The 71,745-nt window shown below is 39.1% G+C and overlaps 2 protein-coding genes across 5 annotated transcripts; one reads left to right on the top strand and one right to left on the bottom strand.

Moving 5' to 3' along the window:
- The first annotated feature begins 27,396 nt into the window (after positions 1 to 27,396).
- On the top strand, positions 27,397 to 53,322 carry STARD3NL (STARD3 N-terminal like). 3 transcript variants are annotated; one of them, XM_021553294.3, is made up of 9 exons: positions 27,397 to 27,476; positions 39,430 to 39,726; positions 42,445 to 42,522; positions 44,345 to 44,422; positions 46,131 to 46,184; positions 46,276 to 46,393; positions 47,895 to 47,993; positions 49,950 to 50,019; positions 50,734 to 53,322. In XM_021553294.3, the coding sequence occupies exons 2-8, from the start codon at positions 39,502 to 39,504 to the stop codon at positions 50,000 to 50,002; spliced, it is 705 nt and encodes a 234-aa protein (XP_021408969.1). In that variant the 5' UTR covers positions 27,397 to 27,476; positions 39,430 to 39,501; the 3' UTR covers positions 50,003 to 50,019; positions 50,734 to 53,322. The 3 variants fall into 3 exon arrangements, with proteins under 3 accessions (XP_021408969.1, XP_021408970.1, XP_021408971.1); XM_021553295.3 differs by lacking the exon at positions 27,397 to 27,476 and adding an exon at positions 27,541 to 27,690; XM_021553296.3 differs by lacking the exon at positions 27,397 to 27,476 and adding an exon at positions 27,819 to 27,980.
- Positions 53,323 to 53,687: 365 nt separating this feature from the next.
- MLH1 (mutL homolog 1) lies at positions 53,688 to 71,479 on the bottom strand. 2 transcript variants are annotated; one of them, XM_021553293.2, is made up of 19 exons: positions 71,333 to 71,479; positions 70,056 to 70,146; positions 69,839 to 69,937; positions 68,717 to 68,790; positions 67,502 to 67,574; positions 67,139 to 67,230; positions 65,768 to 65,810; positions 65,033 to 65,121; positions 62,340 to 62,452; positions 61,692 to 61,785; positions 61,013 to 61,166; positions 60,140 to 60,483; positions 59,225 to 59,373; positions 57,684 to 57,792; positions 56,774 to 56,837; positions 56,091 to 56,255; positions 55,092 to 55,184; positions 54,610 to 54,723; positions 53,688 to 54,101 (listed from the first exon to the last, which is right to left on the bottom strand). In XM_021553293.2, exons 1-19 carry the CDS (start codon positions 71,437 to 71,439, stop codon positions 53,934 to 53,936), a joined length of 2,235 nt encoding a protein of 744 aa, XP_021408968.1. In that variant the 5' UTR covers positions 71,440 to 71,479; the 3' UTR covers positions 53,688 to 53,933. The 2 variants fall into 2 exon arrangements, with proteins under 2 accessions (XP_021408968.1, XP_031359770.1); XM_031503910.2 differs by lacking the exons at positions 61,692 to 61,785; positions 65,768 to 65,810; positions 67,139 to 67,230; ... (3 more) ...; positions 70,056 to 70,146; positions 71,333 to 71,479.
- Positions 71,480 to 71,745: the final 266 nt, after the last annotated feature.

The following is a 71,745-nucleotide window of genomic DNA, read 5'->3' as shown; positions in this document are numbered from 1 at the left end:
CCTTATCATTTATTCAGATAATCTGATTTATAGGCACTGCTGTACTCGCTGCTAGTCATTCTGATTGCACCCTCATACTTCTCTATGTGTTCCTAACACTATCTCACTTTGTGCCAATAAAATCTTGTGTGTAGCACTTTTATTGGGCTTTCCCTCATTTTTTGGATAGAAGTTGATTATATCTAGTCACTCAAAGCCACATCCTCTACTTGACAGAAATTTGTTTAAATAAATTAGCCATTAATTTTGACAGTACCTTTTCTTTTTCTATATCCACGTATCTGTTTGATGAGAAATATACCAAATAGAAACAGAATTGGTGCCATTTTGTCATCATCCTTTTATGTTGGGTAACAACTTTCAGAGGTGATACAGTGTTTTGAAAGATTTAAATGGCTTGATCCTGTCTCAGTATGAGATTTTATGTACAGTACTTCTTGCCAGACAATATATGTATATATATGTAGTATAAAAGTATACAGAATACCAGACTATAATCAATTTATGGAAATACTATTTTTTCCAATCTTTTTTTCCAAGAAGGTACAGAACCCCTCTGTACACAACAAGAATTTCCACTGAGATGTATTCCCAGTAGTCTGGAACTCATTCTTGTCATGTGCTGCTGAAGAAAAAATGATCACGTATTTAGTTTGTTTGGGAAGGCAGAGGCTACTAAGCACAGGGCCTGGAAGAGATAGGATGTTTTGGAATTTCTAGAAAAGGACAGTGGTTTGATTTGCATAGTTTTGCTGCTGACTGGTGGCACGAAATTCGGACAGCATCTGTTTTATTGCATCACCATTACTGGACATCACGTGATATGATAAGACTGACCCACCCTGGAATGACTAATCGAGTGGGATGCTTTAAAAGGTTTTTTTCTTTTTTACAACCCTCAATTACAGAAACCACATTTTCCAGGGTAAAAAACAGTAAGTTTTAAGCATGTGTGAATGTGTATGTCTGTTGTGCTTTTTGTCTTTTGGATTTTTTTTCTGTTTCTAACAAAAAAGGCTCTCCTGCCCACTAAAGAATTTGGTCAGAGAGACATTTTGTTTTTATACCTGTAGTGAATCAACATGAATCATCTAATTTTAGCCATCATCTTTATAGTTTGAAGTAGAAAGTAAGACTTACTCCCTAGGAAAGGCAAAAATTTATTTCCTGGCTCATGCAGCTTGTCGCTCCATTTGTTTGAGATACACAGGCACGTTACTTTTCCCGCTTTCAGCTATGCCTATTGGAACTGCAGCTACACCATTTCCCAAGAATATGCTTGGTGCGTCAGCTAACCTTTAAATATTAAAAATGGAGAGTGGCTTTGCAAACTTAAGCCAAAATGGAAAGGTGTAAGGAAACCGCAGTCTGGAACAAGAGAACTTGACGTTCCCAATGCTGAGGCCTCTCTGCATCTTTTAGCACTGAGGCCATGGGTGGTTTCTAGAAATAATATTGTGTTTGTAGCTGCGCAGTACTAGAAAATGGTTTTCAGGCGTACCTGTTTATAACAAAGCCCCAGGCAATCAGCAACCCTATTTTTTCTCTTTTCCTGCTGAAATCAGAATGCTTAACCCCTCAGAGAGACCTCGGTCACATTCCTGCAAGATACATGTTCTACTGACCTTAGTAGGGCTTAACTTTAGCACACAGCAGCAGACTGAGCGTGGGACAGCCATCATTTATTTAAGATATTTGGAGCCGTTTTGATCTCTTCAGTAGTTTTGTAAGAGTTTGAGGGTAAAAGTTGACGTTCATCACAGCTGAGATCCTCTATGTAAATTTATCATGGGGCAGATTGAAAAGACATCTTACTAGACACCACAGGGCAATAATAACTATCCTCCCAGCCTGGTTGTTTAGGCTAAGTAGAGCAGGCAAACAGTTGCTGAGCCAGGTTTTGGACTGCTGAATTTGGAGATTACTGTCTAACAGTCAGCCTATGGAAAACCCCCAATCTTCAGAGAGAGTGAGAGGCCAGACATCAGATGTGGTAGGATCCATGATGTCTGACCATACCCATAAATAAGTTTGGGGCTTTACAGACCATCTTTATATGTGACGCATATGGTTGGGGTTTTTGGTTGTTGTTTCTTTGTCTTCAGGAAGGCTTGAATCTCCTCAAAACTGGGGAATAGGAAGAGGGATTTCTTTGTTTACAGCATCTGTCCAAAGACATATCTCCAGAGTAGTTATCCACCTCTTCTTGGAGCTTCAACACTTTTCCTGAATGTTTTGGAAAAATAAGGTTTTGGCACTAGTGTGGTGATGAACTCTGTGTTAGCAACCTGATCAGTCTTTCTCTGCCTGAAGGTACTGGAATGACAGAACGGACCATTGGGGTCTAATATTTTACACAGAAAAAAAGTTAATAAATGTCCTTCTTCCACCTCAATTTTATCTAAAATTCCTTCTAGACATACTTTCTGGGAAGTGCTCTTGGACATGAAAACAGCACCCTCATAGACAGCTTTAGGGATGAAACATCCTTTCTGTGATTTCCTAACCTGGTTCATGCACACTTTCTTGACAGTTGTAGAGAGGGACAACATAGTTTCTGCAGACCTCTTATGCTATCCAAGTTACTTTAACTTATTACAAAAGACCTCCCACTCCTCTGAAAACCTTGCCCTTTAAGTATCCCCACAGGGGAAGTCTGCAGCTGGAGCTCTAGGGATGCCAAAACACAAGCAAACTCCTTCAGGGAAATCTGGATAAATAAAAAGCTGATGAAATGCTAGAGAACAGTTGGAAAAGCACAGCTAGGCCCTCCAGGGCTTATATTGCTGTCAGGTATATGCTCTAAAACAGTGGAGAGGGGTTGTGGTTTGCAGCTTGTAGTCAGCTGGTGGATTTGAGCTGCCTTCAGGGCCTCCACAGGCTGTCAAAAGAAAACAAATGGTGGCTGCTGTGGCTGCAGCCCAGGGAATCCCTTGAGCCACTGGTCACAGTCTTCACACCCCAAGCTTCAAACTCAGAGTAACAAAACAACTTCCAGCCCAGAGAGCTGAAGGGAGACAGGTTCTATAAAAGCATCCTAATAGGTTATGGGAAGGATCCCAGCCTGCTGTAAAGGTAACAGTCTGTCCACAAAAACCACTGGTATTTTAGGGAGTTTTCCTGCTCACTACAACAACTCCTTTGGATCCATAAAGACAGGGCTGACTGGGAGTAGAGCAAGTGCAGGACAACCTTCACCACCTCCCACTCTGGCTGCACCATTTTCCCAAGGGACATCTGAAACAACAGACCTCGCATCAAGCTGGGGATCTCAAGAAAAGTTATAAATATGTCCCAAGCCTTGCCTGATTTATTGCAAAGGACTGTTCTCTAGGCAAATGGCCAATGACTACCCCTAAAATAAGATGCAGACAAAGCCCAGGATATGTAGCAAAATCTACACTCTCTTCTTCTCTTTCTTCCCTAGAAACCATTATGTAGCTGAGAGTACAGATGGAAAGTTATAAAGAATTCAAGAAGCACTATATAACCCTTCTTCTTGCTGCCTAATCTTGCAAGATGGTCTGACTTCAGAAACTTTGGAGGATTAGTCAAGGTTTCAGGACAACACAAATACTGGGCCAGGCCTTAGCACTCTGCCTTGGTGGGCTGAGCAGGTGAGCTCTTGCTTCCAGGGCTGCCTCCAGAAGGTGCATCTCCTGCCCTCTTCTTCTCCCTCTGCTGAAGTATCCTGGGATACTGTTGCTCTTTAAGTCTCAGTAGGGTTTGAAGAACGTGCCTCTGGCTGCACTTTCAGGGACCATTTGGTCCCTATTAGCAGCTCTGACAGCAGAGTCTGCCCCATCTCCTCTTAGGGCAGGACAATAGGGATTGCATGTTAAGGGCTGCTCACAGACTTATCAGCAGCAGCTTTTGGGCTTTTTATTCTTTAGGACAGCAAAGTGCATTTGAAAATAAAAATGATTTTGAAAAATGAGTTATTGTTGCTTTTGTAAAAATCTGACACACATTTGGAGATACTGGTGTTGTTTTTGTGCTGGCTTTTCAGTTTGTGCTTTACCACAAATTTCCTATGGCTGTAAAGGCAAATACAAGCATGTAATTAGCATGGTTTTCATCATCCAGTGGCATTAACTGGCTGGTTATGGTGGCTTTTGTACTCCAGTTCCTAGCCACATTCTAACATTCACTCATAAGTTTGGTCCCTGAGTCAGATCCATAGTTCATGTCTTATCATGGTAATGTTTCCTTTAGCTCTACTGTACCTTGCCAACCCTGTGTCTGCTTGTAGTTACTGTATACATGCCCAAAAAAAAAACAAAAACAAAAAAAACCTAAAGCAAAACTTATGGTAAGCACAGAAAAAAAAGCATGAATACTGGCGAATGACTGATTTAGAAGAAATATGTGTTTTGATTAAGACTGTTATTAGATGAGCTTTTAAGGTGCTGGGTAGAGTACAACAAAGGAACTGTTTTGCAGGGAAATCACAGGAGGTTAAGTGAAGAGATTGTTAAATATTCACATTCACTGACTGGAAGCGGGTCCAGCAGAAAAGGACCTGGTCAATGACTGAACGTGAGCTATTTTCTTCCCAGCTGGTCAAGAAGGCCTGCGACATCCTGGCCTGTATAAAAAAAAAGTGTGGGCAGCAGGACCAGGGCAGTGATTGTCTCCCTGTACTTGGGATTGGTGAGGCTGTGCCTCAAGTCCTGTGTTCAGTTCTGGGTCCCCCACTACAGGAAAGACATTGGGGTGCCAGAACATGCCCAGAGAAAGGCAACAAGATTTGGGAATGGTCTAGAGTGTAAGTCTTATCAGGAGAAGAGGAGGCTCAGAAGAGACCTTATCACTCTACAACTGCCTGAAAGGAGGTTGTAGCACAACTTCTTCTCCCAGGCAACCAGTGACATGACAAAGTGACAGTCTGAAGCTGCATCAGGGTAAATTCAGGTTGGGCATCAGAAGGAATTCACAGAAAGGGTGGTCAAGCATTGGAACAGGCTACCTAGGGAGATGGTGGAGTCACTACCTTGGAAGTGCTGAAGAAATTATTTGACATAGCACTTAGTGCTTTGGTTTAATTGGAGTGGTGGTGTTCAGTCAAAGGTTGGGCTCAATTATCTTGGAGGTCTTTTCCAAGCTTAATGATTCTATGCTTTTTTTTCCTAGCAGAAATGGTCTGGCTGTGGAGGTAGTAGTGGAGCTCCATAGCTGTGCTTCTTCTCTGGGAATAGACAGTGACACGCAAAGAGGAAAGCAAAACCTTCCTTGCATTTCTGAACACTTACACATAAATCTATCTGTTCTTTACTACATTCAAAGGAGATAGAGATTGGGTTACTTTTTCTATAATTCATTTGATATAATTACCATTTTCATTTAAGGAGTAATGACTTGAGATTTTTTATGGGGATAATTAAGTTTTGATCAATGGACAATCTCATGGTAATAAAACATTTTAAATCATTCACCAACCCATACATAAATGAAATATTAACTTATATTTCTTAAATAATACTTAATAAATAATTATTACATTAGTAATACTTATTAAATGAGCCAATAAAATCAGTGGAACATTATTTAAAATGTCCCTTGAAAAGACCTGAGCTCTGCCAGTTGTAGGTGTAAAACATGAAAGGCACTTCATATCAGGGCGAGCAAATTTAGCACAGCTGAACCAACCATAATAAAAGCCTTTCTGTCTTTTCACTTGGAGTATAATAGAAGCCCATAAGTGCATGAATCTTAACACAAAACTTTAACTGTGTGAGTCACAGACTTTTAAGAGTGCCAGACAGTGCCAAACCCTTTAGTGTAAAGGAAGTTTTACTGTGATCTAGGTGGGGAAGGAAGGTTTAGCAACTGAAAGCAGAAAGTCACTCTCATCTTCATAAACATCTCCAGCTTAGAAACTCTGTGGATTCAAATCATTTATAGTATATAAAGACAACAAAGCTGAAGAGATCAGTTTTTGTCAATATATCATTATCCACAAGAGATAGCTTTTCTACAGTGCCCTGACACACTAAGTGAGCTGAGTAATGCAACTGGCTCTGACACACTGCCCACTTTCCTTCCTGAACTGAAATCTGCTCCTTGAGCAAGTCTGGAACCCAGAATTTTACAGACTAAAACATGAAGCACTGTCTGGCTTGATCAAAAGAAACATGAACCAGTAGCATAGCATAAAGGTCCTCACATATTCTGGGGTAAGACACAAGCAGCCTTATCCTCCAGACTTTGACGTAGTACTACAGGATGATTCACACTAAATAGACAAAAATTCCAGGTAATTTATGTCTACTGGGTGACTGATCTTTCCTCTTTCCTTCCCATCCTTCCCTTTTTTCCATCCCAGGTCCTAGAGGTTGGCTGATTTAGGGACCTGTAGCATCAATTATATAATTTCCACTACAGCTGCAATATGTTTAAAAGGTTTTCCAGACAACAGCAAAAGCAAGCAACTACAGTTCAGTTTCTCGAGGTCATTATTTGCAGTGAATTCTAACTCAGCACCAAGGTCACAGTTCGTTGCGTCCATAAACCTGTTTAAACAGACATTGGGAACCTTGTTCCCCACCTGAATGTTTTTTAAATATTTGTTTTTAACATATAAAGGTAATATCTCTGAGGTTCAGTGTGAGGAGTCTTGTAATATTAATAAAAAACCAGAATTACAAAGGTTATGGCAAGTACCCAATGCACATGTGAACAACCCAGTTATTTTTAAACTCTGCTTTCTGCCCAAGCACTATACAACACTAGAAAGCTGTATAGTCTAACTTTGACTCAGGTCTGGCAGGTGGAACAGTTATTAAAAGAAAGGCTGCAATGCCTGGAGGTTTCATTTCCTTGTACAAACATGAGGGTACATTGGAGCATGTGGTGTTGATGATACTGTGGGGACAAAGCACAAACTACTCAGGCCATTAAAAACCCACATCCCAGACTATGCCACATGGCAGCACAGAAGAAAACCCAAGCATTTCTTGCTAACACAAACCAATTAAATTATTTTTAGCTTTTACAAAAACAAAAAACACAGCAAAAAAGCAGCCGCACTGGTCACTAAGACAATAAGCATTTCTAAGATTAGTCTTGAAATTCTCTAAATACATGCACCCCTCCCCCACCTCCCAAAAGGAAAATCATAGTAACCTATGGTTACTATGATTTTGCTCTTCTTTACTCCCAATACGATGACCTATGTGGCCATTTCCTGTGATGACTGCATATTTAGCAGGATGAGATAAAGGATCTCTGATACATTTTATTTTCTTGAGAAACAAATTAATGGGTCTGTTAAACAAGTTAAACAAGTCTGCATATAGATATGCATACATATGTAAATATGAGCATGTATGTGTTTGCAGGTGTGTATCTAAGGGTCCTGTGTGTGGACATGAAGGCCAAAATGTAAGAATAGGGGACTAGGAAAACTTTCTTTCATAACCTATGAGTATGCTTAAAAGCAGCCCTGAGATTTTGAGGAGAATTTCAAAGCCCAGTGCAGGTTAATGCAGTGAAAATATCCACTGAATGTGCCATGATAATACTCATTAAAGAAAGACAACTTGTGAAAGACTATGGTTGGCTATTATGCGGCTCCTAGAAACAGCAGACAAAAAAACAGCTGGACTTCAGATAACATGGGTTAGTGTTTTTGAAAATTTCCCCTAACATTATAAAAGGTGAAATTCCTGTTCCATTAACATGCAATGACATGAGCTGTTACCTCTACAACCTGAAATTTAGCTTGGTGATGGCAGTTGTAAATTTTGAAAAAATAAATTTTGAAAAAATAAAGACATAATTATATATGTTTAAACTCCTTGCATCCATCACTAGCATGTTATCAGAACTGCCAGCTTAAGCAATCACCCTTTGCCTTGCAGAGGTCTGACTGATGTCCTGAAGAGGGGCAAGAGCAGCTCCTCTGAGAGTTCAGGGTGTCTAGCCACTGTCTTGGTCTGAGCCTGGATGGCTCACAGAGGAATCTTTGGAGACCTGATGCACATGGACCAGCGGGCAGTCTTCTAGAGACCTAATTCATGTCCCTAGTTACTGTATTTTGGGATATTTCACTTGAAAATCATTGGCTTCCTAAAGATGGGGAAACTCGGGTATTTACTGCCCTGTGGGGAAAACCATAGGCAAATCCACTGTGCACAACATGCCCGGAGTGAATGGCCACCCTAATTAGAGGCTAAAGCCATAGATTAGCAAAACATTGGGCAAAGAGGTTTTTTTAAGAAAGGAAAAGACTCCTTTTAGGAAACCTTAGATTTTTATGTGGGAAGGACTCTGTGTGGATCCCACATGCCACTGCACCCTCTTTAAGGAAATCACTGACTGACATAGACTGCTACAAGGTCCACCCCAACCACCATGACTAGAGGAAATCACTAGCAATAAGCAGAGTAAGCAAGCCTGCAGACAGCTGCCAGGATGTTCAACAGAGAAAATGGGCTTTTGTGGTGAAAAGCACAACCAGTGGGGAACCTTGGTGCAGTAAAGCTCAGTAACAGCAGGTCTCTATGGCCTGTGACAAACTTTCCCCACCACAGTACCCAAGAGATAAAAAAATAAAATATTACAGCCATATGTCCTTCACAACCAGTCTTCACTGTGTAGGATGACATATGGCGCAGGATGCATTTTTCTGGAGAACAGTCACTGGGTAGATTAATTGTCACCAGGGAAGGTAAGCATGTGCAACAAAACATTGTTGGGATATTTATTGACATTTCTCCAGTGGCTTTGGAAAGGCTTTTGTTCTGCTTCTCATGCTCCTTTCTATGGTTTATGTTGCTTGCCATTAACACAGTCCCATGTCTTCATGGCAAGGCTTGGTTCAGCAGCATCTGCTCCTCCAGCTCTATTTGAGCACCAAGGAAAAGGAATCACTACCCTCCTCTGTGCCAGCTTCCCTCATTTCCCACTCCTAGCATGGCAGCACTGCCTGTCACAGTGCTTCAATGATCTCCTTCTGTGCAGGCTGGATAAGACTTGCACACTCAGTTGATACATCTCAGTAATATTTTCTCTCCATTTTCTGCACCAAGAGCTTGATATGGGACATTCCTGTGATGATCATAAGGAAACCAAATCCATGTTCATCCATACATTGTGCTGTTTGGTCTTTCAACTTTTCATGGTTACAGGCTATGAATCATCTGAATTTGTCTGTTCTTTCAACTTCTTGGTTGTTAGTTCCTTTCCTAGCAGTGGTAGTATGCTTCAAATCCAAATCTCTTCCTTGCTAAACCTGATTCTTTGCAGTAACAGTACTTATTTTCTCAAATTATAAGGGTTTTGTTATTATGAGAACACTTTGAATAAAAGTGCCTTCCAGAAGCAAAGAAAACACAGCAAGTTCAGTGCATGAAATAAACACTGTGTATCATGCCACTGATTACAAGACTATCCAAACAAGGTCCTGAACACCCTTTTAAAATATTTTGTTAGAAAAGCAGTTTTGTTAGACCACTGGCTTTGGTGTCTAATTTCATGGAATCTGTCTGAGTAATCACTTCCTTAGTAAAGGCTGATCAAGGATGTCAAAGCCCAATAGCCAATCCATAGAATGTTCCTCTTAAAGATATTCAATACAGATCTTTTAAAAAATAATTATAATTAATTAGAAACACTAAGGCTTTCCTTTTTTTAGGATTTTAATTTCACTTGAGTGAGTATCAAGTCTCCTTTTAGTTTATGTTAGAATATGGTCTAAAATCCTGGCCTGACAATTTATGATGCTGACTCCAGGAAAAATAGAACTGCTTATTCTAATTAAAACAAATTATTCTCTAGTCTGGGTTAACAACTATTTTTGAAGACCAGCAATTTCACAGATTTTATCTACCTTTTGCTTAAAATTTAGTGATGACTCTGCTGTCTGTCTTCCAACCTCATCCTTCAACACCCTGTTCTCCCAGTAAGTCATTTCAGAAAATCCCCCAGCAATTGTCTGCTACACTGATTTATGTCTAACTAAGGCAGCAGCTACTTGGGCTGCTGCTATCTCTCAAACATGGCACTTATTTTAAGGAGTCAGTTGCACAGTTATCATCTATCAACCCATTTAACATTTTTCTTATTTCTGATATAATTATATAAATATTTCTGTTGTAAAAGGTCTAACAAAATATCAGGATCATTCTTACTGGTTTTGGAATATTAAAGAACCATTTCATATTATTCCATAGTATTGTATTTCATTGCTGGTGTAGATTTTTTGTAGAACAAAGGTACTAACAATTCATTATATTCCATTTAACAAGAAAAATGTCTTCAAGATCCTCGGTAACATTTAATTTTTAAATTTTATGAAACTGAAAAATATTCATGCATTTTAAGCATGAGAATTTGCAATAAGCTTAGGGAAAGCTTCTATTGCCCACTGTGCTGTATTCACAGGCCATACCAACCATGTGAGTACATAGTCTCTCTTTGTGACCAAAAGTCCTCTCAGAAATATTTTTTGGCCACAGCCAATATAAAATTTCCAACCCCACTTTGACCACTGGAAACCAAATAGATTTATTTTATGCCTAATCATTGTAACAAGATCCTATGTCCACATTGTGATATTTTGTTCTAGTTTCCTCCATAGCAAATGATTGGATGAAGCACAGTTAATCTACAAAGGGTTAATGTTTACAGATGAGGTGGCTGGTTAATTACACTTCATGGAAGTTACAAGCATATTGTCCAGATACATAATGCCAAAACCCTTATTCAAAAGCTCAGAGGTGAAAATCTGTTGCTCTCAGTCTAACATTTCCCATATTTATAGTCCCTGACTTTATCACATATTTACATAAATTGTTGCATTACATTTTTATGAATGAAAGGATTTGAGGTTCTGTAGCATATGCCTTTTAAAAAAAGACAAAGAGCAAATTTTGATTAAAAATAGTTTCATATACAAAACTGATTAAGTCCGTTTAGGCTAGGAGAAATCTCAAATGTGTTCCATCAAACTTCATGTATGACAGCAGTAAACCCAAGGGTTTCTTGAGCAAAGAGGAAAACTCAGTTTCCTTGCCCAGACCACAAAGATATAAGACATTCAAGAAAGCAAACAAATTGTGGAGACAGTGGACACGTTCAACACCTTTGGCCTGGAAGGGCATAGAAACTGACATCTATAGAACTGGCTTAAAATCTTCAACAGTTGGGCACGATTTTATGACAAAAGTGAAACTCCACATCAGAATTCAGATCTCTCATATCTGCATTCTGGCAAAAATTATTTAGCTATATGAATGAAGTACAGGAGACCCTGGGGAAAAAAAAAAATACATGGTTTGATCAACTTTTATCAAATAGTCAGGTACCAGGAGAACTTCCTAAATACAGCCATGCCATGAAAATACTGACAAATCTGAATACAGGTGTTTCTAAAGTCTAGTCAGAAGTACCCGACAGAGATAAGTAATTCAGATTTTTCAGCATCAGAGATGTTACAAGAAAAAGACTTGGAAGGGTTTAATTCCTCAGTATTCATCATAGGCAAACACATGTCTCTTCAGTTAATTTAATTATTCATTACAATTCTATCCAAGCTCAAATACATCAACAGACCCTGCCAAATATGCTTGCTCAGTGCTCATGATACAAAATTAAAGCAAGTACTGCATTTGGTGTTCCCTAATCACTTGGAGTACATCTAATATGGAATATGCACTGCTTATGGGTTTGTGCTTTTTGGTCTGGCTGTTTCTGCTTGTGTGTCAGTAGGTCTTCCAGGATGGAAAAAAACACAAACACCTTGCTTTTTGAACATTAGTGATTGCACTAATGGTATTAATCTTTGGTTCAGGGTCCTTCAAGACATAAGTTTGTGAACATGGAGATCATGTCATGGTGGAAGCCAAGCTGCAACAAATTTGAACAGTCTAGTTGACTTCCCCAAACATCACTTCTTTGTTTGTATGGGGGCCATGTCAATTGCCTCACTTGTCACACTCCATTTACTTCTAGAATAGAACACAACAATGATGCAGGATGCAAGTGTCCATAGATTGTTACTGGTGCTCTTCCAGTCATTTGACTTCTGTGCATCAAAACTGATCAGTATTTCTCTTCCTACTGCTTCACAGATTATATCACAAATTATTATATTTCCTTGTGGTCCTCCATGCATATTCCTCTTCTGAGGCCCAACTGAATAAATCAGACAGTAAAGTGCTGGCAAAGATGTGGACCAAGAGAACCTCAGAACTAAACCTTTTGGTGCAGTGAGAGGGGTAAGCAATGTAGGGAACAAAAAGGCTCTTTCAAATTATTATCAAAACAAGTTCTGCTGTTGCAACAGAGATTTTGTTACCTCTGCACCTCTCTAATAATTACTACTAACAACACTGGTGCCCACCAAACCCTCATGTGACTGCAATACCCGCTGCCTTTTCAGCCTGCCACTGACTGTGCAGACATGGTCACTATCCCATTGTTACCCAGTACTCCACAACCACCTGGTCACCAACTTATTCATCTGCAGATCCATGTTCTTTGTTTGTTCCCCCTCTCATCCAGGCTTAGACTGGAGCACAACTCCAGTTTTGACAACAGACAAAATTGAGAACTGTCAGTGCTAGAGTTTTGTAGATAAAATTTGTTTTCTTGCCTTCTGTTGTAGAAATTTCTCTTTTTGCAGTTACAGCCACAGCAAGAAGCATCTGTTTCAACCTCTTCAGCATCCACAGATATCTCCATGTCCCTAAATTCTAACAGCCACCCTGATGCATGTGACAGAAGGACAAATAAATGATGGTTGGGAAATGCATTAAGAAATTCCACTAGCAAGTTCCAGGCTAGCACAAAAAGATGAAAGGCCTTATTTGATTGCTACATTCTTCAGTAAAGGCAGTTTTATCACCATCAGTTTCAGCAATAAGCAGTTCAAACCAGCAGGAATTTATTAACAACACTCTAAGCACTTCATTTCTTCAGAAAGACTTGTATCAGCAGTGTCTATGTCTCATCTGTCCCATGGGGCTTGTCTTATAGAGAAAGACATCTACTTTTCCTAACAGCCCACACATGAGCAAATAAAGCTTTTCATTCCATTCCCCCCATGTCTGCTATTTATTCACCATGCAATGGGGTGAAGTGAACTCAGCAAGACAAGGGCCATTTGCTGGGCCTGGGTGCTCCTCCTGGGGAAGCGATGCCACCCTCCACTCTCAACTCTACCTTCTATGCTGTTGATGTTGTGATAAGCATGACTGGCTAAAGATGATGGCTACTGACATTTATTTGGAAAATAGAGAAATGATAACCATTTGCTTATCTGTGCTGATAGTCCAACAACCTGCAGTTTGGCTTAATCTTACTTTCCAATTTTATATTTTTTGAAGTTTTGTAGTGTGTGCTCAGGCTTGTGTGAGTATAACATAAATGGAGCTGGAAGCACATCTGCACCTTGGACTCGGCACTTACTCTTCCCAGAAAGTCTCTCTTATTATTTCTGTTCAAGAATACATGAAGTTGGCTGCATGCCTGGATCTGCATCTGGTGTCTAAAAAGAAAAATAACAATTTGCTTCAACACTATATTTGGAGATGCCAGTGGACAAGAAGAAGCTGAGGCTGAGCAAGTTTGCCATGGAACTGCATGTCTACACACCATAGTTTGAAGATTATGGTCTTGGGCCTAAGAACAGGAGCCAGGGAGTGCAGCACTTTGTATACATATCCTTGTAAAAAATCTAGTTTGACTAGACAAACCTAGTAGACTATAATGTGTTAGCTTTTTTCAAGATCCTAGCCATTATATTTTTTTTTTTTGTCACTTTGCTTTTAGAAGTCCTCCAGACAGGTGGAGTAAAGTTCATTCTCCATGAACTAAGGAAGATTTGTGCCAACCTGCCACTTCTGCTCTGGACATTTCCTGAGAGTATGGACGTAGTCTCTTGACGCCTCACCTCTGTTGCATTTCTACCCTGAAAAGAAGCTTAAGGAAATGTCTGGTGTCCCTGATCTCTTGGGTAATCAAGTCAGCATGAGGAAAACATGTACTTAACTAATCCACAGCCATACTTAACTAATCTCACTTACTGTAGTGAGAGTGTTTTGCATAGTGTCAGCATCTTGGCTAGCTAATAACTACCTGTAATAACTATCCTGTTCTTACCACAGGATGTGCAGCCTCCTAATTTTTGCGGGATAGATGATCAGTTTTTGCAGGATGGGTATTTCCATGGATGGGATCCTGTTTTGCTCAAGTATGTCTCCGTGAAGAAAAACTCAGTCCTTTCCCAGGCTTGAGATTTGCATTGAAAAAGAAGACAATGTTCAGCCTTCTATAACTATTAACCAAGTGAATGTTTCTTTCCTCAAACTATTATTTAGAGAGGATTATCCGTGTGATTCTTCAGTTACTTTTAATCCTAGCATTATTTTGGATGCCTGTTTAGGGAAATCAATGTTCCTGTGACTTTAAGCATATCTTTATAGTAAAAATGCTTATTCCAAATATTAACTATGTATTGTGGGCATGGTATACTGTGCATGTAGTCCTCTAAATTTGCTTTTAAATAACCCAGAGAAAGAACAGATGGAAACAATTTTTAAAGTCTTCATAACAAATCCCAAGCAATTTCCAGAAACTATGTCTGTCAGTATAATAAGCAATTGCACTCACAATTCTTCCTTTTTGAAAGATTTGATATTGTATGTATAGGACTTCTTAATCCTGTATTGCATTTCTACAGCTTTTGAAGTCTCGTTTAAACTTTGGAAAGTGAAGTTATTGGAAACTTGGCTATTCTTTTTTATTTGATTGCCAACCAAAATACTGGATATGTCTTGTCAGATGTAAATGATAGGATGGTATGTTGTGATGTGTGTATTTTAGCAACCAAATCCTTGTTTGTAGAGGTTTTATGTTGACATGGGAATCATGCACCACTTCATCAGTAATTTCACTCTCAAACCAGTGTAATTATAATAAAACACAATAGAGTAGAACCAAGCCACAACTGAAACAGTAGCTTTCTATCCTGTCCCATCACTTGTGAATGAGATGTGAAAAGTTCAGGCTTACCGTAACTCTTTCCTAGTGCCCAATACATAGGATTTCAAACAATAAAAACAAAAATTGTCAAGTTCTTACTGTTATGTTTTTTGTTTTCCTCAGGGAGAAAAGCCTACAAAAAGCACTGCCATAATTCAATAGAACCTCATTTTATGGCTTGCACATCTCTCTTTCACAACTTCCTTTCCTGATCATCTTTCTGTATTGTGCCTGTCTGATGAAACATGCTGAGCTGATCTGTTTACTAAGGCACCTACTAAATAGAAAAATTTCTGATAAATTTCCATTTAGCCATACTATCATTTTTTTCTCTACTGCTTTGTTGCTTTATTATTTGTACTTCTGCAAGCCTTGCCATCCTTAAACAGTACCTCAGCTGCATCTGTTAGCCTTGTGAATTTAGGGCACAGATAACAAGTTTACTGCACTGCTGTGATGCTTTCATTCTTATATCAGAATAATTGACACACCTGAGACAGTCTGGATCCCCTTCAAAAACCAGCAGCAGTGCCACGTCCATGCCAAGAGAGTTGTTATCACTGATTTTCATAATTAACTAACATAATTAAAAATACAAGGGAATTAGTTTATACTTCACCACCAGTTCAAGAAATAAAAATGTTTTTCTAGTTAACCCAAAATGTATCATAAGTTAAATCTTCAAATTAAGAAGAGGAAAGGTTTGTGTTACATGTATAGCTTAGGTTGAAGGAACATTAAGTAAGCTTACTTTGGCCCTGATAAACTCACGTTGTAATGTTTGTTACTATTCGATTCATCTGAAATCTCTTTCTGAGGACAATTAGTAGTTTTAATCAGAGCAGAACTGCACCCATTCCTTGTATAATGCAAAAATTTAAAAAAAAAAAAAAAAAAAAAGAGGGAAAAAAAAGAAAAAAATAATCTAGGCTTAGATCCCAAGGGCTGGGAAGAAAATAAACAAATCAGCTCTAATTCTTCTACATAGAGAGTCAGGCAGATAATACTTTTAAAACAAACTTTGTCTGAGAATTTCTCCTTTGAAAGCTGAGATCTCTTTGAAAACTCTAATGCGGTGCTCAGAACAGTCTACTGCTGCTGGCTGCAGATTTGAGCTCTTTACCACCTCCTGTTGGGAATACATCTATGGATATTTATGAAAGCATTTACCAGAGGAAGTATATGCACATTTCTGCAGCTCTGCATTCATAGACCCTTACATATTCTTGCTATAAAAAGCAGTAAGATACTTAAAGATTCTTAAAATTTAAGTACAGCTGAATGCAACTTCTTCATAAAAGGGAATAAAAGACAGTATTTAAGTACTACTTATTTACTATGCATATATGTATGCATAGTATATGCATAAATATGCATATACTGTTGTCTATGCATAGCTGTTGTCTATTCATTAGTCTTTTTGAATTAATCACTTTGAACTGCCTTTCTGCTCCTGTCTCATTGTTTCTGTCCCAGAGCTGCATGAAGTGTGGCCTATTAACATTTCAGTCTTCATATGTAGTTTTCAAATTTATTATTTTACTTGGTATAAGAGAATGCCAAGTTTTCTTCTCTTCAACTAATGCTTCACCTGTTAAATTATTGTTACAAGAAAAATCCACCCTTGAGAGTCCCTCTTCCAGCCCTCCTGAGATCTAGCTATCACCCTCAAACACATGTAGCTTTCTCTGCATCTTAAGCTGCTCAGCATAGTGGTTTTTAAATCTTGTATCTTTGAAGAAGGTCCTGGATGTTTTCTGCCAACACAGTGATTAAAAAACAGGAGGACAGGATATTTTCCAAAGCTTCCCAGGACCTGAAATGAGCTGAGGATGGATGATCTTCTGTACCTCTTCACCAGCTAATACATCTGCAGGACACTTCAGCCTTGGTAGTAATGCACCCAGGTGTCCACCACCCTTACAGGCAACATCTGCTGCCACATGTGGTCACACCCCAGCATTTGACAGAGCTGCTGCCTGGTATGGGAAAGGTTTAAGTTGTCAAATCCATTGTGCAGTGGCAGGTGCCAGCTTGGAGCTGAATAACCACCCATTAATTTCCTGCCTCTTTCTTCCCCTCAAGGAAAATCACAGAAAGAGAACAAGACAGTAATTCCCAGCAAGGAAGTAAATGTGAACACACTTGGGAAATGCATAATTGCAGCATGATCCCAATGAAAACAAGAGAAAAGAAGTCACTGAACCCAGGACGAAGAGATCTTTTCCATCAGCCCTTGCTCTGTGAGTGCTGTGGCCATCACATCTTCCCTGGTCTACAGGTGTGTGGCAGGATGTAATCCTGCCCAAGACGGGAGGGTTTTAAGAGAAATTTGATGAGGTGTTCTGTCACACTATGACATGAAATTACTCACACAAGCAGGCTAGATGTAAAAGGAAAGAAAAAGAACCAAACAAAGTAAACTTTATTTTCTGACTCTGCTATATATAGAATAGCAAAAGTGACAGTGGATTGAAGGATGAAATTGCCACCTGTCCAACCACACTGGTCAAAACCAACAGTCTATCAATTCTCTCCACCTACAAAGAATAATGCAAAACAATTATTGTTTAAATGAACAGTGTGAGAAAATTCAATAGAAATATGTAAACATCAGAAGGCATAGAAAACTTTTTGAAGAACTATAAAACTCTCAAAAAAAACCAGGGTGACATCATTCCTGAGCAAAAGAGGCTGCTGTGAATGAAGCCACAACCCCAGCAACAGCTCCAATCATTAATAAGGTACAAGTGCAAAATCAAAGCCTGTCCCACTAAAAGAGACACAGTTTGTGGTCTCAACACCATGAGATGACAATTCAAGGATTTCTCCTGTGTGCTGGAAAGGGTATCAGCTGTGTTTCCTGAATTAACTACCTACCAGTCAAAACACACTTCAAAAATCAAATCCAGATCCCAAAATCAATGACCATGGTTGCAACCCACAGCTGCCTACACTGCTCCATGCTCTTTACCTAACGAATGGGATTTTTCCACTATAATGAGGACAGTTTTAAGTTTCCACAACAGACTGAAAAAACCAAGCATTTCCTTCCCTATTTTTGTGGTAGAGAGCAGAGTTCAATACAGCATAGAAGAGCAACTTCTCTTCTTTTTTAAGTAGGTCTACCAAGCACATGACTTTGCAACTGAAATAATTAGCTTTAACATAAGGCATCTCAAGCTGTCGATACTTTATGTTTTTACAGTCTCTTTAAAGTGAAAGTAATTTCTTCTAGGAATTTCATTCATCAGGTTAAAGAATTCTTAGCAAAAAATTATTATAAAGATTTTCTAAAGCTATATAAAACTTCATTATGTAAAGCTAAGGTTAGATTTTTAAAGCTGATGATTTTGTTACTTCTTTCATTTGCATTCTTTTATCTGTGTAGTGGCTATATAAATAGTGTTCTCTCACTTGCATTACTATCAATATGTACCAGTAAAAGATTATACAAAATACATCACTATGAGAATCACTGTGATTTTAAAACTGCAGAACAATTTATCACAAATAAAATACAGTGGAATGTAACCTTAACATAAAAGGGAATAAAATGTGGTCTCTACTATTACATACAAAACATCTTTTTCTAAAATGTATGTAAAGAAAGATTATGCTCTCAATTACTGTTTAGTTAATTTATTTATCCAAATTAATCTACATGGGTACAAATTATTGTGAAATTCAATATGTTTTAACTAACTTAAGAATTCTTTAGTATCTTTAATGCATGTGAATTTGACCTATTCCATACAGGCCTCTTTTCTGAAAATTGCAGCCATGTGTCAAAATTTGTGACACAAATGATGAAAATGCCTCCTCTAACAAAAAGATGGCTGCATAACACTAGAAGTTTCCCTAGCAGTGTGTCATTTGCTGGAAACACTCCTGGACAAAAACCTGGATATAATATTTCCTGTTCTTTTTTTAAAGCCTCTACAAGAAGTTTTTGCTCAAATACAGCTGTTGTAGGTCTGACAATATTTAAAAAATTTTCACAGATTTCTTTTTCCTTCTCTTAATGGCTCAATGTGTCAGGATTGCTAGAATGAACTCTAAGAACAAGAATGGCACAGTGTTTCATCTGAAATGACAACCAAATAAACTCTGACAAGATATTTGACATATCTGAAGGCCTTTTGTCTGCACGTGCTGTTCTTACACATTGTCATCTCATCTCCAGCACCCAGCTTCTGCATAAATGCATTTCTGACTTTCATCCTTCCCAGGATACCTTTGGCTTGATTTATATGTGCTTAAAAAACACATAGCCTGTTTTAGGCCGGGATAGAGTTCATTTTCCACTTAGCAACTCGTACAATGCCGCGTGTGTGCGCGTACAGCCAGGATGTCCGCGGGCAGCGCCGGCATCGCTCGGCCGAAATCCCTCTTTGCTGCTGGGATGCGGCGGCAGGGGCAGCCGTGCAGCACGCCGCGCTGCCCAGGAGAGGGGGCTGGCTGCCCGGCCCGCCAGCCTTCCCGAGCCTTGCCCGGGAGGGGCGGAGCGCCTGGAAGCGGGCAAGCGGCTCCCAGGCTCGACGTTATGTGCTGGGGAATATCCCTTTGGCCAGCTGGGGTCAGCTCTCCTGGCCGTGCTCCCTCGTGCACCTGTTCGTGGCAGAGCTGAAAAGTCCTTGGCTCAGCAACACCTACAGCATCAACATTGCCCTCGCGATGAATCCCAACGCAGCGCTGTACCAGTTGCTACGAAAATTTACTCTATCCCAGCCAAAACCAGCTTATGGGCTTTATATCCCGGCTCAAGCCAGAAGGGGCTTTACAAGGGACTAGTCTGAAGAAATAGGTGCTGCGCCAGATCCTGCATGGCAGCTCCAAAAGGAGCATCTCATTTTGGAGTGGCTCACATAACAAGATGCAACTGATGCATATGATACATCAGTGAAGTCCATGTATATTATTTTAGCAAACAAACTTAAACTGCACAGGAATTGCACAAGAAAATGCCATTGTAGGAACAATAAAGGAGGTGGAAGGCTACATACCTTTCAGATAGGATTGAGTTTAAAGAACAGAACACACAACCTTCCAAAACTTTGATTACAGAAAATCAAAATATTGATTCTGCAGTTTATTCTCATGGTTTTTGTGCATATTGTTTTGGCAGAAAGTCATGTACATGTTTTAAAATCTGATACCAACCTATGTGACCATGTGCTAAAAATAAAGGATATGGTCTAGTCATTTCAAATTTTCAGTTTTCTTGTCACTTGCATAATTCTCTTAATCTCATTTTTTGTTTACATGATTTAGTATTTTTTTTTAATCTACTCATTCAGAATTCCCCACTCACAGTTTTTTCAGAAAAAGATTTGTCATTCAAACAGGAGCTATGTATTTTATAGTAGTGGTGCTCCTATTAGGTCATCTTTAAAGTGAAACAGAGAGGAGGAGGAAGAGGGGAGAGGAAACAAGGACTCCTAATTCTAAAGCAATTAAAAGTGAAAAGACGGGACAGCAGATAGTTCAGCATCACTTTAAATGGTTTTGAATTGCCAACACACCCTTCAGAGTCATACTTTTGATAGAAGCAACACGTCAGCATTTTCAGCCTTTCTATACCTGACACTGCTTCACACTTTATTTCCTTCCTTCAGAAATAAAGTTTAGAAAATGGTTTTGGATGTAACTGGAGGCTGAGAACTTTGCACATATGCAATTTATCCATGCAAGAGGTTATTTTTTTTTGTTGTTGTTGTTTTGTTTTGGTTTTTTTTTAGTACTGCATCATTAACCACATAAATCTAAAATCTGAGAGGCATTGACTCTGTACTGAGGTGATGATAGTTGTACTGATAATACCATAACTGCAAATCTGTTTATTGAAGGTTACAATGATACTTTGTTGGTCTGATGTCTCAGGCTTTGCAGAATGAGCATTATAAATACTCCCTGGGTAAAGTCCAGTTTGGTGAATATGTTGTCTTGCTTACAGTGCAGTTCTGTAATTAGTCATATTACCTCTTCTAGCAGAATAAAATGTAACAAAGAATAAAGAATAAAATTTAACAAATATCTAGTTAAGGGTGGTAGGGTTATCTTTTTCTTTTCCTACTTTTTACTTCTCATTTTTCACTTAAACATTTTAGTTTCAATAGATCCAGTCACATGAATGGCAAAAATAATGTCTCCTTTTAAAGCTTAATGAAACTACCAGATGTTTACTTGGTCCTATAAGCATATAAATATATTCCTGAGATTAACATTAGTAGGTATATTTCCACACATGAAGAGATTTGTTTAGATGGAAACCATGGACAGTTAAACATAAAAACAGATGAAGGAAAATAAAGCATATATAGTAGTTTATACACAAAAATAGAGCTAAAAATGGCACAATTTTTGATGTATATAAGGATTGCAAATAGAGGTTTTTCAGGAAAGACAATTTTAGCTACAGGTTTATCATCAGTTTCTAGCAAAAATAAACTGTAAAAAATTTAATTAAATGTTTGAAATTGCTTATTTCTTACTCTCATTAAACTCACAATCTGCAACTGTGAGTGAAAGCACTTTTACTGGGACAAAGGAACTTGTTATGAAACAAAAAAGAAGCATAATTTTAAAAAGTAATTTTTTCATATGTCAAACAGGTCATCTGTAGATGGAACAGAGAGGAATTGATGAGGGGAAATTAATCAAAAATAATAATAACATTAAAGATAAGGCAGTGGAAGTGGAAAAGAGAAGGAGTTTGCAGAGAGACAAATGTGAGTGTGTATGGCTAAAAAGTAAGAAATTGGCTCATAAATGGCCCAGAAACATTCTGTGTGCTCAAAGCACTTTCCAAAAGCCAACAAAAATTCAAAACGGTCTTTTGTTTAAAAGTAAAGCACAAGCATTTCTTTCTTCTTCCCAAGTGAATAAGCTCTTATCTTTAAGATAGAATTTGTCTTGTGTTGATGACAGGCAAGCACTCAGAGAAGAACATTTCTGTCACTGAGCTGACTAGTGAACTGCTGTGGGTTGCAGTCTAATAAAGTTCCCATTAACATCAGAGACAGCAGGATTTTCTGACTGTTTCTTTTCCAGGGAAGGAGAAGTTCTCTTTAGAGCATAGGATCATAAAACAATGATTCATGTGCTTGTTAGAAATTTGGAGACTTTTATAATTTGATAAAACATGTGTAGGAGGGAGTTAGCTAATTTCATGGAACAAAAATAATGCCTTCAAAAGCAGCAAGTCATCCTGTTAATATGGTTACTATGGTTGTTATGAAATATGCTGAACAGGGCTCTTCTGCTGCTACAGTGAAAATTCAACAACAGTTACTGCATTAACACCATCACATTGTCTGGGGGAAAGAAAAAAAAAGTGTTTTATTTCTATGTGTTTTATTTCTATACCTGACAAAGTTTTGGAGCTTGGCTGCTGATTTTACTTGGTCATTTTCTTGCCACAGGGTGAGCTTAAATTTCCTGCACTGGGGGTTCATTCACTTAAACTGAACCATGTCATGGAATAAAGAATTAACTGCAGCTTTATCACTGGAGTGGGGTAGCTAAGTTATGATACAATACTAATTGTATAGTTGCCTTGTAATTTCTTAGTCAAGTAATTTTTTTTCTTCCTGTCCTATTGTTGAAATACTTAATCACATCCTATCCGTATTATCTATTTGGGAAGCAATCTGATCACCTGCAGTGCAACCTATTTCACTCTTCTTGAAGGAGAGATAGACATTAAGAGCTGATGAACTAGAGAAGCTGAGGTACTAGCTCACCTAGCCAGGGATGTCTTTGGTTTTGGGTCTGCAGCTTGAGGTTTGAGAATCACTTATGCACAGGAATATGAACTCCATCCTGATATGTATTTAAGCAGTTCCTTTGATTTCAAAGGGGATCTGGGGGTGTAATGACTTTGCACATTTTAGTGTCTATCTTTAGGCACTACGTGTAACTACTGCAATGTGTGTGTATATTCTGTTGCAGGAACCAACACACTCATTCTGACTGTTTACCACAGCATGAAAGGACAGGAAGAAATACTTGAGACACTTGTATCAGAAAGAGGCTCACCTTACATCCAGCTACTTGATGCAATGAGTCATGCTAGAGATAGCTGTTGCAGTGCCCACACTTCACCTTAGAGCAGCAGCTGCTGTGAGAACAATTAGCTGATATCCTAAAGCCAGCATGAACACCAGAGACCTGTAACCTGCCTTAAGTGAGACACTGCCTTTAGACCTCCTGACTGCCCAGGTAAGGGATCACACTGAAACAACCACCCACATTTCAGCTCTAGCACACTTTAGGAAGCTCTTTATCACAATCCATCTGCTGGAAAAGCCAAGTGACAAGCCTTGCTCCTATCCAAACTTTCCTCCAGAGGTATTGGAGACTGACACATCCCCTTTCCAAAGAAAACCATTAATAAACTCTCAGGCACATTTGCCTTCATTTGACATCTCCCTTGCCCTCCTCCGGCCACAGTAAGAGGCTGAGGAGTCTTTAGAAATTAATTTAGATCATGTGGCTTTGTAAGATTTTACTTATTATCTGTCAATAGCATTTTTGAATAGGAAATTACATTTCCTCCAGCCTCAAAGAAGTACCCATCTTCAAAATGAACCCTGATGGTCCTTCTCCAGAAAAAAAAGAATATAAATCTGAGAATAAGCATATTCTGAACAACATTGAAATATTAACCTGTACTGGTTTCTAGTTACTTATTTGGCCAAAGAACCCATGGTTGACACACATTTTTACACAGGCAGAAGAACTAAAGTCTGAAAAATACTGACTTAAATATAAGCAGAGGAAAACCAAATGAAAGGCTTTAGGATGTAAATTATGAGTACTGTTACTGTGTTTCTCTTTCCATTTTTCTTGCTCCAGAAGATTACAGGCAGTCTTTCCTTAATGCCCTGTAATAGGCACATGTGAACACAGTCCAAGGTAACAATTTAAGTGGAATGTTGTCCGAAACCTAGGCACAACCTGCTCCACTCCTTTAGAAGTTGGAGCAGGCACTCCATTACCTGCACATGAAACTCATTTGCTCACATTCAAACTACAGCATCACGACAAACAGACATGTCTCTGTTAGGAAAAGAGTTGTGTGGGTTTTGGCTGGAATAGAGTTAATTTTTTTCTTAGCAGCTGTGGTTTGGATTCAGTATGAGAATAATGTTGATAACAGACTGATGTTTTGGTTGTTGTCAAGCAGCGCTGACCCTGAGTCAAGGATTTCTCATTATCTCAGGTGCACAAGAAGCTAAGGGGATAGCATGGCCAGGACAGATGACCTGGACTGGCCAAAGGGATATTCCAAACTATAGAACATCTTGGTCCATATTTAAAATCAGGGGAGTTGGCCAGGAGCTGATGATGGGCTGGGCATTGGTCAGCAGGTGGTAAGCAATTGAATTGGGCATCAGTTTTTTCTCTAGTTTTTTATTTATCCTTTTCCTTTGTCCTGTTGTTAAACTGTCATTGTCTCAGCCCATGGGTTTTACATTTTTCCAGTTCTCCTCTCTATCCCACTGGTTTGAAGGGTCTAGTGAAGAAGCAGCTGCATTGTACATAGCTGCCAACTGGAGCTAAACCACGACAGCACTACTGAAGAAACTGCAGAGTCCTTCCTTACATGACCTAACCTTGTCTGTCCTTCCCTGTGTTCAGATCCACTGACAGTTAGGGAGATACCTCTACACAATCTGGAAAAGATAGCCCATTAGTCCATGCTCAGCTCATTTTTTTTTCAAGTCTGCACTGCTAATGTCCTCTCTTTGGACAGCATTACAAACACAAAATTACCTGTGCAAATTTCTTCAGAAGAACTTTCAAAGCCAACTTCTACGTAATTTAATCTGTCTGAAGTCATGTCCTGAGTGGTTACTGAACGTAAATCCCCAAATCTCTCCATTCCCTATCCAAAAGCAGAAGATTATCAGTTTCCAAAATTAAGTTGCTGTTTAGCTCACTGGTATGATCTGAAATTAGGGCACCTAACAATAATACACTGTTATATACAATGATATATTTTGACTCCCAAAGTTCTTAGTAGATTAGAAAACATAGCCTTAGCATATAGTGCTAAGCACTTTAATTACTGACTGGGTTTAGTACAGCTTAATAAAAGCCTTCTCTGCAAACCCTATTTGAATTTCCTTGATTAATGCAAGATGTGATGCCATTGCAGTAGGGACTGAAACCGTTCTTTACCCATCAGGTAAACCCATCTTTACCCCTCCATACACCCTGTAGAACAGCAAAAGCAGAACACTTTTTTTCCTCCCCAGTGAGATTCTGTAAGATAGTATTTTGAGAAAACTAGCAGAGTAGAGGAGATCACCCATCCACAAAGAGGCAGAGACGCAAACATTAATCTGACAGGCCTTAAAATTTTAATTGTTTATCTGAAGACAGATATTTCTAATCTCTGCTAGATTTTACCCAGGATCCCTTTTCCCCCTCCCTTCCATAGTTTCGTCATGCCTTTCCCTTAAACCTGATGGTTCCTTTTTCAGAGTGGGCAGTCTCTAAATTGTGGCATATGAACTGTAACAACACTATTACAACATGGACTACAAAACTGGCTGAAACCCCCACCGAAACCACCCTAAGGGGATGTAAAAATGATCACACAGCAATCACTCAGTAAAAAAAACAACGGAAGGTGACAATACCACAGCCCCAATACAGCTTCTGCTCCCGACTATCACATGATGGATGTGGAGATTACATTGTAAGGGTGTATTTGCCCAGGGATTTCTTTTTCCATGGTCCCTCTTTTCAGGCACTTGTCTGGAGCTACCAGGCATCATGACTGATTGGTGTCAATAAACCTATCTAATGGAGATGAGAACCCCATGTGAAAAAACTCTATTACACCTAGGTTTTAAGAAAATTAGGTTTGGGGATTTTTTTGTTCGTCTTCTAATCCTGTGTCTATTGTAGCATAACTCCAAAATGGAAGTGCTACAATCTAATTGCCTTTTCTTGCAGTCAGATATCTCTTTTCCCACTAACCAGCAGTCTGGTTCTGTGAGCATGTGTGGCTATCAGATCTGATAGCCACATTTTACTGAGATCTGAGCCTCAGCCAGTTATAACTATCAAATATATAATATTGTTAAATTGGATTATAAGAAATGATTCAGTCAGGAACATGCAGGAATACTGAGGGTGTGTATTTTCACAATGACAGCAATCATGCCTAGATCCCTTCTCTGTGGTGACTAGTGGCAAGACCCAAGGGAATGACCTGAAGCTGTCAGGTTCAGACAACGTAAGCCTGAGCAGGTTTAGGCTGGATATAAAAAGAAAGGGCTCTTTATCCAGAGTGTGGGGTTTGGGCACTGGAACAGCCTCTCTAGGGAAGTGGTCATAGCACCAAGCCTGATAGGGTTCAAGAAGCATTTGGACAATGCTCTTGGGCACATGGTGTGACTCTTGGGGTGTCCTGCGCAGGGAGTTGGCGTTGGGAGCTGGGACTCGATGATCCTTGAGGATCGCTTCCACCTCTGCAATTCTGTGATTTTCTGGTGCTAATCCCCGCAAAGATAAGGACTCCGCTGTGACAAGGCACAAGTGGAATCCGGTCGAACGACAGCTAACCAGTCCCTTCGCTCGTTCCGACGGCTCCACTACAACTTGGGGGTGTTAAGAGCCTTATCTATGGGCCGCTCCCGCTGCCTCCGCCGGGGCTCTGCCCCGTTGCCCCCGCACCGGGGGCGGGCCGGGCGGCGGCGCCGCTGCCGCGCTCCGTGAGGGAGCGGAGGCCGGGCCGGGCCGCCCCGCCCCTGCCGCGCTCCGTGAGGGAGCGGAGGCCGGCCCGCCCCTGCCGCGCTCCGTGAGGGAGCGGAGGCCGGCCCGCCCCGCCCCTGCCGCGCTCCGTGAGGGAGCGGAGGCCGGCCCGCCCCGCCCCTGCCGCGCTCCGTGAGGGAGCGGAGGCCGGGCCGGGCCGCCCCTGCCGCGCTCCGTGAGGGAGCGGAGGCCGGCCCGCCCCGCCCCTGCCGCGCTCCGTGAGGGAGCGGAGGCCGGGCCGCCCCGCCCCGCCCCTGCCGCGCTCCGTGAGGGAGCGGAGGCCGGGCCGCCCCGCCCCGCCCCTGCCGCGCTCCGTGAGGGAGCGGAGGCCGGGCCAGCCCGCCCCGCTGCTGCCGCGCTCCGTGAGGGAGCGGAGGCCGGGCCGCCCCGCCCCTGCCGCCGCTGCCGCGCTCCGTGAGGGAGCGGAGGCCGGCCCGCCCCGCCGCTGCCGCCGCTGCCGCGCTCCGTGAGGGAGCGGAGGCCGGGCCGCCCCGCCCCTGCCGCGCTCCGTGAGGGAGCGGAGGCCGGGCCGCCCCGCCCCTGCCGCGCTCCGTGAGGGAGCGGAGGCCGGGCCGCCCCGCCCCTGCCGCGCTCCGTGAGGGAGCGGAGGCCGGCCCGCCCCGCCCCTGCCGCCGGCCCCGCCCCGCCCGTCCCCGCGGCCTGCGGCGCTGCCGGTGCGGCGGGGCGGTCTCTGCGGGCCGGAGCGGCGCGCTGGGGTGAGCTCGCCGCTCCCTCGCCCGGAGCCAGGGGAACGCGGCGGGGAAGAGGCCGGGAGGGATGCAGGGCGTGTTGCTGGCAGAGGGGCGGCGGGGCCCCGGTGCGGCCCGGCTCGGCCCTTCCTTCCTTCCTTTCCCTTCCCTCCCCTTTCCTCACTTCCTCCGGTGGCGGAGCCGCCGCTTTCTCCGGAGAGGGCGCGCGTTTGGCCCCTCGGTAGGCAGCCCGCTGCCCTGCTGTGGCGAGGGGGGCAGGGAGAAGAAGAGGAGGAGGAGGAGGCAGGAGGAGGAGGCGGTGCCGTGCCGGGGGCGGGCTGAGCAGGGCGGGGGTCCGTTTCTGGGAAGGGGATCCCGCTCCGGGAGGGGTGCGGGCGGCGCTCGGGGGATGCTCTGCGGGCACGGCCCCCTCTCCCACATGCCCGGGGTCTCTCCTGCTGGCGGACCCGGAGGAGGTTTGCTTTTCCCCTCTCCTTGCGATTCCAGCCCAGCAAATCCATCCTCACGGAGGTAGGGCGACCTGTTTGTCCTGCTGGTAACGGTGTGAGCGAGCCGGGCCCTGCGAAGCCCCGGCTTCCATCGCGGGAAAGTGTTGTGCTGAGGGTTAATTTTGGCGTCGGGCTGAATTTCGGCGGCTTCGGAGAGGCACTGCCTGCGTTCAGCATCCGAATTTAAAGTGGGCCATACACTGCTGAAGTGCAGCGTTTTTAGCCTGTGCTGAGGGTGACGCTGGTACGTCTGCAGAGAGAGCTGGTTAAACCCGCAGCGTTCCGTCTCCAGCAGCAGTTCAGGTTATTCCTTGATGGAGCGCTAACACTCAGCAGTTCCCAGTTCACTGTGGTCAGGTGTCAGTAGACACAGTGGTCGACTTTAACTTGGAAAATATTCACCACAAATACTAAAATGGTTTAAGAGCTTGTTTGTTTTAAAATTGTGTTAGTGTGCCTAAAGGCAGAAGACCATCACTGATATTTTTGCACAATTGTTGTCAATACTTTTTACTGTGCAAATGCATCATCTTAGTTTATATAATATCTATGTATTATATATATTGTGCTCAATATTAATTGCTGTGAAAACTGTCATTTTGTGCTGGAAATCATAGTGATATTGTTAGTGAATTCAATATTGTGAGAAGACTCATTTCTATTTGTAAGTCTGTAGTGGCACTACTATTTTTAGTAGATGTTTTTCACCAGCTTTGCAGTTTTAAGTAGGCCAGATGCAGAGTGATTTGGGTTTTGTTTGTTTGTTTGCTGATGATAGTCAGGGCCAGTTACTTTGCATAAAATGCACTAGTGATCCTCTTATTGTGGCACAAATCCATAATTTTAAGGTTTTTTTTTATTCATGTGTTAGACACTTTCAGGATGAATGTTGCTTTCTATAGACTTGGTATATTGAGAAAGATACATATGACCTTCTAGCAGCACTAGAATTTATGAACTACTAAACTCAGTTCAGCTGGATTAGGCATTTGTTTCTGTGCATTTGGGCTTGAGTGTGATTGTCTTGATCCAGTGTGGTCTAATTTTCATAAATTCTCAAGTGCTTAGCCATGATTTTTTTGAAATGAATTTAGCACAATTGTTCTAGGCCTTCATTCATGAGAAAGAATGTATTTAGACTTTGACATTTTAAATTTTGTCAGACCATCCTAGCTAAACATTCAGTTTTTAAAACATCTTTGTTAAAATGTTTTACAGGGCATAACCTAGTTTCTAGTAAGCACGGCTAATGGATTTCACTCAGTGAATTAAGTCAGCATGGACAATATTACCAGTGATTTTGCAGAGGGTATTGATGACATGATAATGGTAAATCACACTTAGGATCAAAATCACAGCAGGGACTGTGATTTCTTGTGCTTAGGCAGCAGCATCCAGCAACTCAGATGAGTCATTTTGAAGGATCACAGATTTGTTGCTTGTTAAACATTCTCTGATTTAACTGTATGTGTTAAACATCTGTTCTTAATTTGGAATCATTAGCAACTGTGTTAAAAGACAGCTTGTACATTACCTCTGCTTTGCTGTCTTAAATTCAGCTAGGAGTAGAATTAAAAATGGAAAGTTGAAAAAGTAGTCTTAGAACTAAAAAGAACCAACTGGATATCTTCTAATGACATTATGCTCTTCATATTAATTTCATCTACTCCGTTATCCTAAAATAGCATCACTTCAGACATCAAGAGTTAATTTCCATCTTGCACTGACAGAAAAATTAGATAAATTGTATGGAGATGTGTTAAAATAAGTATTTTCTCCTCAACGTTCTTTGCTAGAAGTAAGATGTAAGTCTTTGCTAGAAGCTTTGTTGCTGCTTGGACTAGGTAATTGTTCCCTTACAATGTCCTTTAAGAAGAAAAGTAGAGCTAAAATGTAAAACCTGAAACTTCCTTTTGTTTTGAAGCACCTTCAAGAGCTGTACAAGAGGACTTATGAGTGAAAAAATCTTACAAAAATTTATCTCATTTTGAAATGCATGTCAGTTTCTTGAAATGCTGTTTTCTTTAAGAGCTCTGAAGAATTTTCAGGGGTTGTTTGCCTGGAATAAACTTTTGCACCATTTTGTGGAATAGTTCTTGAGGGAGTGACAAAATCCCAAGTGTTTCTCACTAATACATAAAATGCCTGAGCTATTTCAGGAAGAGTCCCACAATTCTGTGCTAGCAAAAGAATAGCTTTTCTTGTCCAAGTAGTATCTGGCTATCAGCCTTGTTGATTTGGGAAAAAGCCAAACAAACATGTAGGAGTAGTCAGTGTAATAAAGCAGTATCATGCTTGATGTTTGAGGCAATAATCGGTGAGGTGTTCAGTGTCTTTAAAAAATTGTGTTTTCTACTTAGAGAAATGTAGACATGATGAAATAGATGAGCTTTTGATATCTAAATGGTTTTTTTGGCCCACAGTTAACTCTGAGAAACTGAATGGCTATTAAGCTCTTATTGCTTATTTAGTGTTTAATGGAGTATGTTTGCCTTGAAATCGTCATTTCTGTGAGCTGGTGTTGGATAGGCTACAAAATCAGCTTCAGAGAGCACATAACAGGTGTGAAGAAGAGTTAGTACCAGATTCATTGGAGGTTTTTAACTCTTTCCCTTATTTTTGTATCAGTTCCTCTTTGTTCCCACCTGTCCCCTCCTGTCTTGCAAAAAATAACTAGGTTTTTTTATTTTCTTTATATTTTTTATTGCATGCAGATATTTCTTGTGACTGGAATGTGTATGTATACATACAACATACAAAAATAGTGTATGCATGTGTTAAAACAACTGTGGGGCTCTGACTGTACTAAACCTTAAAATCCTGATGTAGTTTCAGGTCTTTGGCAAGATTAGTCCACAACATTTAAACCAAAAGAAAGGGTTATTTTTAAGAAAATTATAGTTTTGATTTGATAATTAATTAATTAACAGTTGGAACTGGGTGATCTTCAAGGTCCATTCCAATCCATAGCACTCCGATTCTGTGAAGTGAGTACTGTCGGTTGGAATATATAGATTCTAAATGGGATGATGTATTGTCAGTTCTGTAACTGGGATTGTTTCTCTCTGTGTGTTCTAAGGGTTTAACAATGATAATATGCACAGGATTCAGTTTTGTAGTTTGCAATGCTGAAGTGTCTTCAGTGCAGCTGAGATCTGAGGCAGACCTTTGGAACATGGTTATGTTGGTTGCGCTATGGTTATGGTCCATCCTTTTTGTTAGTTTTTAGTATTTTCTTAAAATAGGATATAGCTGCATAATAGCTCAGTTGTTTTAGAGCACTGTTCTAATAATGCCAGGGTGCAGGTTTGAGCCCTGTATGGGCCATTAATTCTGGTTTGAGCTCATTTTAAAAGTAAACCTCTGGGATATGCTCTTAAGAAGGAGTCCAGAGGTGAAAAGACTATGGAAATGAAAGGGAGGGAGGAAGGACAATGCTGATGCCAAATTTGCAAGCTGTTTACTCTGCCATTTTTCTCAGCTCTTGTAGAATAAAAAAGGAAGTGTTTGGAAAAGGACAATAGTGTTTTGCAGGACATGGCTCAGTAACGGATTCTTCCATTGCAGGGAAAACTAGTCCAAGGTTGGAGCACTTTAATTTGACTTTCTGATTTTATGAGTTTCACTCTTGGGATGGAGAAAGGTGACCTGCTGTTTCCTCGGATGTTCTACTAATCTAAAAAATGTATTTCTTTTCTTTTCTTTCTCTTTTTCACCTTCTATCAATGGTCTGAGAAAAATATTATTCTGTACAATTGTGTGAAATTGCCCCGTTACTTTTGCTAGGTTACCATTGGAGCATAGGAACTTGGGGAAACATTTTTCTCACTAAAAATGGTAGTTTGGTGTTTTGGTTTTGTTCTTACAGGGACAAATTACCTATGGTAAGAGCTGCTATTTCAGGGTAAAGCAGAGCTACTTGAGTTCTGAACACTCAGATAAAGCCAAACTCTTTGTAAGGAGCTCTTTCCTGTATGCTGGTAAATCTTGCCTTGCTCCTCCAGTGGGAAACCTTCCCAGTCTTTAAATGTGTTACATATTTGTAACTTGTAATTCCTGCTGTGTTGCTTAATTGAGAACCTAGAGTATTGCCAAAGCAATCTACAGTATCTTCTGCTTATGTTCAGGGAATTTTGTGGAGGTGCATCAGTTGAATTTTTCATTCTTACTTTGATTAAAGTTTGGCCCAGGTTTGGATTTTTTTTGTTGGTGGCGTTTTGTTTTTTGGGTTTTTTTTTCAATATCCCTTTGTGTTCACTAAGGAAGATTTGTTTCGAACAGAACAATGCTTCAAGTGGTGTTTTTAAAGGCATTCAGACATTAAAATGTTTCTGAGGCAATGATGTGTTACAGCTAGAGACAAAATGAGCGCAGCTTGGAAGGGATTTAAGTGCCCTCCAGGAACAGGAGCAGTGACTATCAGGAGGTCACTAGTAATGTATCTGCTGCAAGCAGATTTCAGGAAAATTAGTTCTTGCAGTTATATAAACAGAAGAGGAACAGTGTCAGCAGAGTGGGTTTCATTCATTTATAGCAGAAAACTTTAAAAAATGTGTTTGGGTAAGCTTTGGAGACAGTCTCCAGCTCTTTGGGAGTTTTTCCTCCTCCTGATTGATAGTCAGCATTACTTCATAGGTACTGGTTTTATCGGTGTTGTCTCTTTATCAGGGTGTGTGTTGATACTGACAGAAAACACACTGAGAGTATTCTGCTAATACTCCTGCAGGTTAGTACAGCTTCATAACAGAAATTTGACTTCCAATATGAAGTCTTTACAGCTAATTGTATATTCTGTCCAAGGTGTTGGGTAGGGAAATTTGTGTCTGTGCCTAGATAAAAAATGGGGTTGAGCTTCATGATGGGAACAGAGCAAACAATGGTTTGAGACCATTTTCCTTGAGATATTATTAAAATTATCTGAAACTGTGTTTAAGTATAACTTAAATATTTGAATGTTAGTGTTACAATACCAATTACTGTATTTGGCTCTGTTCTTGTAAGAAATTTTGAATTTATCTGTGCTGTGTAGTGTGCTCCTAGAATAGCAGGTAGTGTAAGCAGCAATGTCAGCCCTTTTATCAGAAAACAGCTCCATTAGTAAATAACTGGCATGTTTTATTTGTCTCCCTATGAGGAAAGTTTTTAACAAGGAAATGTTTTTTGTTGTTTTGTAGGGTTTTTTGGTCTTTTTTTTTTTTTTTTTTGTTATGAGTGAAAATTGCTGTTCTTTTGTTGTCGGCTTTTCAATAGAAAACTGGCCTGTAGTTTTCACAGTACTTTAGAGTCTTGGCCACTATACTGGCCTTGTCATCCTATTTTACTCATTGGAAAGAAGAAACATTTTTAGATTACTTTTTTAACATTCACAGAAAAGCTTTTTATGGTGGGAATGTTTGGGCCATATTTAGTGTTGTCCAGACATATATAAGTATTCTAGGTGTTCAGTATGTTTCAAGAGTATGTTACATTGTGTGACTAGTTACTTCATGCAAACCTGACTTCTCTGATATTTTAATGTAAATTAACGTTGACTTTTTTGAAATTGCCTCCATGTGGCATGTTGTTTTGATTTTGCTGAGCTGCTGATAGCCTTTGAGTAATCCTTTTTTTTTTTGTTTTTAATCACGTCTTTCATCTCTTCTCGGTTAAATTCTGCTGTGTGTTTTTTTTTTTCCTTTTGAAAGAAAAACATATCATATATGGTGCTGTTGCTCATGTATGCTACAATAATATAGTAAACAAAAATAATTTAAACCAAGGACAATAAACTGGAAGAATAGGGGTATAATAATGATAGAAAAGAGAAGTAGCATTGTGATGTTGCATCTCTAAGATATGTGTAAAATTGACACATACTTCTGCTTCTGTCAATATGAATGAAAATAATTATGTTAATTGTAAATGTAGCTTGAAATCATGGGAAGCTCTCACCATATATCGCTAAAGTCTTTATTGGTTTTTGAGGGCAGGGAAGGACTGCAGTCAGTCCTAAGCTTGATCATTTTGATTCCTTTACTTTTCACTTATTATACTAGTTAAAACTATTAATAAGTGTAAAATCTGTATTTCATTAGAAAGCTTGAGAATTCTCTGTTTGGAAGCTTGAGTTACAGCCGTAGCAATTAGGTATTTAAAGAAAAAAAGCAAAATACGCCTTTAATTTAAATAGATACAAACTTTGGAGGCTTTCTTTCAAGGAAAAATAGGCCACTGTTGTCTATGACTTTGAATAGGTCGTCATAGAAAACTTACTTATCTAAATATTGTAGTGGTTTTGAGTGAATATATGAAGTTCTGAAGAAAACAAAAAAGCCCCATTAAAATCTTACATCTTTTGAAATCAAGGGAAGTGAGAAGAAGATACATCACGAATATTCTAACATGGATTCTTATTTCAGAAGTTTTATTTTCCTCTTAAATATTTTGACACTTCAATAAGCTTGTAGATTCTGTCATTTCATCTGCCTAGTAGATGGAGGAAAGTTGTGAATATAGTTTTCCTGGATTTTATTAAGGCATTTGATACTGTACCTCCCAGCATCCTTCTGGACAAGTCTGACTGTGAAGTGAGCAGGTAGATGGTCTGCTGGAAGAACTGATTAAGGGCAGGGCTCAACGGGTTGTAGAGAGTGGAGCTACACCTGGCTGGAGACCAGTCACCAGTGGTGTTCCTCAGGGCTCAATCCCGAGACCACTTCTGTTCAAAGTTTTTATCGGTGATCTGGAGGCAGGAGTCAAATGCACTATTAGCAAGTTTGCTGATGATACTAAAGTGGGAGGTGCTGCTGGCACTCTCAAGGGACAAGAGGCCTTGCAGAGGGGTGTGGATGGATTGGAGTGCTGAACAATCATCAATAGCATGAAACTGAACAAGAACAAATGCCAGACTCTGCACCTGGGATAGAGCATACCTTCCACGATTACAAATTTCAAAAGCACCTGGGAAGCAGCACCGTAGAAATGAGTCTGGGGATGCTGGCTGACAGCAGGCTCGAAGTTAGCAGTAGCAAACCTTCAAATACAGCACAACCATCTGGTCAAAAGGAGTGATTATCCCACTCTATTTAGCACTGCTGCAACTTAATTTTGAGTACGCTGTGCATTTCTGGACCCCAAAATTTAAAAGGGATGTGAAGGTCCTTAAATGTGTGCAAGAGGAAGGCTCTGAAGCTGGTTGAAGAGCTGAAGTAATGCCCTGTGAGAAGCAGCTGAAGGCACAGGTTGCATCTCATCTGGAGAGAAGGAGGCTGAGGAGTGGCCATACTGCTTTTTGCAGGTGGTGGAGAGGGAAGTTGCTGATACTGCTTTCTGAGGTGGTGGAGAGGGAAGTTGCTGATCTCTTCTCAGTAGTACCTAGTACTAGGGCATGTAGGTATGGCTGAAAGCTGCATCCATCAGGGCAGGTTCAGACTTGATAGGAAGAAACATTTCTTTACCAAGAGTGTTGTCAAACCATGGAAAAATTTTCTTTGAGAAGGGGTTGATGCCCCAAGCGTGTCTGGGTATTGCCCCTAATGCCATACTTAAAGTTTTGGCCAGCCCTGAAGTGGTCAGGCAGATGGATAAAGTGACTGTTTTCCTGTCCCTTTCAACTGAATACTCTATTCTATTCTGCACTCACGGTGAGTCAAATTACAATCAGACTGTTACTTGCCTGAAATACCAGGGACTTTTTTACCTTTGATAACACTTTCAAAAACATGTAACACAAGAGAGACTAGAAATAGGATTTTATTTTTTTTAACTCTTTCAGAACAGATGTTCACAAGTATTATCACAATGTGCAGGTGTAGCCAGGAGCATGTTAGTGCAATTTAGCTTGAAAAACCATTACTTGAAGTCTGGCAAAGGAAAGGCAGAGAGCTACAGAACATTGCAAATCCCCTACATTTAGTGGAGAGCCATTTGCCTGTGGGACTGTGTGGGGAGAACAGATTTCTGTCTCACGTCTTGTGGCAAGAAGTTAATGGCACAATTTGTATCCAATACAGTTGCTATGAACTCCACCTCTCCAGGCAAGTTTGCCCTTAGAGTTTCATGGAATATTCTGAATTATGGGCTGTTTATTATCCTGCTGATGAGTGTCTTGCATCCAGGCTGTGCAGAAAATGAACAAGCTGGTCTCTAAATATCACTTCTTCGTAGGCTGTGTTTGTTTTGACCACACATCCTTCCTGAATCCTGCTGTATAGAATAACCCAAACAATGGAACTGCCTGGAGCCAAAAGAAGTGGTGCCAGGTGAACCCAGTTTCTTTCAAATAAGAGACCCTGGGTCAAGCCACAGATGATACAGCAGTCTTGAAAATGTGTTACTGATATTTTAAAAATGCACTAAAAATTATCTAAAATATTAATCTTTACCAGAAACAGGAAAGTTGCTAACTGACTGATGCACAAAGAAGGCTCTTTCTAGGAAAAAAGCCTTAAAATTTGTAAGAATACAATTTTCTCTCTTTATTTGATAATGGATTTTTTTTCTGGCTGAATTTGCTTTTTAACTTTCAAAAACCCAAATCCCATACATCCTAACACCCAGTTTATAATAATTTTTTCTCCGATTTTAAATTATTTTGGTTTTTAAAAAGCACAATACCTGCCTATAGAACAATAACAACGTCATGTATCACTTCAGATGCAAAAACTCAAGTAATGTGGCAGAATTAATTCAGGCCAAGCAGACCCTGCTTCCTGAATAGCAAGAATAAGGATTAGTAATAGTTACATGCAAAAGAATTGTGTGGTATTTTCAAAAGTATGACACATCTCAAGGATAAACACACCTTTTTTGCCTTCCTAAACTTGTTCCACCACTAAGTTTCTTGGCCAGGGATGCATGAAAAACACTCATGTGCCTGCCTGGTGCTTGTATTGCCCACAAGGAGTGCTGAAATGTGGCACCTCTTCATGGGGCTGCAAGCCTGCAGCCCTTCCAAGCACAGGCTGTTTTGCACAAGCAAGAATCCCTGGAGAAATGGAGCCAAGGGAAGAGCAGAGCTCACTCCCACTGCAAATTTGTGATGGGTGAGAGAGTTGGGGCATGATTGGTGCTTTGGAAATGCAAGGGAGGAGAAATGTTGCTGGTAGTGCTAAGATGGGAAGGAAAATGTCTGGCCAAGTCACCATCTGTCACTAAAAGGGAAGTACTGTTTTTTAATAGTCCTCACGTGCCTGTAAGACAGCTGCCAAGAAGAATTTAAAATTTTTTTGTGCACCCACCTGAAACCATCTGAGAATGTTGGTGTGATGAAATGACTGATTATGTCATTAAGGTACAAAGGAACTTTTAATTTTAATTAATGAGAGAAACTATGGTAAACAATCGTTAGCACATACTTGGTGATTAAACAGTTTGCAGAGCTGTTGCAATGAGTGCAAAAAGCTGCCAAGCTATGTCTGTTCAGTTAAAGAATCATAACATTTTGATACCAGCTTAGTGTGATGAGAGAGACCCTGCCACGTGTCCAAACATGGATCTGATGGATCAGCAGGCAGAACAAGACTAGAGACAAATCCCCTTACTGTGAGTATCCCTTGTCTAGAGGGCTTTGAGGCAAAAAAGTCTGTCAGGAGTAAGGATTTCAGAGTACATGGAATTTATAAGCTGAATCTGATGTTTTGAGTCATACTTGAAAACAAACCAGTAGCCAGTGCATTTTAAAACCATGCTTTTCTCTTTGCAAAGGGCCCCACAAGGGAGATGGATGCTGAACTAGCACATTCTTGAACAATTCACTCTGGCTGTACTAATTGCATTGACATCCTGTGCTGTATCTAGCAGTAATCCAGACTGGAAGTAACAACTTCCTATATAATTGGCACTGAGTGCCACATCAAAATAAAATAAATATTTTAGCCAATGTAGATGGAATATTTTTTTTTTTTGGCATTTCAAGTCTTCCTTAGCTTTTCTTTTTATTTTGAAATACAACCATTGATGGCCTGATGTGAGGTTTATGTCTCATCCCAAACATTTTGCTATGGGCTACTGTTACATAGCAGGGCACTTTAGTGTGAGCTTTTCAGTACAAAGCAAGTGCTGTTTACAGCACTGGAGTGCTGTGATTCTGCTCACACCCTCGGGTTCAGGTGGCCCAAAGTTCACTGTAGTGCTCAAGGCACCTGACCAAACACACACCATGTATGTCTCCCTCCTCTACAGCCCTTTGCCAGCCATGTTTCAGGCAGCTGCTGTAGAAATAAAGGAGGAAGATACAAAAGTGCATTATGCTTGTCCACCCATGCCTGGTGCTTTGAATTCCCTAAAGGCTGTTCTGTGTGACTTGACCTAGACATTGACCATTCCTGGCTGGCCTTTTTATTACTCAGCTGTGATGTGTGTGCTCTGGCAGCTCCCCACACCACCTTTACTGTTCCCATGTGTCCTTGTATCCTTCCTTGTGTTTGCTTAGTGGTGTGTTACAGATGCCCTGTTGAGCTTTGACTGACTGTGTTCTCGCAGCTTTGGAGATGACAGGAAAAGAGTTGTTTGAAAGACGGGAGTGGGAAGAATTTCTCTATCTCTTGCCATTTACTGGAAGATAATCCACTCAGGAGGAGGCAAAGTTTTGTTCTTGAATTTAAAAAAGCTATTCCCTCAGTATTACAAAAAACTTGTCTGATGTGATTTGTACTGCAGGATGTATAAGTTAATCATCTGAGCATTTTGCATAAAATTAAATTTTCTTTGTGTTTCTATGAAACTTTTGTGACCTTCTGAGTCTGCTCTTTCTAGAAGCTTTAATTGGACAAATGTTCTCATGGAGGATTTAAGTGGCTCATGCATCAAACTGCTCCAGTTTTATAGGAAATTCAGCCTGAAATTCTTTCAAAAGCCTTGTAGTCAGAAGAGACTTAGGGTGATTGCATTACTTTTAACCACTAGTTACCCACACTTTTTTCATGGAGAAACTGTCTGGCAATGTAAGTCGCTATAGCAGCTGAATTTACAGAGCAAATAGCAATGTACATGTTTTATAGAATGATTGCTAAGCTATTCAGGTATTTTAATGGACTTTTCATCTTTCGTTTGTGTCAGCTCTGGATGTGCTATTAACTAACACTGCTATTTTTAAGGAATTGTACGTGGAAATTCCTCTAAGTTGTCTTGCTGTTTATTGAGAGCATTTATGTCAGTATTTAAAACCTTAAAGGTTGCACAGCATCATGCTTTTTATTCACTGTATTCAATAATCTCACTCTAACAGCATGGAGAAATGACCCTTCTAAATCTAGACAGTTCTCCCTTATTTCAAATGGCCTAATTGAACATTAATTCTCTTGCTTCACAAATCCTCTGAGAGATGAAGAGGATACTCAATACTCTGTTAAAAACAATTTCTAGGGCCTACTTACCTAATTCTTTTAGTCATCAGTTTAGCCAAAAGAGAACTGACATTGTAAGATGAAAATACCTCTTGGAATTATGGGGGTTTGTTGACTAATACGGCTTGGTTTTGTTTGTTTGTTTAGAAATTCTTCCTGTATGGATCAGCCTTCTAGTGATGGTGAAACTGGGAGAAGACCACTCTAAACAAACACAGGATGATTCGGGTCCCAGCTGATGCAGAAAATGCTCACAGTAGCAGTGTGGAATCTTGTCCTTCCTTACGGGATGTCCACTCCATCAACCCAACGCAGCTGATGGCAAGGATTGAGTCATATGAAGGCAGGGAGAAGAAAGGCATATCAGATGTCAGAAGGACTTTCTGTTTGTTTGTTACATTTGATCTCTTATTCATAACCTTACTCTGGATAATAGAATTAAATGTGAGTTCTCTTTTCAGTACCTACCTTTAGACAGTATATTAAGGTTTTATTCACTACAGGGACGGTTAATAAGTTGCTCCTTTCTATCCAAAATTATGTTATTTTTATCTATTTAAGTTTAAGCAGCTTATTTAAGCTTCCATGAACACAGTATCTACTCAACTGCATCTACGTTTATGAATTAAGACGTGTTTATCTTATGTGAAACCTTTAGATGTTCCTGTAGTCTGTAAGCCACGCTGAAAAAAACATTGGAAATCCAGTGTAGTCTTCAGGCATCAAATACAGAAATGTTACTGTATGTCTTTGAATTTAGCAAGAAGTGTGAATTTTAACCAGACTCAGGACTCTGCCTTTTGAGTAACTTTAAGTCAGTGATATTGCACTGAGGTGTTAGTCCCTGAAAATGGCCAAAACTTTTCTTTTGCTGTATTTTCTTTGATGTAAACTTGGTGCATCATACATTATAGATGGCAGGGTGCATTTAAACAACTAAATAAACTCCCGCAGTTGTCACCTTTTAACTCCAGCATTTGTAATCTGGAAAATGAGGCTACTCTAAAATTTCAACAAAGCAACAGGATAGCTCGTTTGTTGTTATTTCATAAGTAGCATCCTAGTTCTTGAGCTATATACTGGTTTGCATTTAAGAAAGGACACACTAGGGAGCAATCCCTTTTCTAGAAAGAAAGATCTGGAGTAAATATTTTTTATCAGCATTTTACTAGATAAATAACCTTGGTTATTAATTTACATTATGAAGCTTCAGGAGCTGTCTATTTAATAGTTCATTGATACAGTGAAAATACTCATTCTTATGTAATTTGAGAGAGCAGGTTTTGCTTGCCTGAATAATGTAATTTTGGGACTAGACTTTCTGTTTCTCTCTAGGTGGAAAAATGGTTGTAGCATAGTGTTCTGATGCAGTTCTTTTTTTAGGCCAGTTTCTCAACAGCTTATAAAACTAAGAAGAACAGAGTGGGTTTATATGTCTTGTTGAGGTTTCAGAGATATTCATGAGTGCTCTCAGAATATTGAAGATTCTAAATAGAAAATGCTACCAACTCATGATATCATAGTGTTTCATTTTGAATGCTACAGTATCAAGGGATGTCAAGATCACAGCAGTTTTCTTTGTAAAAAGTTGTATTTTCAGGACAACATATTATGAACTGGTGTCCTATACTGCCACATGTCAGCAGGAATAAAAACCAGGTTTTTGTCATTAGAAGTCAATGATATTAGAAGATAAAATTTTATATCTGGGATTTGGCACATGCTTAGGTTTTTTGTTCTGTTTCTCTTTGAATTGCTTTGTTTTCTGAGAAGTCATACAGCATTGTGTTAGGACCCTGTGTTATTGGTGCATAAGTAATTATGCACCAGTTGAATTGCCATGAGACTTCTGTAAACATTGTTTTCACTTTGTTGCAGTTATCCATTTTCCTTAGGTGTAGTGTAGTTTATTGTTAAATGGTTTGGGGAGTAGCTCCATGGCATTTTGAGCAAAAATCAAGGCTTTCATGGTTCTCCGTTTATCCTTATTTTAACATGGTGCTCACACAGCCACATAGTGATGAGCAGCTTGGAGTGGGGGAAGCTGATCTTCCTTATTTATGCTGGAAATAGATAATCACACTTGATGCAGTAGAACAACCAAGGGAAAGATGTATTTTGAAAGTGTTTTGTTAGGTAGACATTGAGGGGAGGGAGAGGAGAAGAAATAGAAGAAATTCAGAGTTGGAGTGACTAGTCTTAGGCAAACACTGTCCAGCAGTGTAGTTGGAAAAGTGTGGAAGTGTGTAGACTGCATTGCTTTGAGATAGTGAGCATATGTTGTTGGCATGCTTTGGTAACTCCTTTCCTTAAAAAGATGACAGTAGTTGAACTCAATGTTAAAGCCTTCTGTTGGTGTTTTACATAACTATTTCATGCAGTGCTTAATTATGGAATTTCAAATTAAAATCAATAGGAAATGGACACTGAAGTTTTTAATTTGCAACTAAGATAGATACTCCTTTCACTCTCTGAGCCAATGCACATTGAATTATTTTCTTACAAGGCCAGTTTGATCAGTTGAATCCTTCCACTTGAAAAAAAACATGGTGGCTAAGGAAGATATTATTCTGAATCTCATCAGGAAATTGAAGAATTAAACTTGAATGTTATTTGTGCGAGATTAATAGTTTCAGCTTCTGCTTTTTTAACTGTGGATCTTTTGGCTCAGCTCTCTTAACAAATCATGTGAGGGCTGATAAGAAGGAAATCTGAAGTATGATTCAATTTTTGTTCTCTTTCCTATTTGCTAACATGTGACTAACTAGGACTGGATTATGGTTGGCTTTTTGATCAACTGTTTTGATCCTCCTTATAAGAGGTAAAATGCTTTGTGAGTTTATGTAACAGACCTTAACATTTAATCATTTATTCCTCCTTCAATAACTGGTTTGCTTTTATTTTGAGACAGCCTGAAACATCTGGTTTGCCTAGGCCAGATGACAATCTTAAATGTTTTCGCTTTGAAAAGTCTATGTAATCTTGAAAAACAAATAAGAGCATCATTCTTGGCAGACAGCTCTTCTGTATGTAGTTTAATGATCTTTTTGTATATCAGCAGGGAATTACTAGTTTTACTCTTCCTATTTGACTGTATTTTTACTCTTCATATTTGAGTGGATTTTGTTTTGTGAAGCTGTGTGTATTGTTGTTCCTTTGTAGGTAAAAGGAGGCATTGAGACTACCTTAGAGAAAGAAGTCCTACATTATGACTACTCCTCTTCATATTTTGATATATTTGTAAGTGTTCTTAAAAAAAGAAAAGCAGCAAAAGTATAGTTTTCCAATTCCTCCTTCCACAGATGTTTCCTAGTTTGAGTCTTGTGAAAGGGTTGATCTTTTCTTGATAATTTAAAGCAGAAGGGCCAAGTTTCACCCATCTAGGGGTTACCCAATCCTGCTCTGGCAGCAGGCTCATGGAGCCTGTGGATAGAAATGCTTAGGGCCAGTTGATTTGCATCTTTAGCTTTGGGGTCTATGGAAAAGCAGATGGAAAAGCCAGTCAAGAATGTGATTTTGATGTGACATAAGGTAATTCATTAAGAGGACAAGACCCATAGCCTTCCACTCTAAAATCATATTGCTTAAATGAATGTTTTTGTCCTTCATTGGGCATAAGGTGGCTGCAATAAGGAGAGATTTGTGCCCAGGGTGACCTGCACAGGGCAGTTTTTTCAGAGTTCTGTGTTTTAACTCAAACAGTAAAAAGAGATGACATGATGATGCTCCCTTACTATATATATGTAGCTTAGGCACGTAACAGGAACTCAATTGTATTAGGAAATTCCTTTCTTTAGGCAAAGCTGTAGCTCTGTAGTAGCAATGCATTTTGAACTGCACGGCCCAAGTAAAAGCTTTTTCTTTACAGTTCTTCTAAAGAGAAAGGTTCTTAATTCTACCAGATCTTCTTTGCCTTGCAGAGATGACTTGATTTGGTATCAGTCATTTTATACTGATGACCATATTCAGAATCTCTCTTTGAAAATGGTGTAAAAACCCATCCTTACTTCTGCATTGGATATTTGCTGTGTCAAATTAATTTATGTACTAGATTGAAAAATTTTATAAGCTAGCAAATTATGCTTCTTCTCCCTTTTCCATTGTTTTGCTGGCAGGATCTCCATGATATACCATGCTGCAGAAAGCAAAAAATGTTATCTGTAAACATTGATGTTCTGGAAATTACTTTATCCCGTAGGTGAACCAACTTCTCAAAATAATGCAAAATAATAGACTTTTATTCCCTGGGAAAGACTTGAACTTTAAATTTTGCAAAGTTTTTTGTGGGTTTTACAGGATTTCCTCTGTTTTTACTACACATTTGTGTAAGATTAAATGGGTTTATCATACCTCTGGCCATGACTCTCTTTGATTTCTCTTCATTTTTAAGCACTTGTTTCACACTTTTTTGATTCTGAGCACATACTTTAAAAAAAGTTGGAGACAATCTACTGTCAAAAAATAAACAGAGAAATTGAAGCTTGGAGTCTCTGATTCAGAGATCTTGTCTGTTTGCTATTGTTATAATTTTCTGGCCTACAAATACCATAACTTACATTTCTCTACTGCCAAATAGAATGACTTGCTATTATGGGCAGCCACATAAAGAATAATTGATTGTTGCAATGTTAATATTTCACAAAATACTAGAAGTATAGTAGCACACTGCTAAGATCAGTGAGATGCACAGTGATGCACGAGGTATTTGCCGGATTAACTGTATCCAGCTGTTAATCTGGATTAATATAACTGTTTAGATTCCAGTCAAGTAAAATGGTTGTGAAGACACTTTGTATAGTTTTCTTCTGTTTCTAACTTATTAGTGGAATGGCACATGCTTGCATATTTGAGCCTGTCTAGGCAGGTGGATGTTGCCATTTGCTTTACAAATGGGATATTACTTTCTATTTTTGTTTTATAAGGACACATCCAAATTTGTTTCTTGGTAACAGACTGTCCTAAGTTTCTTTGTAAGTAGTTAGTATTTTTTTGGTGAGTTGAGACTATTGTTGTTCTTCTGTGTTCTGAATTAACCAACCAATATTTTTTCCTCTCTCTATAGCTACTGGCAGTCTTTCGGTTTAAGGTGTTAATACTTGCATATGCAATGTGCAGACTGCGCCATTGGTGGGCAATAGCTGTGAGTAGTAGCCAAGCATAATGGAGTTTTTCCTAGAATGGATCAAGCAGACAAAATTTTAGATGCCTCTTAATGCTTGTGTGTTAAGAATCATCTTGATGGTGTATATATAAAAATTTGTTGTAAAGTAACAAATTAAAAACTTGTTTTCTAGAAGATTTTCAGCCTAAAGGCAAGAATTTAATAGCACAGTGGATGTGGTTCTTATTAGGTATCACGTTAATACAAATTGAAGGTTTATTTTTCACCCAATATGGATGGCTAGTCATCCATAACTGCTTGTTACGTCTGAGACTTGTTAGTCAATTCTGGAAATATATTTCCATTTGTAATAGTGAACCTTCTTCAAAAACAAGACTTGGCATTATTGTGCCAGAGATCCAAGTGCCTATTAAGTCCCACATTCTTACATTAAAAAGTTTTAGGTACCACCTATTGAACACTAGCACCTGTATTGCTTCATGCTCCTCAACAACCTCAACAAAAGGTTGAATATGAATCCTTTTTTTAAAAAGGAAGTTGTCAAGAACTGTAGGCAACCACTGTCTTTAATGCAGCTCTATAGTGTGGATGACAAAAAATGCAAAATTTGGTGAAAAATTCATGCTTCTACTAGTCAATACTATAGGTTGTAATACAATAGGTGTATTGCTGGCTTTGTGCTTTCTAAATCAGACTTTTTTTTTCCTTACACTGTGGAAAGTGCATGTAGAACATGTTCATGTCTAACTTTCTTCAAGCAAGTAGCATGTGGTTTGCTTAGTGCTCTGAGACAACACGCAGAGATTTTTATAGATTGTGTTACTAGCATGGCACAAACATACAAAGTGGCAGGCGCTGCTCTGATAGTGCTTATATTTAAATGCATGCTTCTTAAAAGTCCTTGCCCTTGGTTGTGTAGCTGTAGAATATTTCTTAATCCTCCAACTTGATGCCTTTGCTTGTGAGGGGGTGAGAGTGAAGCCATCATGGTAGCAAGTAATTAGATATGTCACTGAAGGTTTTGCCAAAGCCTTGAATCTTAACATCCTACCTGTGATTTACAGAAGTTGATTCTGCTGTTTTTTAAAGAATTGCTGGACCCAAATACACTAGAAGATATAGAGGCCTTGCTTATGTGAACAGTACTTGTTCACTACTTTTTCAGATTTTGGGGGTTTTTTAGATACTTTATTCAGCATGCTGATTTTTAAAAATATATCAGATATTATCAAGTCTTCAATAAAAAAAATTTTTCAAAATACCACTTCATGAATTAAAATATTTATTTCAATTTACTCCCACAAAGATGTTTTGTTTTTTGAAATGGATATTTTGATTTGGATGGTAGTGAAAAACATTTGGAATAACTGTTGTTAGCTTTTATCCCAAGTGGTGGGATAAAAATAGTTGGGTTTTTTTAAAAGGACTTGAAGAATAAAGTACACTATCTTTATTATACAGTAAGATCACAATTTGCATAACTCAGGTAATTTAGATTCTACACAAATGCTATGTGGAAATCAAATGTTTGGAGGTGTTTGTATTAAAAGTTACCTTTAATAATGTTATTTTAATAACACTTCAAGTTAATTGTATCATGCTTGTTACATTATTAGTTTATGTGATCTTGCTGTAGTCAGTAAATATTTGAAGTTGCAACTAATAGATAATGGAAGAAATAAGAAACTAAATTCATTCATTAGTTTATCTGTTCTGTCTCTTTCAGTTTACAACAGCAGTGACCAGTGCCTTTTTATTAGCAAAAGTAATTATTTCACAGGTATATATTCTAATCAAATGTTTGTTTTACTTTGTTTTCTTAAAAGCAAGATTCTTTAGGGTCATTTTTGTAATGTTTTCTTTCTTTCTAGCTGTTCTCACAGGGTGCTTTTGGCTATGTGCTGCCCATCATATCCTTCATACTTGCCTGGATTGAAACTTGGTTCCTGGACTTTAAAGTGTTACCACAAGAAGCTGAAGAAGAAAATAGTAAGCTTGTGTTATTTCCCTTCGGTCACTGCAGTTGGCAACACTTGGTCCCATATTAACCGGCAGAAGAATGCTTCTTTCAACTTCTCACAATTTGAAGAGCTGTGGAAAAAAATAAATCAAATGGCATGATTTTTTTCCTCTTTGGGAAAGGGAAACATATGCCTTCAAAGAAGTGAGGTGCTAATTTAGGGAAGCAAAGTTAAAAGTCAGAAGGGCCAGATCAGCAGTTTGTCAAGCAGTTGGGAATGTGTTTAATTTTGTATGTTTGATGTATAAAAATTTAACTGCTTGGGCTTGTAAAACTTTATTTTTTGGATAATGCATAAAGTGTCTGGCTCCTGTTTTAGGAAGAGTAGATACAATAACTAATTTGATGTCACTAACTCTTCTTTTGAGGTGGAAAGGGGAAGGCAAAGAAGTGTTGTGGAGAGTCTGTTTCATGCACAGGCAGAATGAGACCAGAACAAGTATGAATTTCAGCCTTTGAGATGAGGCACCAGCTCATCTGATACTCAATATATTCAACTAAATAGAGGAAATCCACTGTTTTGGTTGAAAGAGAATACTGCTTGAGTGGTGAGGAAAGGAGAGCTTACAGATGCTTGTGGGTTTCAACAACAGGAGAGTAATGATACAGCCAACCTGTTCTTTATGCATCCCTACCTGAAAAACAGTCTGAAATTCTGTTGGAAAGGCATGTTTATCTGTTAGGTAAATCAAAAAACTGTATGTAGTCATGGATACCTCAATTTTTATGTGCTCTGAATGCAGTCTTCCTACTTTGATCCTTTTCCTCTTCTTTTTCACTTGTCTGAGAAAAAAGTTGATTAAATGAGAACAGTAGGGTTTACCTGGAGAAAAAGAAACTTAGAGTAATTTTTTTTTATCTTATAAAGGGGATGAGGAAATACAGCTGCATCACTTTGTTATCTAAATAGATAAGAAATCTAACCAGTTTGGAGACTTTTGCATTTTTTGATATTGAATATTCACAGACAAAATATTCAATGCATACACATGCAAATAGTTCATGAAGGTTGCAGAAACTGAGTATGTTGAGACACATAGGTGAAAGCAAGCCATTAGTGAAGGGCCATGGTGGCAGAGAGAGAGAATAATTTATTTGGTTTTGCATGGCACCTCACTGATCATTAAAAATGTGTTTCATAAGTTTTAGTTAGCCAGTGAATATTGATGAATTTACATACGGCAACCTAATAATGTAATCACACATAGTAGAAGGAAAAAATCCTTAATTCATGCATGCAATATCTCTGTTTTGCTAGTGTGTGTCACCTTAGCTTCCAGCATTTAAATAGAAAACCTAAGTGTTAAATTAATTGTTGATGCTTTTAAAAAAGATACTTATTTAAAGAAGTAACTAGTTAGGAGTGCTAATATAATACATCAGTCTTCAGGATTCTTCATCAGTATTTGATCTTTAAGACTTTATGTGTTAGCACTGAGGAATTATTTTTTGGTATTTTTTTTCTTTCAGGATTTTTGATAGCACAGGATGCTTCAGAACGAGCAGCTCTTCTTCACCCAGGAGTCCTCTCTGATGGGCAGTTCTATTCTCCTCCTGAGTCTGTAGCAGGTAGTTACATTTACTTAGTGAAAGATTTTTTATATTCACTTTACACTGCTGTATATTTCATGCTCTTCAAGAGGGAAAGGGGAAAAATAGATTTTTGTTTTTAAATGAAAACTGTATTAGTCATCCTAAAATGCAAGATTCTTTTTTGTTCAGTAATTCAGTTTAGTTGCTACTTACCAGTTGAGTTACAAGACGTGATTAATGTATTTTAAGTCATGTTCTGACTAAAAGCAAGGTAAATCTGAAATAAAATGGCACCGCAACTGAAAGGAGGCAGTTATGGTTTGCTTCTGCCACCAGTGATCCAGCCTGAGCTGTTCTGTGATTCTGTGGTCTCTTACCTGCCAGCAATAACATTTATGCAGCAATGCACAATTTAATCCAGTCTAAATTTGGAGCTTTATACTGTTTTAGGATAGACAATGAACCTAAAACTGCTATAAGGTAAACTGAAATTTGAATCAGAGCTTCTTTTCTTTTTTCATAACAAAAAGAAAAAAGCCTTCTCTCTATGAAAAGGTTCACCTGTCTGGGTAATGTTAAGTACATTGTAACTCTGCATATCATTTGGTTTGTCTAGTTGAGATATGAGTTGATTAAATAAAAAATAAATATAAATACTGCAAGATTCAAGAATGTGTCTCAAGCATTTCAAGGAAACAAACTAATTTCTTAATGGATCAAATAAATTTGAATTACCTGAGAATGCAGTGGGGACGCCCAACTCCTGTATCAGTCTTTTTTCCCTAGAATGTAAACCTCTTTGCAAAGCTGTGCTGTATAATGCAATATAATTAAAATAACATCTGCTAGTTGCTACTGCAAGTCTGCCTTTCTTGGATTATAAAATTATAGATGTTGGTTATTTTTTTTCATTTTAATGTCTGTCTCTGGTTTCTCTCTGCTGAGCATCTTGGCTTAGTGAATGACTTCGAGCTCCATCTAGGGGTCACTGAGCATTAGCGTTGAGTATAACCAGTGATTCAAAGTGAAAATGGATTTTAGCTAAAACTATGGGTCTGCTTTGAGGAATAATGGAAGTATTGTACTGGACTCAGCTGTTCAGCCTGGGTTTTGTGGGGTTTTTTTGTAGCAACAGAATACATAGTGTGAGAGGAAGTGTAATTGAAGCTAACATGTTTTTCTAGACATTGTGGCTGGGTCAGTGTTGCTTGTGCAGTGAGATGTTGTGTTTCAGCATGCATGTATTGACTGTAGGTGTGCCATTACTTTCAGCTAGTCCTGTGGGATTAAGTAACAGCTCAGGTGCTTTTTTCAGGTCTGCCCTTTATGGGTATGAGACACAGAAGAGACAGACAGATTAATATATTTGAACTAACACACACTGGTAGTCACAGAGTGAAACTGCTGGATAATGTAGAGTAAAAATAGCTCATTATTAATTTTTTTTTTTTCAAAAATCTGCATTTCTTTCTGAGAAGACAAACTATGGATTGTTCTAAGAGAGCAATTTTTGGTCACTTTGCTATACATATTGATTTGACAAATATTTAGAGATAAACTATCTCCTGTGATCATGCAGCAGGGAATAAACCTCTCTGCTGATATGGCAACATTTTTTAAAACAAATCTTTGCTTTTAGGAGGTGACATATAAAATGAATTTTCAGCATATTTGTCTCTTTTTGTTTTTCTTGAAGCTACACGTGTCCAGGGACATGCCCTGTAGCCACTTCTTTATATGTGCTGACCCTTCATCTTTGACATCGGTTACTTGGTAACCAAGTCTATTCTGGAGGTAGTAAGTGGAAAATCAGCCTGAAAAGAATAAATTTATTCTGTTTCTGTACAATTTGAGCTTCAATACGCAGCTAATGTGCCATTCCAAAAATGAAAGACATTCAGACTAATTTGTCCAAAAAAAGAAAAAGCTTAACACTTTTATGTCTTTTAACTTCTCTCAACTGATCTACAGCATTCTTGTCTTCATTCTCAGGTTCTGATGAAGACTCTGAAGAAAAACAAGACAGTGAAAAACCAATTGTATAGCGAATAAGAAAAAGCAGGTAAGTTCCTTTGCGTAGAACCTGAATATTCCTAAAGATATGCTTTTTCTTCCTAGTTCCTTTCCAAACAAATTAAATGGTATGTTAACTCTGAAGAATTAATAATTGTTGAACTCAGTCTGTCTCTCATAGCAGCCTTCAAGAAGGAAATCCTGCCAAGTCTTGAGAGCCTAGAGTTGGGTTCCTTTGCATTTATTTTTTGGCCCTCCTGGAAAGGACAGTGGTGGACCAGATGTGTAAAAGCTCCTTTTTTTGGCAGCAAAGAGATACATTTCTTTGGAGACGAAAGCACAAAAATGCTAGGAAAATACTTTATTTGGTTTAAATCTAGGACAGGTATGCCTGAAGATTTCACGGGCAAACCTGCTTTGCTGTTTCCCCTCCTGTTTAAAACTACAAGTGGGTTACACTGGAGCAGCCTCATCTTAACATTCTTGTAGTGTACTTTGTTGAAATATGAGATTACTTCCTTATTTTGGAAATGACTTAATTTACTTCTGGAATTATCATGCCCCATGCTTTCACTTTACCACTTATAGCAAAGCTCAAGCTGGGGGAGGTATTAAATGTTCTTGAGAATCAGAAACTTCTGATTTGAAGCCTTCTAGTGCTCACCTGGAAGAGTGGATGACCTTTTCTTTTCAGCCTACCTGTTTACAGTATGTTTTCTTTACTCCCATCTTCATTCATCCTGACTTGTGTGATCTGTTGCAGAAAGATAATCTGCAGGAAGTTGTTGCGGTTTGGAAACTGGCAACAGAGTCTGTGGCTGACTTGCTGGCAGAGCTGCTGACAGGAGAGTTTACTCAGAAAGTAAAGGGAATGGTTCCCATGTACTGTAATACCTCATGAAGATGTACCTTGTTGACATATGTATATTAGGTTGCCTCCCAGGTGGTATAAAAGTATTTGTCCACAATGTATTTTATTATTCAGTGATTCCTGAAGTTGATCTTCTAATGACTAGGTAATTACTGGAAAGTGTTGTCTTGTGTACCTAATCAAGAGACTGGTAATATAATGAAGTAAAACTTCTCTGTGGTGGAAGTATATTTAATAATTGTTGGGTCTCACTAGATAAAATTATTTTATGTTATTGCAGTTTGTCATTAGTTTATGTTTACTTTTTTTTAACTCCATGCATTTTCTTTTTTTTTTTTAATGGATATGTTCACTTTCTAAAATAAAAATGTTAAAACATGAGTAATTCATTATGATATTTCATTGCTTTGTCATTGGAAAAATCTTCATTTACCACTTCTATATATGTGGAGCAATAAGGACTCCAGTTTGCCTAATTTTGTGCAAAATGTATTACAGTACTGTTTGGTGCTCCCTACATGGCCTGTAGGGAGGCCATGTTAGTAGTAGTGGCACATCACTTCTTTGTGGCATTGGCTTCAGTATGCTCTTCCTAAAGTTCTCTTCTGTAATTGCTGGTTTATCCATTACATTGCTTCAGAATAGCCAAGATCTGTTTCAGAGGATGCAGCTAAGAATAAACTATTAGAAGACAGAGAAATTCAAACCCTGTCATTTAACAATGTTGGAATGTTCCTAACCAAGGATCTGGAGTATCTGAGGAGAGACTGAAGAAACTGGACATGTTTAGTTTATGGAAGACTGAGAGAGAATCTCATTAATGCAGATAAATATCTCTCAAGAAGGTGCCAAGAGGATGGTGCCAGACTCTTTGGTGATGCCCTGTGACAGGACAAGGAGCAATGACTTTAACCTAAAACACCAGATTTGTCACCTCAACAGGAGGGAGAACTTCTTTACACTGAGAGTTTAAAGAAGAAGAGCACTGAACAGCTGCCCAGGGAGTTCATGGAGTCTCCCTCTCTGGAGACATTCTAACCCCACCGGGATGCATTCCTGTGTCACTTGTTTTAGGTGACCCTGCCTTGGCAGGTTGGACCAGATTATGTCCAAATGTCCAATCCAACCCTAACGATTCTGTGATTAAATTCAGTGAGAAAAACACCTCTGGAATAGGAGATCAAAGGTTCCATTAATCCTATGAACTTTATAGTGAGTTGCACAACTCATGACTTTACTTGAACATCCTCTTCAATCTGCAATATGAAATTCCTCTGCATATCTAAGAAATTCAGCCTATTCTCAGTGCCTTTGTCCTCTTGCAGTTCAGTACTTGGAAAGAAAGGGAATTGATACAAAAACTACAAAGCGGAACAAGCCATATGCACTGGTGACAGAAAATCCTTGGGATGGGGGGGTATTTTGTTACACCAGACATGAATAGTTATATTTGGGAAATGTCAGGTAACGATTTTGCAAGCCTCTCCTAAATAAGCATCTTGTGATTTTGGAGGTTGTTAGTTTTGTGAGGGTTCAGGTACCCACACAGCAACAGCAGTGTGATGAGGAGCTGGCATTTGTTATATGGCATTAGAGTGCAGACCAGACTGGTGCCACACTTAACATAGCCTGTAGTGATCTAAAGACATTTCTCACTTGTACATGTCAGAGTCCAGGTTCTTCTGGATGTTCCACAGAGGGAGCTTTTCATATTCAATATCAAACTTACTTACTTGATCTATTGGGCATTACATGTGAAGAGTGACACAGCAGTATGCTGAAATCACGACACAAGCACATTAGCAAGGGCAAGATACAATGAAATTACAATACAAATACAATTTTCATTACTAGTCCCTGTATTTTCCACAATTTCCATGCCCCCTCATTGCCAGAAGTAATATGTGGGCTGAGGCCAGCTGAAGCCAGTTACTCACTTGAGATTTCATTTGCTGGGCTGGCTAAGGAAGACAGGATTCTCCAGGAGTTAACCCATTGCCAGGACTGTCATCAAAGAGAGGGAGCAGAAGGAAGATGCTTTCTGGAACTATGTGGTTTTCTACTATTGAGAGCTCCCACTCTTTTGAAGGTGGCACATCACAGGTGAGAAATTCAGCATCTGTACTTGGCACCCCTGAAATAAATGAAGTTACATAGCCTCTGTATACTTCCCTTGAGGCCAGCAGATGCCCATGAGAGGACTTGTCTTTTTGGACTCGTATCAAACTGCTGCCCTTGGTGAGTATTTCTCAGTGTAAGGCAGGGTTTGGGACCTCAGCAAACCAAGAGGATTAATGCTCCTGCTTGTACCAGCTGCTTTCAAATGGAACGGAAATCTTTACAGTGCAATAATGAAGCTTGTTTTCCTTTCTAGTTTGGATGCTAGGCCTTCTGGACTTAGAAAAATGTTTTCCCTGTTGGGACACAGCCTTGAAAGTAGCAGATCTCCCAAAACCTACTCATTAAACTAGAGACAATGAATATTATGTGTGCATGCTTATTTACTATCTGCCAGAACATTACCATTTCTATTCTGACTCCTTGATTAAAAGGGAAGGGATTTGCCTTATTTCTGCAAGGACCTTGAAATATTACAAGACTAACTCCTGCAGTAACAGACGATTTTAAGTGCTTTGCATGTACACTCATATTGCAGGTACTGTCAGACAACCTTTATGCTTAGAACAAAGGAATGCAAGTAACCTAGTTTGATTTCCAGAGGCAAATGAAGTTAGAGCTTAATTTAGTTGAAATGTGAATGCTTTATCTTCTTCCACAATCACTTAACCCAGTACATTTTCTTCAGTAGAAATGTATTCTGTTAGCAGATTGTTTAATAGGGAAACTCAGAGTGTAAGTGGAGACTTTATTTTAGGGATTTTCATTGGGTTTAGACACAGCAAAAATTATTTTTTTTACACTTTGATCAACAGAAGGAAAATAGATTATTTACTGTAATGTTTGCAGTTTAGTAGGGCACTAAATCCCTTTTTTCTTTCCTCCATCAAGATTCCAGCTTTATCTTCTACTAAGTGAAACTGAAGGTAACATGAAGTGTCTATCTAAAAAAACAGTCTTTGATTACTACTTGCTCAACATCTTTCAAAAACTTTATACAAGTCAGGCAAGTTAGCAAGCTGCAAAATGTTGCCGTCTTCTGCAAAGTGTTTAGGAGGTAAAAGATGAGTCCTAAAAGCTTTGTAAAGCACATGTTCCACAGTCCATTTCCATGTTGTTGAACCAGACTCAGATTCTTCATTCTGAAATACAGGAAAACAAGGACAAACAGAGGTTCTGTTTAACTAGAGGAGAGCATGCCTTAAAAACTTTACTATGTAAGACTACAGCAATTGTAAAATTCTGCTGGTATTAGAAAAGTTCATTCTATACAGTCAGTACTAAGCTCTGTAAAGTCACTTGCAGAATGGGTGAGCTTAACTGATTGATTAGGCAGATATTTAGACAAAATCAGGTTGTACTTGTAATTTATTTGCATCCTTATTCTTCTATAGAAATACAGCATCCCAACGCAGAGGCCAAGGAGGCTTGTAATAATACTGAGTACACTGCAACGCCCTATGTTAAAAGGTTCCCTCAATACCTATAATACTTCAGAAAATTTAAGCCACATTCTTTCAGAATCTTGCCACACTGCTACTTGATTCAGTTCCCTGAAAGAACTGGGATTAGAAGTCTACATCTGAAAGAGCAGAAGTTTTCTGTATGTTGTTAGTTCTCTGCTCACAGAACTAGTTAGTTTTCTAATACCTGAGAGTTTGTTGGGCTGGATTCCTCTATTATATACTGCTTTCTGATGGAGTAGAACATGGCTAGTTCTTTACTCAGGCTTTCAAAACACTCCTTTTCTTCATCCCAGTTTACCTGTTACAAAAAAAAAAAGTTATTTTAGAGAACCTGGGTAGCAGTCAGAGACATAATATGGAAAATTATATAATACAGAGATTTTTAATATGGAAAATTTATATTAATGCATTGGCCATTTTTGTCCTGGTAAAGTAAAGGTACAGAAAGAAAAAAGGGGGTAGGAATGCAGATTTTTAAATCAAAATAGAGGCTCAGTCAGTAGTAATGAATAGGCAAAGCATAACTAATCAGTAACCACAGAACAGCATCTGCAATATGTAAGAGTACATTTAAGCTGCACCAGAAATTGAAAAGGCAGGTTGGAATTGCCTAAAGTAAAAAAAGTAATTGTGCATTAATAAAATAAAATCATTGAGAGACTATACCTCTGTGGCCAAGCGCAGGATAAACATAGGCAGTCCTTCCAATGGTGGGACATAGTTGTCTATCAGAAGTGGTAACCCACTAAGATTTCCTTCCTGCAAGGAAACATTGCTGCTTCAGTAAAAAAAAAAAAAAAAAAAAAAAAAAATTCTTTTTTTGCAGTTAAATGCACCAAAACTCTTATGTATTTTAAGACTGATTCTTACCAAACACGGTAAAAACTTACAAGTTTTAAAAGCCCAATGCCACGTAGATGCTGCATGAAGAGAGTTATTGGTGGTGTTTAATTTCACAAGGCATGAATTAAACCACTCAGCTCAGGGAGTGGCTGAATTCAACCTTCTCCTCTAGCTCCAGGTTACACATATACCACTTCCCAGGCAAATATTCAAATGAAGTGCCTGGACTTGATGAAGATGTTCACTTTTGTATAAAGTAAGGGATGCCTTAAGCCACACAAAAAAAGACACATTGAGAGCACAGTGGTTCTACAGCCCTGTCTAACTTGAGAGCTGGTTAAGATGCACACCTTGTTGGTTAACAGATCTGCATTCTAGTTACAGAAGAAATGACTGAATTATGGACTGCCCACAGAGGCTGTGGAGTCTTCCTCATTGGAAGTATTCAAGAACCATCTGGACACAATCCCATGCCAGGTGCTCCAGGATGACCCTGCCAGAGCAAGGACCCACCATGGTCCATGCCAACCTAGCCCATTCTGTGACTTGGTAACTAATTAAATAGAAATTTTGTGTAGCATTGTCCTTAAAGGCAGCTTAAGTCCTGAGCATTTTAAATGAAAGGGTTATGCCACCTAAAACCTCAGTGGAACTAATTCTTAGTGAAGGTAAACACTGCAAGCAAACTACTGCTGTTATCTGTCACCAAAATGTAGAATTATGGAATCGTTTTGGTTGGAAAAGACCTTTAAGATCCAATCCAACCATAAACCTAACACTGCCAAGTCCACCATTACTATCAGAGGTAATAGCTGCAGTCACCTCATCAATTTCAAGAGAGAAATAATCTTTCAACATTTCAGTCTTCTTTTTCAAAAACTCCACAATGTACTCAGCTAGCTCTTCTTTTGGGCCATCTTCTTCTGTCCAGCCACTTTCAGGGTCCTCTAATGCAAGCATTGAAAGCTCATATAAAGGAGCTGGCTCCTAAAAATTAAGAAGGCAAAACTTTGGTTAATAATCAGCAAACTCTATTGGAAAGCTGTAACTTCTTCCTTCACATACTAATTAATTGTAATACACTATTTCTGGCCTGAAGAACTAACAGTTCTGTTTATCATAACTGACTAAAAAGGTATGAATTTCTTTCTTCTTTGCAGTCCACAATCCCACCAAGCACTGATATTTTACAGGCAATCAACACTGTATTTCTGCAGACTATATTCAAATTTGTCCTAATGTAATGATCAACAGCAAAACTTGGTGTATTACTACAACTGACACTAATGACAAGCAGCCAGGATGACAATTTAACAGTAGCAGCTACAAAATTAATATGTTTTCTACATTCTTTTCTTACTGAGAAACAAAACAACATTCCTGTAGTGGACAAAAGCCAGCCTGACTGTGCAATCAAAACTATACATTTGTCTGAAAGGATAGACATATTGTAAATACATTTAAAAAAAATAATTCTATAGGATATAGTGTAAAATTATACTTACAGACAACCTTAAGACTCCAAAGTTTGCAAAGTCATAAATAAGTATCTGGTAGAAGAGTTCTTGGCTAAATTGAAACACAAAAATTAATTACATGGACAGGATTGCATATCTCCCAAGTTACCATAATTAAGAGGGGAAAGTAAGGATCATCCTGCAAACATCAGATATCCATATCTAGTCCTATCAATAAAGATCTTTAACTGAAGAGTTTAGGGGTTCACCTGCATTATATAGATATTTACAATTAAATCTATTTCTTGGTTTCTGACATCATCAGCCACACTGGTGCAGAAAGGTTACATACTCAAGTATCCAATCACTATGAATTTATTCCCTGATAATTTGTATTCCAACTTCTTTACTCCTTTACTGCACTGTAAGAAATGCAAAGGAACTGGGAAAGTAACAGACATGTCTATCTCAAGTCTATTTTCTGATTTGTTAAAAAAATTTATGTAGCTGGGCCTCTAAGGCTGCACAGGCAAAATTGCAAATTTCTTGTTGCAGTCATGCCCTGCAGATACTCTTAACCCAACTGGATACTATGTTTTCCAGGACTTTTCTGAAGCCTCTGCTTTATACGATGTGCTGTAGATGATCCTGCAGCGAATCATCTTGATGGTCATAGATCATCTAGATCATTATGAAGCAAGAAAAAGTCTTTCCCTTCCCACTGCCTGTGAGCACACAATACAGTAGGTGGCATTTTAATAACATTGATTCCCTGCAACTTTTCCCAAGTGTGCCAGACCTGTTTCCACTGTTCTGAATGCTTAATCTTTAGCCTCATGACTTTTCATACAGGCAACAGGAGAACAATGTTGTTCCCCCTGTCATTTCCTTCCTTCTTCTAATTAGCTTCACAACTGGTACTTATTTCAGCTGCCAACAGGTCTAACAACTCTTTTACCTGAGTTTTGTTGTATTGAGAAGGTACAGTTTTGTCTGGTACTGGGCCAGAGCCCACTGAGGACTGACGCAACCAACAAATGAGTGCTCATGTAGCATCTCCTGGAGTTCTGAAACAACAGAGAGGCAGGGAAGAAAACAAAGAAGGTAATTTGATAGTTGCAACCCTGGCTTCATTTATTTAGTTGAATGGTTTGTGTCTTTTTAGCATGAAAGTCTCAGATTACTGTTCAGTCACTCTTACATCCCTGCTTCTTCTTATATCCTTGTATGACCAATTACTCACAAGTTTTGAAATATTAATAATTTTAATGCATAGTCATACTATTAAAGTGTAAGGGAGAAGAGTTATTTAACATTTAAACTACAAATGCAAATTAGAAAAAAATAAAGATCCTGTGTTTGAATAGCCTTCCAAAGTTAATTTCCAGCCACAGGAGATTGGTGAGGAGCACATACATACTTCAAAAACTGCAGGTGTAAACCAGCTTTGGAACACAATCTAGGTATTATCAAACTAAATTCTAGAGGTGTGACAGAATGATCCATAATATTTTTTTACGTAGTTTCTTTTTTTTCCTCTCACAAAGTAGTTTTTTTAGAAATATTTGTATGAGTGAGAAGGCTGGGAAAGGTATAAGAAGATTTCATAAAAGAGTTCATTTTAGACATTCCACAAAAAAAAAAAAAAACACTAGTTGCCATCCTTGGGAGATTTTTTATAGATGTTTGGCACTGCAGTCACAGCATGTACAAAGCACTACACTCATTTTACTAATTCCACTGCTATGTTTTCCAAAGGAATTTTCCAAAGGAATGTAACAGACTGAGAAAAGATTTCTCTCTTTCCAAAGTGTCTTTTAGGTATTTCTTACAGATGTGAAGATGAGACACAACCTCAGGCAGTTTCACAAATTTTATCATGAATTTTGAGACATTTTTGGGTATTTTAAGGTTCAGTGACAACTCTTTGATTTCAGTATTTAAAAAGTGACAGTCAGATATGGAATTACTGGGTCAGAATTACCAGTCTTCTACAAAATGTTTAGTGGAGCACAAGTAAAGCAAAAGTTCATGCTCTCTAAAGTTTAAGATTCTTATCAATTTATAGAAAAGTTACATATTACAGATCTCTGTGTGGAGATACCCAATTCTTATAACCAGAAAAATCAAAATAAATCCAACAAAACCCTGCATACAGGATGTGAGATTCCTAACATTTAGACATATGAATAATAAGGGTATGAGTCAGTGTAAGTTCAGAAGCAACTGAGTTAAAGAGGGAAATACCCTAGAAACATTTACAAACCTTTTGCCTTTGTCTAAAATGACTCTTAACAAACAAAAGAGTATTTCATAAGTCTCATCATTTCATGTAAGTGGGACAGATACAAACAAGAATTAAAAGCAAAAGCTTTTGTTAAAAACTTGCTTAGCAGCACAGTAAGCTCACTGGGCCTCCTTTTAAATACCTTTTCCCACGTCAAACAATCATGTTTAGTGGTAGAAGAACAGTAATTTTGAGAAACAAGTCATGCTTACTTGCATGTGCCTGGTTACTAATTTCCTCCTGGAGAGTCAACACACTAGTCAAGTTGATAATTCTTCTTCTAGGGGTGCAGGCAGCAGTCATGTCCTTTCTGGTGTCATCTTTCTCCAGTTCTATGTCCATGTCTTCCCGTTGTCTCTTCCTACAACACCAAAACAAAAGGAATTATGTTCAATTCTCCTATCACTTAGGCCGAACACAGCAACAGATGAGATGCTCAATTCACATGCTGTATGACAGGAAATGCAGACAGTTTCCCACAAAGACAGTTTTATTTTGCTTCTGAGGAATAATTTGTTAGGAAAGGGTAGTTCAGAATTTTAAGAGAATTTGGGACACTAATATCAATCCCGTTAGGCAACTGTTGCTTAAGCACCAAGCAAATTTGGCTCTTTTTGACACATCAAAAATGTTCCTATTTCTAACAGTTTTCTTTTCCATACCCACTTTTCTGTAATAACTGGGGAGAGGGAATCGGATTCTCTCCAAAGACTGTGGCCTCTTATAACAGCTCCTGCAAGAGCTATAAAAAATTTATAGCACTTTAGCCTTTAATAGGGTAATGCCTGTCAAATTCAGTGATATAGTTTCCATACCTCACAAAAGGGAGGCTTCCAGAGTGAGACAGAGCAGTATGATCTCCCTAAACTAATGCCATGATTTATACTGCTTCCTGCTTTTCATAATGCATAGAAATTCCAGTCAAAAAATTAATCACAAGTTATATAATTTACAGTTCACAGATTAGGTTTAATTTCTCAATAAAATGTCATGAAAAGTTAATCTTGATAATTTTTGCCTTCTGGAAAAGCAGAAGTCCTAAAGACCAGAAAAAAAATTATCATTTCAGGGCTATGCCATGAAATAAATAGGTAGCCTTGCACCAGTTCAGGAAAAGTGGGACTTACCGAGAAGGCACACTCTCAGGAGACAGGTGTCCAATCTCGCTTGGCTCCCCAGGCATCACTAGATTCTCCTGAACATCAGCCATTTCAACCAGGTCACTGACTTCTTCCATTTCAGCATCTTGAAGCCTGTCTGCCCCCTCTGGAGGTCCTGCATTAACCCCTGTTGTCACTGCAGTGGGGCCCTTCACTGGCTGAAGAAAAGCATCCATTTTCTGCTCTCGGGAATCAGTGCGGACCATCTGATGCGCATAAACTTTATCACTGCTCCCCTTGGTAACTACAGAAGAGTTTGCTGCTGATTTTACTACCTCATTGGAAGAGCAGTCAGCCCCTGGAAGCAATGTCTTCATTCACATATGAGGAAGCAAAGAGAAGAGATTGAACAAGAAAAGAAGAAGCAGAAAGATTAGTCACACTTCTCACAGTATCTCACTGCTCAAAGGCAAATTTGAAACCCCCAGCAACATAGTGTCAACTGCTTAAAAGGCCACCAGCTTTACACTTGCTGTCCACATAGAGTCAATGTCATCATCTTGGCAGTTAAAACCAATGGTTACCATTCCTTTGTCTCAAAAGAAAAAATCTTTAAGGTAAAAAAATCACAAGGAAATTAGCTTGTATAAAAATTGCAGTAATTCTTATGCTATGCTTTACATAAAGAGAGAGAGGAGAGTATCTTCCTGACTTTTTTTTCCTGGTAAGATTAAATCCAAAGTGTTATCAAATACACAGAACAGTTTCCTCAATCCCATCTTCTTCACATAAACCAGGGCAGAATAAAAAAAAACAATTTACCAAATGTGAAGGCTAACACACTTATAAAATCAAGACAACTAATCAGGTATGTGACAGAAATGTACTTAAAATGTTCACCTGAGTGAAGTACATCCTTGAGGAATTAGAGCCCAATAACTTGCTCTCTACATGTTGCTGTACACGCTCCAGAATACTGTCTTCATGAAGAAAATGGACCTCATGTTTTGTAGGATGCACATTGACATCTACATTCTGGGGGGCTATTTCCAAGCTGGAAAATGTTTAAAATAAGTTAACCTAAAATATCCCATGGATGGCAGAGAAACCAAAAATTGGCTCAAATTTGACAAAATTTGTCAGGCTTGGGGATTTTATTCCATATAAAGAAGTCAAAAAGATCCTGAAACCTACTAAAGTTGTATTACAGTCAGACTTGTTTACACAATTAAAAAATAATCCAAAATCACTCACCAAAATGAGCTTACACTGGTAAGCTTAAACCAAACTCTCCACTGAACAACTACAAAAACCCACTTTTAGAAATACCTTATACTTGCAGTGTATCATGAATTAATAGGAAAGGACTTCAGCTGAAATTACAGACACTCACTACTTCTAAAAATAAGGTCTGTCTTTTTAAGATTTACTTATTATTAATTATCTCCTGCCTGGCAATTAACTACCTCAGTGCAGTGCTTAACACTATCATGAGGAACAGAAATGTCCTTCTAAACCTACTCACCCTAGTTATATCCTACAAGACGATATTAAAAGGCTATTCTTCCTATTACTTTACCTTAAGTATAGGAATGGGTGCGTGCTTTTTGGCAAATAAGCAGCATACACAGTTTCTATGGCTTTGCGCAGAGCGGCTGACTCTACCAACCGATCTGAAACACAGAACACAGCGCTGTTTCCAAAGAGCTACAACACACTGAACACTGCCCAGCTCCTCCTTCAGACAAAATCTTCAAGCTTTTTGTATCTTCAGAGGGAATCTGTTATACCCATCTTCCCCCAAGACCTATTTATTCTTCATATAAAACCAGGAATAGACAGTATTTTTCTCAGCATGTTTTACACTTAGATGTATTTTTTCCCACAAATACTGAAATAACCAGTCTATCTTTCATTATTTCATACAGTCAACCCATGCCAGTGTTGCTACAGAAGAGAGATCAGTTAGTGTAAGCTGGCAGGACACAGGCATAACCTTGATACACCAAAGTTTCTTTAGGTCCAGTCTTAGCTGATTTCTACTAAATACAGTACCAAGTGTAATGCACATTACAAATCAAAAAACACTTTAAGATTTACAATTACTTATTCTTAAAAATAATTTTAAGAATGCTTATGCACTTTGTAGGTATTCAGAAACTTTTGTTTTTCTGATTATGTAAGCAACCTATGACTGTACAAAATGCTGCCTTTTTTTTAAACTTACGGTTTATGAAGAGTAAAAATATACATTTCTTCACAGAGTAGTTTGCATTAGTGATGTAACCTTTCATTTTAAAGGCCAGATTTGCATCTTCACAGCCCACTTCTATGAGTTCCCTATTAAGTTTGACAAACATAAACAAAAAATTAATTCTTCCGTTGATGTAAATTTTGAACAGTACTCACAAGCAATGATATTCTGTTTTGCCAGTTGGCAGGGTCAGCACAGAAGGCACAGGCATCAACTTTAAGGGGTGAGTGTAATTAACTACAGTTCAAAACAGCAAAGAATTACAGAAGGGTAATATAAATAATGCACCTGACTACAAAAGATTGCCTACAGTGATTAAGACAATATATCACCAGTTACCCTAAAATTTTACCACCCTCCAGATCCACACATCAGCTGAGGAGCCCCAGTCACAGCAAAGGACTGGAGAACCACTCCTGGTAACTGGGAAATCCTATACAGTGTGTCCACACATAGGTGAAGACTCCACCTTTGCTGGGACAGGGTCCAGCTTTTATGCTGATGAATAAAAAAGATCACATAATTCTAATGCAGAAATATCTGGTTTCATTCTCCTCTTGGTTTTCACCCAAAGCCTGGCTGGGGCTCAAGGAGGAACCAAGGAAGTTGGCTTTGACCATATACCTCCAAACAAGGTCAGATGTCTGATTTCATGACCCTGTCCATCCTCTAAATATGGAAAGATAAATATGCTCTTATCACACTACATATTTTGCTAATGATCATGTGTAGTTTGCTAATGAACAGATACAAATATCATATAACATATAGTTGGAAGGTTCGTCTAAAGGCCAACTTTGGCTCAGGGCCTATTGCTCAAGTCTTACTACTTTATATCCTGATCTATCTTCTGCTGCCCTGATTTTTAAAAGTCTTAAGTTTTCTTTTATAGTTCTTTTGAAAGTTTTAAAGTTCTCATAAAACTTCTTTAGCCTTCTGATAATGTTTGCATATTTGAGAATCAGAGTTCCCACACAATTTCATGTATAAATAGAATAACTTACATATTTCTCTATGGGAAGAGATAAATGATTAAATAATCTTTGGACCAGTGTGGTAATTCCATCCCCCAATCCACAGTCACCTTTAGAATTCTATAAATACCAGATGTTTGAATAAAACTGGGTCATCTTCTCTTTTGAACTTACCAAGCTTCTGTGTATACATTTTGTGTCTAATAGTGACAAACTTCTATCACAGTTAATGAAAACATTAGAATTATTTGAGAGCTCAAACAATGATTGCTGGGACATGATAATTATTTAACCTGAACTGCATAATTTCCTCTTTCTAAGTGTACATTGGTAATGTTGTATGGTTGGAATCTGTAAAATTACCCCATTATCTTTTTAATACTGTAACATATCACAGTATCCACAGCATTATAATCTATTGATAATTCTAATAAGCATTTCACTGTTTAAGTCATTGACAGTGATTGACAAGAACACTTCAAAATTGTCTGCAGCCAAGGAAGAACAAACACTTTTTTTTTGACTACTTTGTCCACTTTTATGTCTTGGTGGTCTGTTAAGAAGTCATTAAAATTACAAACTTCTCTCTTGCTCATGCACATAAATCCTAATGTTAACTATTTTCATAACAGTTTTAATAATTTTTGTAATTCATTAGTCAAGGAAAATCCACCTCAGTAGTTTGTGAGCACAGCTCTCTAGGAAGGTGTTATGCCAACTTTTAAAGTTAACATAGAACAGACTTAAGGGCTACTTATTTCAAATTCAACCTCAATATATACCAAGTGCCATTTTTATTTGTGTTCAGTTTTTAACACCATCTTGAATTGGGTAAATTATTGTTTGAAAGAAATTATCAAAACATTTACTTTGAAATGGACAATTTATCGTGAACCGTACAGAGGAAAAATTCTTACCAAATGAGCATCCATAGCAGAAATAAATGAATGCATATCAAAGAAATACATGTAACACCGCAAACCTCATTACTTCGCAGCCTCTCTATTTTGCTGTGCTTCCTGAAGGTGTTTTTGTGAATTATAAGTAACATTCATTAAATGTGAAGCTTGACTTCAGTCAGTAACAGAACAGAATCAAAGTGACACCCAAATATTCATGGGACAAAGACATACAATGGATTCTTGAGAACTAAAAACTAAGTCACATAAAGAGAATTCTTCCTAAAATGGCAGATACAGCTTCAAAAATATCATCTTGGTTTTTTAATTTTTCTATCTGATTTACACAGCTTCAGTGAATGTAGCTTTTGTCAAAATAAGGAGGTTTCAGAAAAGGTTTCAGAAAAAAACAATATGAGTAGCTTCAAAATTTATCAGGTAGCAGACAGTAAGAAGAGGTAAGATGTTCATGGTATAGGAAGAGATCAGCAACTTATAGAGAACACAGGTTCAGCTTGCTGTTTTTACATGAGGATACAAAGTTATAAGTAGATGGTTCCTTTTCAGTGCACTAAAGGAATAATTTTGTAACTTTCCTCTTCCCTTTGGTACACAAAAAATGTCACACATTCTGAAAAGAAGGAAGAGCTCTGTAATTGCAGCACTCCCTCTTCTCTGAAATTAAGCATGAAGGAAGCAAGAAAAGTTATCATAGCCCATGGTCTTTAAAGAGAAAAGGGAGGGTGATTCCCTGGAAAGCTTCATATCAAAAGGAAACTTGACATCAATGTACCTGCTAACAGCATTTCCAAAGATGGCCCTGATGTTGTCCACTGTTGAGGCATTGGATAAAGTTCTAACATCTGACACAGTGTCACCTTGCTAAAGAGAACAGGAATGAGTATCAATCAATTCACCTTTTTGGAAGAAGTTTTAGAAATACTTTAAATGAAATAATAACATTTCTAAAAAAAACTACAGGGAATGACATAACATCATTATATTGTTTTGTATTATTTACTTATTTATGTTCAAAAAAGCAATGGATGGTAAATGGCACATGTTTACAAGATCAGCTAGAGCACATTAGACCCACTGAGGCTAGTAACTCCACCCTGGAAAGTGAGGAACACTTTATTTACTGAACTCAGTTCAGTAAATAATTACCAAGAATGGCACAGAACAAAGGTAATCTACCGCAGCCTCTTTCACACAGCACTTAGTAACCAGGCTCTCTAGAGAAGCTGAAACAACCCATAAAGCTAAACCAAATACACCACTGACCACACAGAATCCTCCAAACTCCTGAAAAATATATTTTTGTCCTGTTTACTTCTAACTGATGTGCTTTCTATCCCAACTGCACCAACATACCCTTGAACATTTCAGTATAAGGCAAGGCTCTCTGTGCTGTTCCTGCTGCAAAAGACAGTGCAAATTTTCTGGCATTTTCAGATATACACACTATGTATATATATACATGCAGATACAGGCACACTGTGAAGTTACAAAAACTTTATCTACACACCTTTTTAACTGAAAAGCTGATGCCTGAGTTATGGATGGCATACCTGAAAAACAGATAAATGTAAGTCTGCAGTATGTGGAACAAAAGGTAATTGTTTCCCTTGATTGGTGAAATGCAGCTAGTAATGGGGGCAAGCAATTTCACTTCCTGTTAGACAGTAATGCAATTTGAGCCAAGCTGAGCTTTTGCAGACTGAACAGCTTAAAAAAAAAAAAAAGTGTGTCCTATTTAGAACTCAATTGTAACCACAGGAAATTCAAGGATCAGCTTCAACAGATCTGTTTTTTCAGTTTCATTGTACAGGTTTAACTAAAAAACCCATCAAAACACCCTCAATATAACAGAATCAAGTCTCAATTGCTATGGAAAGGCATCTGAATAATGGCTGGCTCACCCTTATCACTTCCCCTACCTAGACACTTCAGCTATCTGTGATCCCATGGCTGAGACCTGATACACTACAGCTGTGTAGTCTTGGCTCAAAATTCTAGGGAAATTACTGTACTGAGAAAAACACACCATAGAACCTCACAAGATGAGAAATGTGAAAATGCAGGCAAAAATTAGACTGCTGTGACTGTGAACTCAAAAATTCAAGAGGGAAAAAAACCCCAAAATTAAGTAATAGAAAAATCCTAATGCGAAAGAACAACCAATGAGCTAGAGGGCTGTAACTCAGCAAGACTTCACATCATCCTGTTTGACAGAGCAGCAAGATCTGACCCTCCACCTCCCAGCTGAAGTCTGCCTGACCCAGCAGAGACTATTGAATAGTTCATTTAGGGAATAGACTAAACCTTGGTACACAGTCTTGCTTCTCTTTGCTACCTTTTGTGTCTTCCGAAAGTGTAAAGCAGTTCTTTTGCTTCAATTTTGTAGATCCTGCTTGCTAGACCTCTGCACACTATGGAACACTACAGCAGTGGCAAAAGAGGCAACAAAGGGGCCCAGGAAGGGAACATTCAAGAGCTAAAATGATATTACTCCTTTTTGGGGATGTGAAAATTGCCATTCAGCTTTTCTGTATTCAGCCAAATCTCAATGCTCCTGAGCAGTTTTTACATTAATTATATTCAGCCCAGGTACATTTAAAGTTTGCTCAATCAAGTCCATCACCATTTCTTTGCAGGAACTTTTACAAATAATTAATAGCTACAGACAGAACACACTACTTCTATCTGGATTTTTCACATCAAATTGGACAGACTGTTACCTGATACTGCACACTAACAAATAATTCAAAAAAACCATAACAAAATCACCACCAACAACAACAAAATTACACCAAACACACACTTGTCAGTCCCCCTGAAGAACCACAGTACTCCCCATGGCAGTATATAAAACTGGGAGCCTCCTATTTTAATTTACCTGCTAACAACTTCTAGTATTTTTGCATATTCTTCATTTGGGTTCTTTAAAGCCTTCCTCCTTGTATTTACATTGTAAAAAAGATCTTCAACCTACAGAGAAAAAGTTCACAATTAAAAACAATTTTAAAAATTCTCTCTTAACCACAGAATTAATCTAAATCCATCTTGTTAATTTTTAATTTATATATACATTTTCTGAGAATACTTTGGTTTATGAAAAATCAACTTTCACTTTATTCCTTAACTCCCTAGGTTCACCTAATGAACTGCAACTTCAGAGATGATACTGTTATGTACCTTACAATGTACTTGGGGCAAGGGAACAGCAAAGGAACAAGAGAGAACGGGCACAAAAACCTACTGTGATCTGAGTTCCTTGGTTTCCAGCACAGGGCTTTGGAGGGGCTTTGATTTTTCCATCACTGTAAGTAGCTCTAGGAAGAAAATAAAAAGTTGTCAGTCATCCAGATTTACATGAGGGCAGACATGGACAGACAAAAACAAAGGATAAAAACAAAGAAATCCCATCATTGTCAAACTCCTCCCAGGAAAGAATTTGGGACACTGAGAATTAGCTTATTTCACTTTTCTGCTAGAGTAAAACTGTCTTCATTGATTGTAAGAGCCAGAGGGGAAGTGGGGGAAAGGGAATAATACCAAAGGAAAGGAAGCAGATCATGGCACATACGTTTTGAAAATGTGTTACTAAGACTTTCCCTCTAAAGGCAGGATTACTGCATTTTTTTTCTTTCTTTAATAGCTAGACACGGCCTAATAACAATTCTCCCACTAGACTTTACATTTCAGTTATGCTAACAAGAAATTCTTGACTTTAGTCCAAAATCTGTTTCCTTTGACACATCTCTCTAACTTTATTAGCTGTAAGACCTATGTGGGTCAGAAATCTCTTAGGCTCAAAATCCTGCTAGGATTACAGCTAAGAAAGTTAAAGAGATGCATAAAATCAAAGGACAGACTTTTTCTTTTCCTCTAACATACCCTGTATGTTTAATTCAAGAAAGACCATAGTCACACATCTTTTGAAAAACCAAGATTCAGAACATCTCTTTTTTTCCCACTCCCTTTTCTTAAAAGTAGTTAAGAAATTAATGGATAAGCTTATAATTTAGATTAAGCTTTTCAAAAGAATATTCAAAACTCATTTTGGATAGGATAAATAGGATACCTATTGTATCATAAAGATAGGATAAAAAACTAAGCTGTAAGCTCCTGTGCTGAGACTTGTGAAATTTGCTAGACATGGTGCCCATAATATGTATGCAACTTTCTATTCATATGCAACTTTCTATTCTGAAATAAAGACAAATGTTTAACTTACATTAGCTACTGAAATAGAAGTTCTCTCAAGTTTCCTTCCTCTCCACCCCACCTCCACCAATTTTAAAATACATTATTAAGCTAAAGCTTAGCTTTACAATTTGAAAAAATACATTTTCTCACACTCCAACTCTTTTTGATACCTGACCTTACCATCCCCTCCTCTGTAATAGCTCTGAAACTGATACACGTTTGCTATTGCATGCAGCAGAAGTCATTTGTATATTAGGCAGCATACCTGAATGCACACTTTGCATCAGCTGTTTTAGTTGTTACTGTAACATGGGCAACATGACTGATGCTAGCCAAGGCCTAGGAAAAGATAAAAGTATCTTTGTAAACCTTGTTCTGGACAATGCTGAGACATGTCCACACATTAAACACTATCACTACATTTCAATATACCACTTGCAAGCAGTAAATAAAAATCCCTACGAGGAAACTGCAGGTCAATAAAGCATAAACAATTTTTACTATCTATAATACTAAACTTCGAGTTCTTTTATCCAGGAGATTGTTCTGGCTTCCCTAATATTTTGTTATCTCTGACGATGCAAGTGATTAACCATGTAGCATAACTAAAAGACATTTGGAAAATTATTACAGTTGTGCCTTTTTCTTTTTTGTGTTAGCTAGAAAGCAGCTGGAAGATTTTAGCTGCTATTCTCTCACTCCTGCCCAAGTTCTTCTCTTGACTGTAAGTAATATTACAATGTTAGGCGAGAATGGTTTTCCTGGAAAACTCAATGGACATGTCCACACAGATGAAATCAGCCTCGGGATCTGCTCCACTGGCTCTGGAGATGATTATGTTGAAAGTATGTGAGGAGAGGACCCAAGCAGTCTAGTCTCAGGAGCATGTGAGCATCTGGACAAACATTCATCTATTGTGCTCATCCAAAGGGAAAAGCCAAACTCATCCTTGACTGTTCTTCCAGATACAGTCTATGAGAGTGTAAAGAACCAGTATATCTGAGGGGCCCGAGATACTAACCTTGTCTAACAGTAAACACAAAGGAAGACCACTGTACATTTTGCACATTTAGTTTTAAGCGTGGTATTTAGACAAATGCCTGACATAGAAGATACCTGTAGGTTCTTGAATCATCATTTAAGAAGACAGACTCTGTTTCAATTTTTAAAAAAATCTTATTCCAGAAAGCAAAAAGAATATATACCTCCCTATAGGCATCCACCTAATCATGAAAGACACTGAAGTGTACTTTGAACTATATTGACATCGCAGACTCTCTCAGAAAACAGAAGTTTCTGTAAAGAGTACTGGGAATGTGATACTATGTACAACCCACTAAAATAGAATAACAGCAATGAAGTTTCAAAACTTTGATTAAGAGCTTACCTCGCCCCTAAAACCATACGTAGAAATACTAGCCAAGTCTTCAAATTTTTGCAGTTTACTTGTAGTGAATCTCTCACATACAATGTCAAGATCTTCTTTCTATGTGAAAGGGACAAGAAACAGTCACTTTCCAAGTTTTTTAAAACCTTATAAAACACTTACAAATTAAAAGGTAGTATCAAACAGCAGCATACACCTGTCAACTTTGTTTACTTACTCTGATACCACAGCCGTTATCCTGAACCTGGATGAACTTCAGACCACCTTCTTTAACTACTACCTGGATACTCGTAGATTTAGCATCCAAACTGCAGAAACCAAGAAAAAAATTTCAATCCCAGAGTTCTGTTTAGTATCTTTATCCACGATCTGGATGAGGAGATTGAGCGTAGCATTATTCAGTTTGCGGATGACACCAAGTTGGGCTGAAGCATTGATCTGCTGGAGGGTAGGAAGGCTCTGCAGAAGTATCTGGACAGGCCAGACTGAGCTGAAGCCAATAGTATGAGGGTCAACAAGATGAAGTGCCAGGTCCTGCCCTTGGGTGACAATAACCCCACGCAGTGCTACAGGCTGAGAGAAGAGTGGCTGGAAAGCTGCCAGGTAGAAAAGGACCTGGGGGTGCTGCTCTATCAGCTGTCTGAACACGAGCCAGTGTGTGCCCAGGTGGCCAAAAAGGCAGTGACATCCTGTGTCAACAGCAGTGTGGGCAGCAGGACCAGGGCAGTGATTGTCACCCTGTACTTAGCATGGCGAGGCCGCAACTCAAATCCTGTGTTCAATCACAGGTTCCTCTCTACAAGAGAGACATTGAGGGGCTGGAGTGTGTCCAGAGAAGGTCGATGGAGCTGGGGAAGGGTCCAGAGCACAAGGCTGATGAGGAGAGGCTGAGGGAGCTGGGGGTGTTTAGCCTGGAGAAAAGGAGGCTCAGGGGTGACCTTACTGCTCTCACCTCCCTGAAAGGAGGTTGTACCAAGGTGCGGGCTGGCCTCTTCTCCCAAGGAACAAGTGATGGGTCAAAAGGAAATGGCCTCCACTTGTGCCAGGAGAGATTTTGACTGGATATTAGGATACATGTCTTCACAAAAAGGGTGGTCAAGCATAGAAAAGGCTGCCAAAGGAAGTGTTTGAGTCGCTGTCTCTGGAGGTATATTTAAAACACCTTAAGATGCGGTGCTTAGGGACATGGCTTAGCGGTAGATCTGGAGTGATGAGTTAATGGTTGGACTTGGCGATCTTGGAGTTCTTGTCCAACCTAAATGATTCTATGAATTATTAACCTGACACAGAAAGCAAACAACTCGTAAGTTTCTCAAACAATAACAAAACGAGGCGGAGCACAAAGGCAGACAGAAACGCGGCTTTCCGAGCGCAGCCGCTTCCCGCGCGGTCCGCAGGAGCACCCGCGGGCACCGCCCCTCCGCGGCACCTCCCGCCCGCCCCTCGCGGCCCCGGCCCGGCACAGCCCCCTCGCCGGGGCGGCCCCCGCGTTACCAGTTCTCGATCATCTCCTTGATGGCGTTGGCCGGCCTCTGGATGACCTCGCCGGCGGCGATGCGGTTCACCACGGCCTCATCCAGCCGCCGGATGGCGCCGGCCATGGGCAACGCCGGGCGGGAGCCGCGCGCGCGCCGCCGCCGGGCGGGAAGCGGGGCGCGCGCGCCGCCGCCGAGGGGCGCGCCCCCTGGCGGCGGGAGGCCGCGCTGCGGAGGCGCTGAGGGAGCGGCAGGCGGGGCCCGAGCCGGCACGGCCCCGGCAGCCCCGCTGCCTCCTCATTACCGGGTATAAACACCTAAAGGGTGGGTGCCGAGGAGATGGAGCCAGGGCTGCCTTGGTGCAGCCAAGCACCAAGAGGTGTTTGGAAAGGATGAGAAAAGCAATGAGCAGAAACTGATGCACACCTGAAT

Source organism: Lonchura striata, chromosome 1 (genome assembly GCF_046129695.1).
Source record: "Lonchura striata isolate bLonStr1 chromosome 1, bLonStr1.mat, whole genome shotgun sequence".
NCBI lineage: Eukaryota > Metazoa > Chordata > Aves > Passeriformes > Estrildidae > Lonchura > Lonchura striata.
This window is presented reverse-complemented; position numbering and strand designations above follow the sequence as displayed.

Bases quoted from the DNA above. Each gene is read 5' to 3' on its own strand.
- STARD3NL (XM_021553294.3), top strand. From the start codon at position 39,502: ATGATTCGGGTCCCAGCTGATGCAGAAAATGCTCACAGTAGCAGTGTG. The intron at 42,523-44,344 runs GTAAGTGTTCTT...CTCTCTCTATAG, and splicing joins CTTCATATTTTGATATATTT to CTACTGGCAGTCTTTCGGTT. The intron at 46,394-47,894 runs GTAAGCTTGTGT...TTTTTCTTTCAG, and splicing joins AGAAGCTGAAGAAGAAAATA to GATTTTTGATAGCACAGGAT.
- MLH1 (XM_021553293.2), bottom strand. From the start codon at position 71,439: ATGGCCGGCGCCATCCGGCGGCTGGATGAGGCCGTGGTGAACCGCATC. The intron at 70,147-71,332 runs GTAACGCGGGGG...TGGTTTCTGCAG, and splicing joins AAGGAGATGATCGAGAACTG to TTTGGATGCTAAATCTACGA. The intron at 62,453-65,032 runs GTACATTGATGT...CAAACTTAATAG, and splicing joins TTTGGAAATGCTGTTAGCAG to GGAACTCATAGAAGTGGGCT.